The sequence below is a fragment of the Lolium perenne genome, chromosome 5 (assembly GCF_019359855.2).
Source record: "Lolium perenne isolate Kyuss_39 chromosome 5, Kyuss_2.0, whole genome shotgun sequence".
Lineage (NCBI taxonomy): Eukaryota > Viridiplantae > Streptophyta > Magnoliopsida > Poales > Poaceae > Lolium > Lolium perenne.
Window position 1 is genome coordinate 262,100,995 of NC_067248.2, and position 70,592 is coordinate 262,171,586.

Consider the following 70,592-nt stretch of genomic DNA (forward strand, 5'->3'; position numbering starts at 1 on the left):
TGAGAAGTGGAGACTCCCCTTGCAGCGTGTCTTGATCTCCCCGGCAACGGCGCCAGAAATTTAGCTTGATGATGCGTAAAGCACACGCTCGTTGGGAACCCCAAGTGGAAGGTGTGATGCGTACAGCAGCAAGTTTCCCTCAGTAAGAAACCAAGGTTTATCGAACCAGTAGGAGTCAAGAAGCACGTTGAAGGTTGATGGCGGCGGGATGTAGTGCGGCGCAACACCAGGGATTCCGGCGCCAACGTGGAACCTGCACAACACAACCAAAGTACTTTGCCCCAACGAAACAGTGAGGTTGTCAATCTCACCGGCTTGCTGTAACAAAGGATTAACCGTATTGTGTGGAAGATGATTGTTTGTAGAAAACAGTAGAACAAGTATTGCAGTAGATTGTATTTCAGTAAAGAGAATTGGACCGGGGTCCACAGTTCACTAGAGGTGTCTCTCCCATAAGACAAACAACATGTTGGGTGAACAAATTACAGTTGGGCAATTGACAAATAAAGAGAGCATGACCATGCACATACATATCATGATGAGTATAGTGAGATTTAATTGGGCATTACGACAAAGTACATAGACCGCCATCCAACCGCATCTATGCCTAAAAAGTCCACCTTCGAGTTATCATCCGAACCCCTTCCAGTATTCAGTTGCAAGGCAACAGACAATTGCATTAAGTATGGTGCGTAATGTAATCAACAACTACATCCTTAGACATAGCATCAATGTTTTATCCCTAGTGGCAACAGCACAACACAACCTTAGAACTTTCGTCACATCCGTCCGGTGTCAATGCAGGCATGAACCCACTATCGAGCATAAATACTCCCTCTTGGAGTTACAAGCATCTACTTGGCCAGAGCATCTACTAGTAACGGAGAGCATGCAAGATCATAAACAACACATAGATATAACTTTGATAATCAACATAACAAGTATTCTCTATTCATCGGATCCCAACAAACGCAACATATAGAATTACAGATAGATGATCTTGATCATGTTAGGCAGCTCACAAGATCCGACAATGATAGCACAATGGGGAGAAGACAACCATCTAGCTACTGCTATGGACCCATAGTCCAGGGGTAGACTACTCACACATCACACCGGAGGCGACCATGGCGGCGTAGAGTCCTCCGGGAGATGATTCCCCTCTCCGGCAGGGTGCCGGAGGCGATCTCCTGGATCCCCCGAGATGGGATCGGCGTTGGCGGCGTCTCTGGAAGGTTTTCCGTATCGTGGCTCTCGATGCGGGGGTTTCGTCACGGAGGCTTTAAGTAGGCGGAAGGGTAGGTCAAGAGGCGGCACGGGGGGCCCAAACCATAGGCCGGCGCGGCCAGGGGTGGGGCCGCGCCGCCCTAGGGTTTGGCCACCCCGTGGCCCCTCTTCGTTTCGTCTTCGGACTTCTGGAAGCTTCGTGGAAAAATAGGCCCCTGGGCGTTGATTTCGTCCAATTCCGAGAATATTTCCTTACTAGGATTTCTGAAACCAAAAACAGCAGAAAACAAGAATCGGCACTTCGGCATCTTGTTAATAGGTTAGTTCCAGAAAATGCACGAATATGACATAAAGTGTGCATAAAACATGTAGATAACATCAATAATGTGGCATGGAACATAAGAAATTATCGATACGTCGGAGACGTATCAGCAAGCAAAGAACAAATGTTGAATTGTCTCATCTTGATCACAGAAGCAACATTTGGAGCATCCCTGCCAATTACGTTTTTTTAGATTATCTTTTGTAAGAATGACCCTCTTATGAAGGAATCACATAAAAATTCTCATTTTAAGTGGAACCTTGATCTTCCAAATATGTGTTTTGGCATCGCCTACATTACCATCAAGCAAATCAACCGTAAATAAACCAGACCGAGTGAGATTACAATGGAATGTGTCATCATTCTCTGAAAGTTGAACTTCCATTAAGCGACCAACAAGGTGTGCCCATAGATCCCATCTATTGTCCGAGAGCGCCCTCCTAAAACCTATATTTAAGGGTAGCTCATTCATAACATGGGCAACTGAAACATTGGTATGATTGACAATACGATACATCGATGGGTATTGATCACATAAAGGTCTATTTCCCAGCCAAGTATCCTCCCAAAACCTAGTATTCTGACCATTCTCTACCTTCTTGACCCCTCTTCTAAAAAAATCATGTTTTACCGACATTAGACCTTTCCAAAATTGCGAGTCTGTTGGTTTAGCTGATACATGAGATAAAGTTTTGTTCTTTAGATATTTATTTTGCAACAACTCTTGCCAAACCCCTTGCTTATTTATGAGTTTAAATAACCATTTGCTAAGCAAGCTTTTGTTTTTTTAATTCAAGTACCTCCACACCTAGGCCCCCCTGATCTTTCGGTCTACAAATGATATTCCATTTGGTCAATCTATATTTTTTCTTATGACCGTCACTTTGCCAGAAAAACGGGATCTAAAGAAATCTAGTCTCTTTCTCACTCCAATCGGAATTTCAAGAAAAGATAGCATGAACATTGGTAAGCTTGTGAGGACAGAGTTAATAAGTGTTAATCTATCACCATAGGAGAGCATCTTGCCCGCCCAACAACTAATATTTTTCTCAAAGCGATCTTCAACAGGTTTCCACTCCCCGTTCTTCAATTTTAGAAAATGAATTGGAATCCCCAAATATCTGAAAGGTAAGGATCCAATACCGCATCCAAAAAGGTTCTTATAATCTGTCTCGAAATCTTTAGCATTTCCAAAACAAAAAATTTCACTTTTGTGAAAATTTATTTTGAGGCCAGACAATTGTTCAAACAGGCATAAAACCAATTTCATATTAAGGGCTTTGTCTAAATCATGCTCCATAAAAATAATAGTATCATTTGAGTATTGTAAAATCGAAAGACCCCCATCCACTAGATGAGGAATAAGCCCACTTACTTCACCATCTTGTTTTGCTCTCTCAATCATAATAGCGAGCATGTCAACGACAAGGTTAAAAAGAATAGGGGATAAAGGATCTCCCTGACGCAACCCCTTCTTAGTTTGGAAATATCGCCCTATATCAGCATTTACCCTAATGCCAACACTCCCCTTCTCAGTATATCGCTGAACCCACTGGCACCAAATTGGATCAAAACCTTTCATGCGCATCGTTTGTTGCAAAAAATCCCAATTAACTTTATCATATGCTTTTTCAAAATGGATTTTAAAAAGTACTCCATCCATTTTCTTTCTATGCAGCTCATGAATAGTTTCATGGAGGATAACAACCCCTTCTAAAATCTGTCTACCGGGCATAAAGGCAGTCTGTGTTGGCTTAACAACATTTTCCGCAATACCAGTGACCCGATTTGTTCCAACTTTTGTAAACACCTTAAAACTAACATTAAGGAGACAGATAGGACGATATTGTTGAATTTGGGTAGCATTCTCTTTCTTAGATAACAAAATAATTGTGCCAAAATTCAGGTGAAATAATGGCAGGTCACCGTTCTGGAACTCAGCAAACATAGCCATGAGATCACTCTTGATCACCTCCCAGAATTGCTGATAGAATTCAGCTGGGAATCCATCTGGACCTGGGGCTTTATTTTTTTCATTTGTTTAATCGCCTAAAAAACTTCACTTTCAGAGATCTCTGCGGTCAAAATATTGTTTTCTTCAACAGAAATCTTGGGAATATCATTTGTCCTAGATTTGTCCATAACGCAAGTGTTGGATATTGGAGGTCCAAATAACGATTTATAATAGTCAGTAATATAATTTTTAAGATTCTCCTGTCCAATAATTGTCTCTTCGTCTTGTTCAAGTTGGAATATTTTCTTTCGTCTATGTTTCCCATTAGCTATAAGGGCATCTCCAGCGGCGCGACGCAAATGGTCGCTGAGCGACCGTTTTCGTCCGCCGTGACCGGAAATGCGTCTGGGCCCTGCTCCAGCGGGGCGACGCAAAGTGACCGGCCCATCCGCGGAGACGCAAACCTAGCCCAAATATGCGCCAGGTTTGCGTCTCCGCAGACGCTTGGCGGACGCGCCGAGCATCCTCCATTTCTTACCCGGTCCCGCAAGTCAGCGAGAGCAAAATCGACCGCTTCGACCTGATTTCTTTTTTCACCCTCGTTGGTGCCCTAGTGCGACGCCCCGGGTGAGCTATGAGATCAATGGAAATGCATATGACAAGCCATATTATCTTGCTGATGGCATCTACCCTGATTGGGCCACATTGGTGAAGACTGTCCGTAATCCAAACTCCGAGAAGACGAGGAGGTTTGCCAAGATGCAAGAGGCTTGTAGGAAAGATGTGGAGCGTGGATTTGGTGTGCTCCAAGCTCGGTGGGCAATTGTCCGTCACCCGGCAAGAACATGGTCGCTGAAGACCATGCATGAGGTGATGACATGCTGCGTGATCATGCACAACATGATCGTTGAGAACGAGCGTCCTGATGGCCGCAATGAGAACCAGTGGGAATTCCAAGGTGAGTTGGTTGCGCCAATTCCTGGAGCTTCTACTTGGGAGGACTATCTACATATGAATGTAGAAGTCACAAACGATACCGTCTCCAAACAGCTGCAGACGGATCTGATTGAGCATCAATGGACCATGGCTGGCCATGAAGATCATGCCTAGAGGACTAGTATCTTATTTTCATGTAGACTTTTCAAAATTTAAATGTAATAACTATGACTTCGTTGAAATCCTATTTGTTGTTTCAAAACTTCATATTTGATGCAAACGCGGAAATGCGTCGCGCCGCTGGAGCCACCCCAGGGTGCAAACGGACGCGCAGACAAAAACGGTCTGTCTCGCGTCCGCCGCGCGACGCAAACGGACATTTCGGACGTCCGAAATACGTCGCGCCGCTGGAGATGCCCTAAGACGAAAATATTTAGTGTTTTTTCCCTTCTTGGACATGTTTGACTTTAGCACGTTGGGCCCATTTAGTTTCCTCATCACGCATGGAAGGTAGTTTGCTAGTTAGACCTCCCCCATGGAGTTCTGTGCTAGGTTTGTGTGCTTCACGCATGGTTTTGGCGGCACATAGGGCCAGCATGGTGTCACCTTTGCATGTAGTACTAGCCCATACTAGTATCAAGATGACCTATATGGAGAGTTGGCACTTGGCAGGGATGCTGCTAGCTGTGATGATGGCGTCATCTCCGAGAGGAAGTCTCTTGGCACCTCACGAGGGAGTAATTTGAGGAGGGGGAAAAGGACCAGGCGGCCCGATATGGATACCATGACGATTCAAACAACTCGATGCGGTCATCGACTTCGTCGGTCACCAGGTGGGTCATATCGGCCGTCCATGTGATGTCCTGATGATGTTTCGCGTCCCTTTTAGAGTGGCAGAGCTTTTCTTGAAAAAAAGACGCATAGTACGAGGTGATAATGTGATATTTATACCTAGTTGTTCCATGTTTTCTCAGTCATCTTATTTTATTGCAGCCTCGGGAAACGGGACATGGATTTGGTGCACGTGAGCACCAATCTCGATCTAGTCTTTTAAAAAAATCAAAATTTATATTTTTGAGTTTTAAAAAATTTCGAATAAAAGAATCTGCATATAGTGAATGATGTATCTCACAAATGTGAAAAATATCAATATCAAATACTTTATATTCTGAGCTACAGAAAAATGAGAAGAATGAGGATCTGAGTATTCCATTTTTTTAATATCCAAACATATCAGATTTTGTTGCGCGGCTAGTGGTGAAGGCAGCAGCAGAGGAGGTGGAGCGGGAGGCGGAGGAGCAGGAGAGGAGGCGCACTGAGCGGCCGAGCTCAACACCGCCTTGGCATGTCGTCAGGACGAGCGCCACCGAGAGGCCTAGTGCAAGGAGAATCGTCGTTGGGCTATCGTCAAGCAACGCCGCTAGGATGAAGCCATGTGGGCATCCTTCGATGGGGACAACGTCGGCGGCAGGGAGGAGTAGACGTGTACAACCGACATAGTAGCGGTCATTTATTTTCAGTTTATGCGACCCTTTTTGTATAACTGGATGTTGAATCCTAATGAACAATTAACGAGCGTTGTCTGCTTGGTGTCCGCGCAGATGCATCTATTCTCCGGGAGCTGCTTTACACCGACCTGGTCGGTGTATAGCAGCCACCGACCACCCTCCCCAGATCTTTGTTGGGCCGGCTCAAGATTTGCTGAGCCTGGTTTGCTGTGGATTCGGTGCGGAAGGGCCGGCCCAAGTTTGTTTTTCTTTTTTCCTTTCTCATTTTTTCTCTGTTCTAAATCTGAACAGTTTCAAATTTGAACAAAATTCGAATTGAACGATTTTCGAATTTAAACAAATTTTAAAAATTGAATGATTTTTCGAATTTGAACAAATTTTGAAATTGAACAATTTTCGAATTTGAACAAATTTCGGAATTGAATGATTTTTTGAATTTGAACAAATTTTGAAATTGAACGTTTTTCGAATTTAAACAAAATTTGAAAATTGAACGATTTTTAAATTTGAAAAAAATTCGAAAATTGAACGATTTTCGAATTTACACAAATTTCGAATTTGAACAATTTTCAAATTTGAACATTTTCGAATTTGCACACTTTTTGACTTTGAACATTTTTGAAATTTGATTTTTTTTAGTTTGAACAAAAAGAAGAAAGAAAACAGAAAAGAAAAAGAAAACAGAAAAGAAAAAGGAAAAAAATAAAAAACGAAAAAAGAAACAGAAAACCGAAAAAGAGACAGTGAACTGGGCCTGGCCCATACCCGACCAGGGGGTGTGCGGAGGGCCACCGACCTGGTCGGTGTATAGGTTTTCCCCTATTCTCCAAACTTGCTGAACAGATAGGTTAGCGTAGATGGGTTGCTGCAGATGGATCGATCCATTTGGACCGCCTCGCTGGAACGTGCGCGGCCAGTCCATCTATCCGGCGGACCAAATCGGACACGCTAGAACGCGATGGTTCGGCCCGTTGGAGATGCACTTACGCCTACTCGCATGTAGCTATTCGTCCGAAGCAGGCCACCCATTAAGTTCTAGTGTGTGTTGGTTTATTTCAGTTTTGCGAATGTTTTGGAACCTTCAGGCTGAGTTTCTGGTTTTTTTTTCTGTTTTGAGCGGTTCAGTTTTTTGTGGTTTTATCTATTTCTGCAGGGTGAGTCTGGTATTTTTCGGTTTCTAAACTTCTTTTGTTCTTTTTTACTTTTCTAAAATTTGAACCTTTTAAAATCTGAAGAATTCTAAAATTTGAAGAATTTCAGAATTCAAACAATTTTCAAATTTGAAAAATAGGGAAAAAATCAATGCTATCAAGTCGAATGGTAAATCATGGCCGAGATAAAAGAATACAAAAAAGATATTCTCGAAGAAAATAAAACACGCTAGCCGCCTAAATGCATGGGTACTGCTGCTAATCTGTACTATATCTCTACTACTTAAAAAAGGAGAACGTGTTCTGTCGTCAGACTAACTAGCAAGGAAGGGCGCGGCGGCACGCCGCGTCTTGTGTGGTTGAGTGATAGTGATTTCTGTTAGTGCTAAATGACTGGGTTTTCATCACCAGAACTATATACTCAAACTCAAATATCTACAACAATGAAAACCAATTGTTCCATCTAGACGAACTACCAAAACTCAAATAGGTACAGTACCTGTATTCACAGATATACAAAATAAATATCAACTTTTTAGCTAGATTGTGACTGTTGCACTTCACTATAGAAAGCTAATGTTTGTGGTGCGCCAACATTACTAATAAAATCTAAGCATACTGAATAACCAACCAAAGACCATCGGGAAATCCAAATCTTTCAATCAAATCTCAGAGCAATTCAGGTTTCAGGAGGCAAGCAAGCCCAGGAAATTGAAAATGAATAGTGAACAATTGGTATACTTAGCTAAGCTATTTGGACCGCAGCAGAAGGGAAGAAACAACCAGCTAAAGTAGGATTTTAATATCTATGGTGAGAAGGCTGAAAGATTATTTATGATATCCCATCATTGCAATTACTACAGTAGAAAATTAATGCAAGATCCTACTCTAAGTCCAAATCTGAAAGCCTAAAACCATATTCATGCACTTCCTTCAGGTACACACCCAAAATCATAATAGGTTTAAGTAACATCAGAAGACACTCTTCGTAACAGAAATTATTAATATAGGAATCAACATACATCAACTGGAGCCAAAGGGAATGAGCTCTTTGTGGCTCAATGCCATTGACCACATAATGACCACAACAACACCCGTTGTCGCAGCACCAATGCTTGTCACCGTTCCCTCCCATGCCTTCTCCAGCATACAATTAACAACTCCTATCCTCGGCCTGTTGTCCTCGCCAGTCTCCTCAACAAATATGTACACAACAACACTTCAAAACTTACAAATGATTTTCAGAAGGAAGACAAATGTTGTTGCATTTAGTTGATTTCAGAAGCAATCTTGGACAAAATCCTGAATCTAGATAAGAATCACATCAACAGACCTCACTGAGAAACATTATCTGATGCATGTCTTAAACCACCCAACATAGAAATATTTCCCCATTAATCACTCATATTAGTCATGACAGATTGCACAGGTTGGTCTCACAACCGAGAGACAAAATATATTGTATGTGCAAGTCACATCAGTGAGAGAGGTAATGTATGTGCAAGCTATCGCCGAGTGGAGCTAAATATATTTCAAAAAGAATATATTGATCCAGCAAAAGATAATTAACTCAGGAAAAACCTATCTGGTAACATTGGCACATGGTGCTTAGTGCACTCTCTTATTCCGGCAAACTACAAACGAAAGTCAAGAGAAGCGTGCATTGATCGGTGCCTGTCCTCAAGAAATAGTGGATGTTGTATACTCAATTTTGACAAAATTTATCATGTTTCTATGGTAACAGGAACACTGAGCCATGTAGAGATAAATCGATGCCTAACTTACACAAGTTTATACTCCAGCTAAGTCGGCAACATCAGATGCATTTTCCATCATAATAGATACTTAGACTGACTATCAATTGGAAGCATACCATAATTGCTACATACAAAATGTAGGTATGCCACAAGTCGTTGCAATTAGGCATATAAGCTACCAGGAAACTTTCTGCTGAACCGATCGTCTAGTTCCCATTTAAACAAGTGTTTTCTGCTCCTAATGCTTCAAGCACTTTAGTAGTACTACCAATTCTACTGTATCTGCCATATTCTAAGATGTATATATTTAGTAGATCAAACACATACATATATGTGATAGTCGTTTTTACTGTTTCTTTTCTATTTGTAAGCAGAAAAAATGAAATACTTTCAGATCACCGAAAAATATCTTACATAAGCAGGACGTGGATGGACCACAAATCTGGTCACACTTATCCTTTTTTAGTGTTACCAAAACGAATGACATACTACTGCATTAGATAGCAGATTCATATAATCCTGGCATAAATTGTAGTGAAACAAAATTTACCTTGCTTTTTCTACTGTGGACGTGTCGAGCCGGCATGATGACTCCATTGCGCAAGTCTACAATATAGTCAAAGAACAAAGTATAGCTCTGCAAATTTGATTCTACATCAGTATGTGCAGCTATGCTGCTGACAAGTACTACTTTATATCTGGTCAAAATCTTTACTGGATAAAATAGTGTCAGTAAGAAATATAGAAGGGATGATTATATTCTAGTGTGCAATCTTATGTATATTTGGTGGTCCTCTGGCTATACATAACAGAATACTACCTAGCAACACGCTGATCTTTCATTGTCACCGCTTGGACACTGGGGTGAGGCGGTGGCGAGCCCTCCAGGCCACCCGCAGCTCAGGCGCCCATCCGTGTGTAGGTCAGGGCAGAGGATTCGACTTACGACACTGTCACTGAGGAGGACAAAACCGTGCTCATTCTCATCGACCGCCTCCGCAAAGACGCTGCTGCCTTCAACATTGAAAACAACAGCCATGGAGATGACTGAACCCACAAAGCCCAGGGTTCAGTTTAGTTTCAAAACACCAAAACCAAAACTATTCATGCAAGCATTTCACTACACAGGAGCACCACATCAATTCTTAATTTCAGAGCATGCTTATTATATTTTCAGAGAACAACGGTAGCTAAATGAGTTCTTAATTTCATCCATATAGCATAAATCTGAGGTTATTTTATTTTCCCTTCTAATTTTATATTTCCCCATTCTGAATTAAAATCATGACACGGGGAAAAAGAAGAGTCAGATTTTAGTTAGAGAACAATTATTTGTGCCCTTTGACATAAATTTACCTAGGTTGCTTGAGGATGACCAAATTTGGTTGGGGATAATGATCTACTAATTTATCCTTCTTTCTTGCCTACCCTGGTTCTACCTTTGCTCTGCTTCCCCTCCTCTATTCCTGCAACTTCCCATGGGAGCTATTCCAGCCTCGCTTTCACCACAAATAGGAGAAACCTTCTCAAATTCCTAGAGAAGGAATAGCTAGGACTTAGGAATAGATTTATGTTCTCATCATAACAGGCTCCCATTTCTGATGAAAAAAGTACAAAAACAAATTGCCCTTAATTCATTGTTATAGATATGCACATGATGTCGTACCAACAACCTAGGATGTGCACTGAATTCACCTTCTGTATTTAGAGAAGAAAAATGATCTCATGGATTGTTGGAAAAAATACAAACATTGATTGCTATTTCATATTTAGGCTCCAGGAACTTCTCATTTTCTACAGTGGTTCCTATTTCACATAAACCTGACATTTTTATCGTAAGATGTGCCTCATCTTTTGATGACATGCGATTCACAATGGGATTGAAATATAGACATTACCATCTGTTCCAGGATTTATAATCCTTTCACAGATATTGATCCCTTCAATTGGTCACCAGGTGTTTAAATATAGATGGTTTCCCGATGCCATAAGAAGAGTAGTCTGGCTTACCATAGCCAAGTGATGAGTCTCCTTTTGCAATTAGATATGGGCTATTTTTTTGCCTGGGCCATGGCTAGCAGATGGAGAAGATGTGAGATGACATGAATATGTCACTTAGATTGATTCTAGTACGACTTGCTTATGGTTTAAAATTGGTGAAGAATGTACATTACTATCGAGACTGCTGTTTGTGTGCTTATTATAGTCAGTGCAAGATCAAAGATCAAGTGACACTATTATGGAAGTACATAGCCGATAATTCGTATAATGAACCTCATCAACCAAAACGGCCTGGCTGGCATAGTTGAAGTTCTAGTTGTAATAGAAAAGATAGATAGTTGCATTGGTTCACAACAAAAGAACAAAATTTAGAAGGCAAGGGCGAATAGCTTGTTGATGACTAAAAGGATCGAAAGTTTGTTGATTCGATAGCATTGTTCACAGGACGCGGCCGGTTTCTTTCTTGCATTCATTGTTGCTGAAGATGGCTGCCTTCATTACAGAGTCGGCGACGTACATGAAGGATAGACTGGAGCATGTAGCCACGTGCCCCCCGCCGTTCGCCTGAGGGCACACACATGTTCGATAAATATTTAGCCAATCCACTCTAAGTTGATATTCGGGCACATGGATTTCAGAATCAAGACTTAGCAATAGCACATATAATACCACCCAAAATACTCAGTAGATAATTTTCTCTAGTTATTGTTGACACACTGTCAACCCAAAATTTCAGAACTAAAGAAGTATTGTGAACTTAAACTTCCATTTTTTTCATTGAAAATGGGAATGGTAATAAATTGTTGCAGATAACACTACTCACTATATTAGCAGACTATCAATGATGTTTCCTATGAATATGACCCAGCAGGGGATCACGTCAGTGGAAAGGACATAAAGTTCAGTTAAACAAAGCATGCACAATCCAGAGCTGAAACACATGATCTAACATAGACCACATAATTTTCCAAGCAGTTGAACTATGGAGAAAATGTAAACCACATAATTTCTTGTTCGAAGGGTAACCATATTTTCTAACATGAAATTCAGAGTCCGGATGACCTAACAGTTTTCATAACCATCAGCCCCCATGTTAACCAGGGATGCATGCGAATGGTTCTATTATATATATGCACCAAAACTACCTTCAGATACACGGTTACTGGTTGGTTGATATCCTCTACTACAGTTAAATCTAAATATATATGTTCAGAATATCACAGAAACACTGAATTAGTCAGTTCAGAGCAGTTACATGAAATGAAAATATGTATTCTAATAGGGTAACATGAACAATTACATACTTGGAATAACCAAGATGAAGAATTATAATATTGAGTTTATATTGAACATCACAAAATTCTCGAACTGAAATGATGACAACCAATATTAGAGGGGGAAGAGAGAAACTAACTACATGAGAGTGGGTCAATAGCTACAGGCGTCAATTTATCATCGTTATCTCTGATGCAAAATAAAAACACACAAAAATAGAGGTAGTTAACACATGGATGGCATCAAGATCTTGAATTAGGACTTGAAAGGACACAATTAAAAAAACGAATAACTTCAAAGATAAGAGATAGATCAAAATAGCAGAAACAAGAAGGCATCAAAATAAAACTAACATCTCTGAACCATCGAGCTATTATAAGAAAAATACAGTTTCTTATTATAATAGCATAATCTGGAAGACAAAAAAGTATCACACAAAGATCATACAAATAATTTCATTGAAGCTATGAAAAGTCTAAAAGCTCTTTTGACCATACACCTGACCATAGAGATTATGCTCTAAATAACCTACAGTTCCTTTAAACTTTTCATCCGCTTATTCTTCCAAGGGATTTAAGCAAAATACTAATGATCTAAGAGGTAAAGTATTATATGGGGAACAATCACAAAACCAGTAAGCGTGTAAGCATACAAAGAAAAAATGTTGAGCACACAAAAAGCAGCCGTCTTGCTTTCGGATTAGTAGGACTGTTTTAATAAATAAGTAGCATGGGCAAAAGATCTGACAACAGAACATAATGGACAAAGAATGTTTCCTCTTTTTCAGAGTAAGAAAACCATTTGCTCCTTTCCTCAGAAGTAAGTTTATTTCAATCTGATTTAATACACTCAGATACAAATTAAGCTGGGTTGTGTTATCACAACTTCAAAATTTGATTCAAACATCATAGACTATTGCACTTACATCTGAATAGTATCGCACTAAGACGTACAGTTGTCGGCCAGGTGATCACATAAAGCATAAATAGGGAACGCATGGCAGAGGAAAATACACCTTTAGAATCCAACGGGAGCTCTGGATCATCCTAGACCATGAAAACAATTAGTTTAAGCAAAATTAGTATAAGTAGAGATGACAACTTATCAACGTGAATCCTAAGCCATCGATTTATCATACACCACAATAGGAGAGAAAAATAGTGCTGGTAAGGAAATAGCATACCTATGGTGGTGTGGAGAAGGCGAGGTCACTGATCTTGACGCCATACTCTAGCCGTGAAGGTACAGCTCCCACGATCTAGGTAAGGGAGGAAGACCAATGACAAGATAGATGAGGATGAACCCTGTTCTTGACCAGCAAAAGAAGTGAGATTACAAAAGATAATCATGCTGAATCTATAGCTGTCAAGTACTACCACAAAAACGTGAACTACACAATCAGATTGTTCAAACATAATTACTGTAGATACACAGCTTCATATTTCCAAATAAAATCAATTTACATGACAGAAGAGCCAACAGCAATAAATAGGTTGTAAAATACAATTAACTATCCTTATCGATGCAGAGTAAAATGACCGCGGTACCTATTCTCCATTTATTATTAATTTACTCATTATTTTCTTAGCATAATCAGATAAAAAGGAAGGAACATAGAAAATCAAATATTTATCAAAAAGAAAGAGAAATCTAAATAGTTTTGAGTCCACAGTCAGAAGAAGTTCAGTATTCGTCACCGGAAGGATAGGATATTACAAACTAATTATGTTTACCTCTAATGCCTCGAAAGAATAAGGAAATTGCAGTAATTAAGTGATGGTTTACTTATACAAGATGACAACATATATATACAAATAGAAGCATGGGCAAGAAGATAAAGAGTACGTAGTTATTTCCGGTCCACAACAAAAAGATTTGGGTAATCAAGGAAGGGAAAAATTAAGTTGCAAGAATACAAGAAGAACTGGTTAGACAAACTAAGCTTATCCAAACCTTAGTTGCTAGTGAGCAGCAGAACCCTGATCACAACAACAATGCAAAGGACAGTGCCGACTGATGAATTGAAGCAACTTCCTGCACACAAGAGGCAACCATGTGAATATGAGCAAAGATTAAGTGGTCTCCCAAAGATGCAAAGAGCTAAGAAAAAACGACCAGATCTGAAGAGCTTGGGGACAATCGTGCAGATAACCTGTAGGGGAATGGCTGGGGAGGCGTGGAGGCCGGTCCTGGAGAAGACATGGGGCCTCAACGCAGAGGGTTCCGCACGTCGAGCTCACCATCACCGCAACCTCACAGCGCGCGCCACCTCCTTCGCGCTCCAGCGGTGAAGGAGAGAAAACAATCTGGCTGACGGGACGGAGGAGCAGTCACCATGAAAGCTTCGAGAGGGATTGCATAAGTGGAGAATGATTGGGGGAGCCAGAGCACCTCGTCGATGGCCGCTATACCGAGCAGGAACTGACTCTCACCATGGCCGCCGGCCATAGAAGAGCGGCCTGGAGGATCTTGCCGGCCTGGAGTATCTTAGGGGAGAGAGAGGGGGTACACACCTATAGGAGAGCCGCCATCGAGATGGCGTGTCAGGATCTTGCCCAGTATCTATCCTAGTACCTGATCAAGCCTGACGCTCGAGATCAACAGAAGCCATCCATTTGTGATCCAACGGTCCAGATTCAAAGTTACCGCAAATAGCAAGATTCCCTCGCATATTCTCTCTGTAATAGGGATTAGTGTTAACAATCGCGTGGGTTGTCTTAATTACGTTTATTGTCGAGGCTCGCGGTCATCGTTATAAGACCGGAGAGTGGGAGGCTGGGGGGCTCGACGAATAACAAAACCAAAACCCTATTTCCTATTTACCTTGTTCTTCCTAGTTTTCCCTGCTTTATTTACCTGCATCTAGATGAATTAGATCCTAGTAGCTAATCTCCCCTCGAGGACCATGACAATTGGTATCACGAGCATCGTTCCTCCGGCCAAAAAAAATTTCCCCCAGGGCCTATACTATCTTTCCCGATCTGTGCAGATCTTGATCTGAAGCATCCACCTTTTCGCCAAACACCATGTCTATCATCCGCACGCGCTCACAGGAGCGGATGGAGCGGGAGGCAGAAGAAGCAGCGATCTTGGAAGCGGCACAGGCGCAAGCGGCGGCCGAGGAGGAGATTGGATCTCGCCTTCCAAGGGAGGTCCTCAACATCAACAAGAAACTTGAGCGGCAGGAGGAGTCAGTGGATCTGATACAAGGTAATTTAGCTAAACTCACTGACATGGTTACACAGTTAACTCTGGGCATGAATCAGCCCGGATCTGCAGCTGCAAGGAGTCAGATGAGACAGGATCTAGGTGGGCTGCATACACCTCCACAGCTTGGGAACGTACATCTCAGTCCAATCATGGAGGGTCAGACACCATCGGAGCAGGCAAGTTCATCTCACCATAACCATCATCCTCCATACTCCAACCCACCGCCTCTATCTCAACCACACCCAAGCCAACTTCCCCAACCATGCTTTGTTCCTATGACCCAAGGCAACAGCTTGCGAGTTGCTACCCCGCAGTATACGTCACAAAAGCCCGTGCCTTTCCCTTCAAACACCATGCCAGAGCCAAACCAGCACCAAGATCAAGCTCAGATATACTACAACACAAACCCATACACACACCCAAACCAATACCACCACCAGCCACACCTTTACCAGCCACATTCACCAACAGCCCAATACAACAACCCACACAGCAGCTACCAATTTTCCCAACCATCATACTTCCCACAAAACCAGACCTTTGTTCCAAATTTCCCACCCATATACCCACCACCACAATATTCCTATGCACCACCACAACCCACAGTGTTGCCCCAGCAAGCAGTGCAGTGTTGTCAGCAGCCAGAGACACAGGCAGGTAGCAGTGGTAATGAGCAGCAACGCCCTAACACAGCAGGCAATGCTAGAAGGAGTATTACCTATCCAACTGAAACCAGACAGCAAAATATTCAGCAACACCAGGTGGAGCCTCATATTCGACCTCCCAGTATTGAATTGCCCATTTTTTCTGGAGAGAATGCTGCCATTTGGATACAGGAATGTGAGAGTGTTTTCACCCTTGCTGGTATCACCACAGAAAATAAAGTCAAGTGGGCAAATGCACATGTCAGAGGCAAGGCCAAAACATGGCTTAACAGTGCAAGACCAGAAATTCATCAGTTGAGTTGGAACAAATTTTGTGAAATGATTTGTGAGCGATTTCCTTGCCCTGGAGCTGAAGAATCAATGGAGTTATGTCAGCAATTGAAGCAAACCTCCTCAGTGGACCATTATATTGATCAGTTTGAGGATTGGATGACTCTTATGAAGCAAGATCACCCTTATCTGCCTGAGAGCTTCTTTCTCTTGCGTTTTATTAGTGGATTGAAGGACACTATAAAGCATGACACTCAGTGCCATCAACCAGCAACACTAAGGAGTGCTTATTGGTTTGCTAGGAAGCAGGAATTATCATACTTGTGCAATAATAAGAAAACTGCAACAAGTGCAAAACCTGTGACAACTTTCCCTGCTAACAGAAATAGTGGAGCCAGGGACAACAGGGCTAAACCCATCCAGGACAAGACAAGAGAAAAAGGAAAATGTTGGTATTGTCCAGAAAATTGCCACTATGGCCACAAATGTAATGAAATCAAAAATCTTCTGCATGCTATACAGTTACAGGGACACTCTGATGAGGAAGTGGAAGAACTAGAAGATGTACATGTACCACAACAGGAGCAACTGCCACAGCAAATGCCTCAGGAGAACCCACCACAGAAGGACAAGTTAATGTCCATATCCATAGCAGCATTGGAAGGCCAGAATGGTGATGAGACTATCTCTCTACCAGTAATTATTGGGGGAAGACAAGCAGTGGCTTTGGTAGATTCAGGCAGCTCCAACACATTTATTGATCATGACTTTGCAGTCAAACTAAATCTCCCAATGAGGAATACTGAAGCCAGAAAGGTGGTAGTAGCTGGAGGAGGGACTCTAACTTCAGCAGCAGTGGTGTCAAATTGCCCCTTTTCTATACAGAAAATTCAGTTCAACAGTGACTTTAGGGTATTGCCACTAAAAGGATATGATTTAGTGTTGGGAGTCTCATGGCTCAAGAACTATAACCCTACAACATTTGATTGGGTTGCCAGAACTTTGTCTTTGACTAAGAATGAGGAAATCTATACATTTGTGGATCATACACAAGGGCAAAATACCAAGTGTATATCTGCCAAGAGGTGCTCCAAGCTGCTGAACAAAGGGAATGCAGGATACTTAATTCAGTTGTACTTGGTCAATGACAAGACAAAGCAACCAACACAACTCTTACAGTCATCAGTACCACTACCACCAAGCATCCAGAAAATACTCCATCAATTTGAGGATGTGTTCCAGATACCAAAAGGACTACCTCCAAAAAGGGACTGTGACCACAGAATTGTGTTGAAGGAGGGATCAAATCCTCCAAATATCAGACCCTACAGGATCCCACATAGACAAAAGAATGTAGTGGAGGACTTGGTCCAAGAACTGCTACATAATAAGGAAATCAGACACAGTTCTAGCCCTTATTCCTCACCAGCATTGGCAGTGGCAAAGAAAGATAAAACATTCAGACTTTGCACTGACTTCAGACAGTTAAATGATTTAACTATCAAGAACAAATACCCAATTCCTGTGATTGAAGATCTCTTGGATGAATTGACAGGAGCAACTATATTCTCTAAATTGGATCTAAGGTCTGGCTATCACCAAATTCGAATGCATGAGACAGATATTGAGAAAACTGCATTCAGAACACACTCAGGCCACTATGAATATTTGGTGATGCCTTTTGGCCTCACAAATGCCCCTGCAACTTTCCAGGAATTGATGAATACTATCTTTGCAGCTTTCCTAAGGAAATTCATATGGTATTCTTTGATGATATATTGGTTTATAGCAAGAATATGGAAGAGCATGGAAGACACTTGCAGATAGCCTTACAGATCTTAAGAACTCACCAGCTGAAGGCCAAATACTCCAAGTGCACATTTGCTGCTGAACAAGTGGAATACTTGGGGCATATTATTTCAGCTAAGGGTGTTGCTACTGATCCCAGTAAAATCAAGGATATTATCCAATGGAAGACTCCTACAACAGTCACTCAACTTAGAGGATTTTTGGGATTAACTGGCTATTACCGCCGCTTTGTGAAAGGATATGCTTCTATATGTCGACCACTGCATGAGGTACTAAAGAAAAATGCCTTTCATTGGGGCCAAGAGCAAGAAGAAGCATTCCAGCAATTGAAGGTAATTATGACCACACCACCTGTACTAGCTCTTCCAGATTTTACTCTCCCATTTGTTCTCGAGACAGATGCATCTGGAGTAGGCCTAGGAGCAGTGCTCATGCAGAAAGGACAACCCTTAGCCTTCTTCAGTAAGACCCTGGGAATTAAATCTCAAGCCCAGTCCATCTATGAAAAGGAAGCAGCAGCTATTCTAGAGGCACTAAAGAAGTGGAGGCATTATTTAGTGGGCAACAAATTGGTCATTAGAACAGACCAGCAGAGCCTCAAATTCCTCACAAGCCAAAGATTATTGGAGGGTGTCCAACACAAGCTTATGTTGAAACTGCTGGAATATGACTACTCCATTGAGTACAAGAAAGGAAGTGATAACACTGTTGCAGATGCATTATCCAGGAAAGTGGACCACCATTCTTCAGAGGAGTGCTTGGCAATTACAACAGTAATCCCTAAATGGATGGAAGAAGTGATTACTTCTTATGCTACTGATGAGGCTTGCACCAAGAAGTTGCAGGAATTGGCAATTGATCCAATGAGCCATCCAAACTATTCTCTGGCCTCAGGACTTCTCAGGTACAAAAATAGAATTGTGGTGGGACAGAACTCTGCTCTTTGCACCACCCTGTTTGATGCATTCCATAATTCCCCAATGGGAGGACACTCTGGTCAGAAGGTGACATTACACAGGTTGAAGCAATCCTTCTATTGGCCTCACATGAAACAATTTGTCAGTACAAAGGTGGCTCACTGTCCAATTTGCCAAATTTCAAAGACTGAACATGTGTCTTATCCAGGATTACTGCAGCCATTGAATATTCCAGAGGAAAAGTGGACTGAAATCAGTATGGATTTTGTGGAGGGGTTGCCAAAAGCTAAGGGTAAAGATGTGATATTGGTAGTTGTAGACAGACTTACTAAATATGCACATTTTTACCTCTCTCTCACCCATTCACTGCACAGCAAGTTTCTCAAGTATTCATGGATAATATTCATAAACTCCATGGCATGCCTAGAGTTATTGTCAGTGATCGAGACACCATATTCACTAGCAAGCTGTGGAAAGAAGTGTTCTCTGCTCTCAAAGTACAGCTGCACTATAGCACTGCTTACCACCCTGAATCAGATGGACAAACGGAGAGGGTAAATCAATGTTTGGAACACTACTTGCGTAGCATGACTTTCAGGGAACCAAAGAAATGGATAGCATGGTTACCTGCAGCAGAGTGGTGGTACAACACATCATACCACTCAGCCATTAAGAAATCCCCATTTGAAGCATTGTATGGGTACAAACCTCCACAGCTTGGAGAAATTGCTATACCCTGCAATGTCTCCCAGGAGGCTGAGGTGACTTTGCAGGATCAGGAGCTAGCTGTCAAAGCATTGCAAGCCAATCTGCAACAAGCTCAACACAGAATGAAGAAGTTTGCTGATGCAAAGAGGACAGAAAGAAAATTCGATGTGGGAGATCTGGTCTATCTGAAGATGCAGCCATATAGAGAAGCGGCATTGGGATTGCGAAACTCTCTCAAGTTAACATCAAAATTTTATGGGCCATTCAGAGTAATCCAGAAAGTGGGCACTGTTGCTTATAAGTTGCAGTTACCAGAGGACACAAAATTGCACGATGTCTTTCATGTCAATCAACTGAAGAAGCATTTGGGCCCAAATGCAGTTCCTAATCCACGGCTGCCAGTCCTGACACCTGAAGGTAAGATCAAAACTGCCCCTTCCAGAGTTCTCCAAAGGCGTCAAATTCCTCGATCAGCTGGCGATTATGACATTGCTGTGGACCAATGGCTCATTCACTGGGAGAACCTCGAGGAAGCAGAAGCAACATGGGAGGACGTCAAGTTCATTCAAGCTGTTTTTCCTTCATTCAAGCCTTGAAGTCTTGCCTCGAGCGGCCGGTATTGTCAGGATCTTGCCCAGTATCTATCCTAGTACCTGATCAAGCCTGACGCTCGAGATCAACAGAAGCCGTCCATTTGTGATCCAACGGTCCAGATTCAAAGTTACCGCAAATAGCAAGATTCCCTCGCATATTCTCTCTGTAATAGGGATTAGTGTTAACAATCGCGTGGGTTGTCTTAATTACATTTATTGTCGAGGCTCGCGGTCATCGTTATAAGACCGGAGAGTGGGAGGCTGGGGGGCTCGACGAATAACAAAACCAAAACCCTATTTCCTATTTACCTTGTTCTTCCTAGTTTTCCCTGCTTTATTTACCTGCATCTAGATGAATTAGATCCTAGTAGCTAATCTCCCCTCGAGGACCATGACATGGCGCCATGGCCGGAGTGCTCAACTCGCGGAGGATATGCCGAGGCGGCCAGGATCCATCAGAGGGTGACGATGGTGGCCTTGTGCAAACCTCCTCACGTCGCGCCTCCTCGTCAAGCTCGGCGGCGGCGGCATGGCGGAATCGACTGCGTCCTCCACGTGCCGGCGCTGGTGATCTCCATACCCGTGGTCGACATGGACGTCACGTCCTCTTTGCTCCCCGCTCGCCGTCCCGCCTCCATGCCGACGACGGCGCCACCACCTAACTCCCTCCCGATGTCAGGCGACGGCTAGATCGGCACCATCTTCCCCGATGACTAAGCCAGACGGCGGTGGCTCCGGATGTGGCCGGCGTGGGGAGCAGGTCCGGAGAGAGAGAATTGATGGGAGAGGTGGGGATTGGGGAATGAGGTTGGAGAATTGGTCGGCTCGGGAGTCGGGACCAGTGAAGCGTTATGCGGCTGGTCGCACCGCTTTGACCATGTAACGATGCTACAGCCACGCTGAAGGAGCCCAGAAAAAACTGCATATGTGTTCTCCAGCCTATGTAAAAATCCTATAAAGCACCAAATAGCCACACAGGATTATAACTGCGGAAATGAAACTACCAAGCACATACGTGTCAACACCATAGTAATTCAGAAATATATCTCAAAATTATGACAAAACAGATGTTGGTTCCCAAATAGTATAGTAGTTATACCTGGTCCGTCGTCCGCTTCGCCCACCTCCCTCGCCCGAGCGTTTTTTTTTCATCCAACCATCTTCTCCTCTTCCCCACAACGCTCCCCATCTCGCCAGATCAAAAACGCCCGGCCTCCTCGCCCCATGCGACGCTGACACCGTCACCACCAGCGCGCCACTCTCCACGCCGCTAGATCTAGATCGCCACGGCGACTCCACCACCGCACTGGCCTCTCCATCTCCTAAATGAGTTCCTCGGCAAGCTGTTGTTGCCGTTGTTAACCTCTGCTGATGCCTTGAGAAGGTCCTGCGGGATGTCGCCGGAGAGGAGCAGCGCTCGGGATGGCCGCTTGTGGTAGAGCCCCATCGCCATCGTGGACGAGAGGAGCAGCGCTCAGGATGGCTTCTTGTGGGAGGCCCCCATGGCCGTCGTCGACGCGACGCCCACCTCCTATATCGCACCACTCCACGGCAGTCCACCTCACCACGGCCGACCAACCTCGAGGGATCTAACGCCCTCCCTGATCGGGCAAAGGAAACGCTGTGGCCTGTACGCCTGTATGACCTCGGCGACCTGGATCTTCGTGGTTCTTAATTTGCACATGACTTGCTCTTCCAATTAGTGTAGAGATGGTATGGTCTTCTAAACACCGGAGAATAATTTTCTCATGCTTCATGGATGCACTAACGATATTGGCGTTTGACCAACGTGGAAGTGAGAGATTAGACATGCTTTCGTTGACATAGAAATCAGTCTCGAGAATTCATGCTTTGGTGGGAAACTGTGAACCTACCTTCGCAGGATGCAATTGGTACGTAGAGTGAATTTACCGTTCTTTTCTGTGGGTTTGATAAGCCCAATTCAGTTTTTTAGCTAATTCTTATGTCAAGCGAGCCTGATGAGGTTTTGTTTGCAGATATTTACCAATGGGTTAAGACCAAGAGTTTATGAGCTAAAGCTAAATGTTTCTTATCAGGACAATGACCCGAACAGCTAGCTCCTGGTTACTATGCTATCTATCCATGAAGGATTGAAGATTCTGTGGTGCCGTGGTTGGTTGGTTGTTGTGTGGTTGCCAACTAGCCATAGATGCTATTACAGGGCTGTTGCGTTGCAGATAAATTCAGTCTGCATATTCGTATTCTTTTTAAACTGGTTGCGCTTTCTAGATTAGAGGGAGTGAGTTAAAGATTGTTATGAGGGATTAAGAGAATTCAAAATAAGTTCCTACACCAGCCACACTGGATAAAGCATGTCGAACACAATTTGCACAGCTCTAGCAATGAGAAGTTTACATAGTTCCTTTGTAACACTAGATAACATTCTCTTCTATCTTTGTTATCAGGGACTGCTTTTGTCTCATGAATATTTTTTCAGGTCCTAACAATCAACCTAGCACATTTTATTTTCAACATTTTTAAATTTGGATAGAACAAACGCTTTTCTCATTGACATTTGCATCAACCTAAACTCTGAGAAAAGACGACTATGGGCCGTACACGAGTAAATGTTGGGAAATACAATTTGATAGAATTGGGCGACTTGTGGTTTCCTTTGGATGGAAGATTTTCCCGAGGATTTGAACCAAAGATATATGTATATATCTTTTCACCATGATGGGCAATTATTTTTGTAAAATCATAAAAGACAGGGGAAAAGCCGGTAAGGTGGCATGAGTTGTCTAGAAATTTATTGTATTGCCATTGTTAGACTTCTTGTTGTTGCTTATAAATTCCACCTAAAATTTAAAATGTCACTTATTATAATTAGGTAGGATTCACTACTGTTTAATCTTGAGATTTGCATGCTGGTATGACTAGAGGCACATAGTACTCCTCTGCATCAGCCAACAAGATGCTACTTCGTTCAAAGGGGACAATCTTAGAATTTCGTTGCAATCACCCGTACTTGAATATATGACAAACTTCCAGTATTCCCCATGGTTGTCATTTGGAGTGTCAATAAAACTTGAGGATTCAAGACAATTTGATCAACGTGGATTTTTGCAGCTAGCAAATTGTAAGTTGTGGTGGACAAATATGTTAGAACAGATGATCTTAAACTGTGTTTTCTCTGAAAAGAATTCAAGCAAGGAATGCACGTGGACATAGAGCTAATGATTGGTTTCTGAATGCAAAACTGCTCATCTTTATTGTTCGTTTGAGTTAGTATTTCTGTCAACCATCTCATATACATGTCCAAAGTTAGTGTCATCTGGTTGAGCTATTCATGTGATTGTTGTACCTCGCTGTTAAGATAATGAAGACCATGCTTTGTACTTTGGTTGAACAGTATAAATTTGCCTCTTGTGAAGCAAATAAGCTATTTCTTATGGCACAACAACATACGTTCACTGCATTCTCTTTACGTTTCTGGGTCTTGGAACGAATGGTTTGGCCGCTGTTTCTTCTTTGTGAGGAACTGGCTTTTTTTGATAATTAATGTTGTTCGAGATTAAGTGATTATGGGATCTCAAGAAAAGAAAAGGCGTGATTTGGTAGGAAATCAGAATACTGGAGCGCCGGACTTAGTCATCAGTTTGATATAATTTACTGCGACCACTGCGAGATATCTAGATATCTAGATCACTGTGAGATATAATTATAGCTTGATCACTGCGAGATATCTAGATCTAATTTACTTGCATGATTACCACTGATATTCCTTTAGGCCACACATAAGATCCTAAATAATCAAACGTCTTTCGCCTGATTGATGTTACTTTTAGTGATTGGTAAAATAACCTTGTCAATTGTTTTGACTCATCTCAGTCCTGAATGGCAAAGTGCTTGAGTTGTATATGAGGAAGCTCGAAAGGTATAAGAATATATCTTACTAAGACTGCAAGTGTGATTTACACTAGAGATGTGTCTTAACTTTCCCATTGTATTGCTCATTATTGCATCAATGTGATATTCATGAAACACCTCTATTTTAGTTGGATTTTTTTTCATCATGTTTGTGCCCGTACTTGAATATATGACAAACTTCCAGTATTCCCCACGGTTGTCATTTGGAGTGTCAATAAAACTTGAGGATTCAAGACAATTTGATCAACGTGGATTTTTGCAGCTAGCAAATTGTAAGTTGTGGTGGACAAATATGTTAGAACAGATGATCTTAAACTGTGTTTTCTCTGAAAAGAATTCAAGCAAGGAATGCACGTGGACATAGAGCTAATGATTGGTTTCTGAATGCAAAACTGCTCATCTTTATTGTTCGTTTGAGTTAGTATTTCTGTCAACCATCTCATATACATGTCCAAAGTTAGTGTCATCTGGTTGAGCTATGCATGTGATTGTTGTACCTCGCTGTTAAGATAATGAAGACCATGCTTTGTACTTTGGTTGAACAGTATAAATTTGCCTCTTGTGAAGCAAATAAGCTATTTCTTATGGCACAACAACATACGTTCACTGCATTCTCTTTACGTTTCTGGGTCTTGGAACGAATGGTTTGGCCGCTGTTTCTTCTTTGTGAGGAACTGGCTTTTTTTGATAATTAATGTTGTTCGAGATTAAGTGATTATGGGATCTCAAGAAAAGAAAAGGCGTGATTTGGTAGGAAATCAGAATACTGGATCGCCGGACTTAGTCATCAGTTTGATATAATTTACTGCGACCACTGCGAGATATCTAGATATCTAGATCACTGTGAGATATAATTATAGCTTGATCACTGCGAGATATCTAGATCTAATTTACTTGCATGATTACCACTGATATTCCTTTAGGCCACACATAAGATCCTAAATAATCAAACGTCTTTCGCCTGATTGATGTTACTTTTAGTGATTGGTAAAATAACCTTGTCAATTGTTTTGACTCATCTCAGTCCTGAATGGCAAAGTGCTTGAGTTGTATATGAGGAAGCTCGAAAGGTATAAGAGTATATCTTACTAAGATGCAAGTGTGATTTACACTAGAGATGTGTCTTAACTTTCCCATTGTATTGCTCATTATTGCATCAATGTGATATTCATGAAACACCTCTATTTTAGTTGGATTTTTTTTCATCGTGTTTGTGCCTGGCATGTTCTTTTCATGTTTAGCATGATGGTTTTACATTGTAACCTACAAAAATTGGAATGATATCATCATGTTGCAATTCTACAAAGCAATAATATTTGCATGTTAGTGCTGAAATATCTTTATGTTCTTTTCTTTAAGCTAGGCGTGGCACCAACATCAGAGATATCGCTAGAATGGAAGGGTGCTAGAGGCACAGGCGGCCGTAGAGTAGAGTGAACACAAAGATGATAGGTGGAGCCCATCAGAGAGTGGATGCGACGGGTTGGTACAGGAATGAACTGACAGAAGTAAATCACTATCGTAGTTTTCTTCTGCTTTTATCTTATCAATTTTCAGATATTAGTTTTGCACTTTCTTCACCTTTTTGTTATGTTTTTGTTAGTCCGGTCATAATAGGGAAATATTTATTAGCTCATGATGACGGTGGATTACTTTGTCATTGACTCCATTCAACCTGTGAAAGTTACTCTGGGCCTTGGTTGTGTTTTAGCACAATTTTTTATTGTTATTATGCCAAGTGGAGGTACAACTAACAATATATTGCACATTTAACCAATTATAATGTGTCTACTCGGTTTGGCACAAAGTAAGAGTGTGGCAAACACCATCTATCAGTTTGGTTGGTAGAAGTATTGCAGTACAGAATAAGGCAGGCATATGAATTCTATATAGTTTTTTTGCATAATGACATGTTATGGTGCAAGTTTCTTATTTCGTTGGATCATTGCTACAATATCTGTAAAGTCATGGGCTATGAGAATAATTGCAAGTCTCTTGATAATTGCTACTCCCTCCGTTGACTATTATAAAATATTTTAGATATTTCAATGTGGACTAGAAACATGACTAAATACATGTATCTTGACAAAGACTAAAACATTTCATAATAGTGAATGGAGGAGTCGTATGCGATCTATCTAAAATCATAGGCTATGGGAACAACCACAATGATTTGCGAGAGTTGGAGAAAACGCAGGCTTGCAATGGTGATTCAGTTGATTACAAAGTACAGTGATGTGCTGTTAGAATGGGGAGAGTACTAAGCACAATGGTGGCTCAACTGTGAAATAGATGAATTTAAGACACTTATGGGAAAAAGGTCAAACAGTGTTTATTATTCTAATATTTGTACATAGAAAGCATGAATTAAGTTGGATTCCGTGCAACGCACGAGCATTCAACTAGTACTAATTAAAAAGGACATGAGTGTTGCGTCGTCAATCCTGACCATCGTCCGTCGTCGCTTCGTCTAGCGGTCGCTTCTTCCGTCCCGCACGCGCGCAATTGGGCGAGACCCATCACAAGACTTGAAATAATAGAGGCTTCGTACTCATCTTTAGAGGTCTATTAATGATAAAAGGCGGGTTGGTGCAATGTAGTGTATGATTCCTTACTCACTTTTAGTGTACATTGTGTACATGATTACAACATTTAGAATTTGTTATTATTTGTATCTGAAAAGAAAAGAAAAGGTCTTCAATTACGGATTGCCAAGGGAGAAGATAGTGCTCTGGTGTATTTAGAGAAGAATGTTGTTTTGTATTTGAAGCTATGCCGTGGAGAGAAATTTGACATGGGGCTGAGTCGTGGAAGAGAAAGAGTAATTTCTTGTGACTGGCCTCGGCCCAAGGAAGGTAAATGTTGTTGGGTTGGTGAGAATTTTTTTTTTTTTTTTTTTGCGGGTAGGGTTGGTGAGAATTCACAGCCATCTACACTAGGATAGTAGGATGTCCTGACCAACTACTCCATCCGAATAAATTGGCGCTAGTTGTGCACATTTAGTAACCTAACCAAGTACATATGTCACGGAAATTGAATTTGATTGGAGGGAGCACTAGTTCACTCATGTATATATAACACTACTTCGGTCGTGAAGAGAACAACACGAGTACACGCACATGTTCCGACATTGAGATCGCTTAACCACTACACATCGAAAATGAGTATACAAATTTTAGGCTCATCTGTACAAAGTTTGGGGATGGGAGGCAGAAGGAAAGACACTAGCTCGTAGTATCGAGAGAAGAGCGAACAATTCCGTTTACTTTTGACCGTGTTAAAATCCTAAAGCACAAGGATTGGGTTAAGGACTAGAGAATCACAGCTATGAGTGGTGCGGCCCTCGCGGGAGAGCGATAATCGCCTTGCACTCAGCTATGCCCAAGGCTCGAGTCGTACTATTTTGTTTTGTTAACGGGATCATTCGTGCCGCCAATTTTGGTACTTTCTACCCTTATGTCATCTCTAGAGGTTGTTCACCACCGTCTACTCTTGCCCAGCTAGGTTGAATTGAAGCGCTCACGCGCGTCGCGTTATGTGATTTGCCTGGCCTGTGTGAACAATGGTTTACCTGGTGTTCTTTTCTACGTTATAAAAAAATGAGATTTTGATCTACAGTAAAAAAATGAGATTTTATGTTTCTTTTTCTTTTTCTTTTTTATTACTCTTGCATTCTTGCAGGCTTGCAGCCCAGTTTCAGAAAAATAAAAGGCTGAGAGCGGGCCTCGTTTTAGACTTCCATTTGGGCCTGATGGGCCGTATAGAACAAAAGATAATGTCGGTAACAGCAACCCTTCCTCCCATCGTCTTCCTCCTCATCGTGGGTAACAGCCGCCGCCTGCTCCCTAAATCCTCTTCGCCACCACGGACTCGATACCTAAATTAATCGCTCTGTTGATTCGCGCCATGGGCTTCTTCCCGCTCCACCGGCTCATATCCTCGCAGCAGCGGGATCGCCGTCGCCGACGCCGCGGTAAGCACCCCATCCCTGCCTCTGTACTCGTTTTTTTTTCAGCCCCCAATCTGCATATGTTCTTCGGACAATGTCTAATTTCGGAGGGGATTAGAGAATACGTGATTCTATTCTGTGATCGGATTACGCTATTTGCCACTAGTTGTAGTTGTAGCGGAGGGGATCGAACAGTACGATGAACACTTGACATGTGTCCTCAACACCGAATTGCTCCCTGATGGCTATGCAGTAGGCACCGTGTTCTTTTTAGCGGCTACTTTGATTGGGATTGAGGAGAACTGGGGCCGGCAGCGTTTCATGATTAAAGTTCTATTATTTCTGATCGATACTGAAACAGCTTTTATTTTTCTAATAATTGTTGTGATGCTGCCAATGTGCTCGCGCTGCTTGTATTATTCTGTTACTCGGTGCCTATGTATTGTCTGAAACTATTCATCTTATATATGGTGCAGGTGCTTCATTAGAGAAAAGAAACCACAAGGCCTGCCTACAAGACGGTGAAGCTACTCGGGCTGTTAAGAAAGCAGGGCCATGCCTTCCAGAGGTTTGTCATTGAACTCTGAAGATTTAGAAGTTGTATATTGCAATTGAAGATTTACAAGTTGTATAGCTACGGTGAAACCTGTCGTTACGCCTTAGTATTCCTCGTTTAGATCTAGAACCTGACAGCCTTGTCAAGCTGATACTTGTGTTTTACAATGAGTATAATCTCAGTCGGTGTCACTTGATAGTTTTCGAGATCAATAATTCTTATGTGGTGACTCTCCGGAAGTTGACTTCGTGTGATTGTTTCAAAGTTGACTTCTTGCAGTTGGGCAACCAAACATTCAAGCCATCTTGTATGACTGAAACACATAGTAATAAAAACCGTTAATTACTCCTTGTTTTCCATTAGAAAGTGAAGTATTCAGTCACTGGAATCCCATGGGTCCTATTGTTACTCAATCTATTGTTCTCTTTCCAGAATGAGGTAACCGTTGACCTATAAAATTCCAATGCTGATTTTTTTGCTTGTATGCAGGACATCTGGATTCATATACATTCACTTCTGCCACTACAAGATGCTGCCCGCGCTGCCTGTGTATCTCGCACATTTCTACATTCTTGGAGATGCCGTCCCAACCTCACCTTAAGTCCGGAAACACTCAATTTGAAAAAAAATGGGAATGGAGAGGGTGGCGAAATATCAGATGATGTATCGGGATATCTTGCCAGGAATATTAACAGCATTCTGGGGGAACACTGGGGAATTGGTTTGAAGGCACTCAAGTTTGAATTACTTGATTGCCCTGATATAAGCTATCGCGATCTAAATAGTTGGCTCTGTTTTGCTTTGAAATCACAAGTAGAAGAACTTTCCCTTTGGCTGCATTCTGCTTTTACGGAAGTGTACAACTTCCCATGGTCACGTTTATCTGAGGGGTGTGGAAACTCGATACGGTCTCTTCATCTCAGCTGCTGTGTTTTCCGTCCCGTGGCTGGACTTGGTTGCTTAAGAAATCTGTCTATTCTAGAACTGTACGGGGTGTGCATTACAGGGGATGAATTAGGGTGGCTTCTATCCACTTCCCTTGCTTTGGAGGAACTGCATCTCATGGATTGTTCAGAGATAATTTGCCTTGAAATACCTTGCCTGCTGGACCGACTCAGCCACCTGGTGGTATCTGAGTGTAAAAATCTGGAAGTAATAGAGAGCAAAGCTCCTAATCTATTAAGTTTTGTTTATACTGGTTCCCAAGTACAACTTTCATTTGGAGATTCGTTGCAAAACATGACTCTTATGGATTCAGTTTGGAACGAGATTATTTGTTATGCACGTGAAAGGCTTCCACACATGGTGCCCAGACTAGAATCTCTTGACATTTGTACATCTTTTGAGGTATACTCTTAAACTTTAATTTATGAATTACATAGTAACACTATGCGTATAAACAGCATCAGGTGCCTTTTTTTTCTTGGAATATGATTTCAACTGTGTCATTTTGTTCTTTTATTTATGTAGAGGGATACGCCGGTTGTACCTGGCGAATTCATCTACCTCAAGCACTTGAATTTTTCTTTTGTGGCATGGAGTAGTGGTTTTTGCCCGGACTATGATTACCTATCTCTGGTTTCTCTTCTTGATGCTTGTCCTGCCTTGGAGACTTTCACACTATCTGTAAGTCATGTCAATCTTGCGAAATTAATTAAAGAACCAAATTTATAGTACCTTGTATTATTTCAGTCACTATTGACATTGATCCTTGGCAGGTGTCACAAGATGGCATGGACCATGTCCCGGTTTCAGGAGATCCCTCATGTTTAAGGCAGATGACAGGGCACCATCATAACAATCTGAAGGACGTAAGCATCTTGGGTTTCTGCTCCGCAAAGAGCATGGTTGAGCTTACATGCCATATACTAGAGAATGCGCCTTCCCTTGAGCGTCTGGTGCTGGACCCCAGTGCTACTGATGTCAGGGGTTGTAGTGACGAAAGCGTCTCATGCCTTCCCATCAGCAGGCGTATGGTAATGGAATCTCGTAGAGCGGTCTCAGCAGTACAGAATTACATTGTGGGGAGAGTACCATCTACGGTTGAGTTGACAATTGTTGAGCCTTGCACCCGGTGCCATGGTGCTGTAGCTTGAGATGCCAAGCTATCGTAACCTTTTTTGCGGTACTAGATGCTCTTAATTTTTGTGTGAAAATGAACATGTCATTCAATATAATGCTTTATTTACTGTTGAAGAATCTCCACCAAATGTGTAACCATGACACTTTGGTATTTGCTTGAATCATCATATTGATCATTGATCCTTGCGCCCCCTGCTGTCAGCAGTCCTGTTCGTAATCCTGTGGAGGATACGGGACACAGCCAACATCAAAGTTCTCACAATATGCATGCTTCTGAAGAACTCTTGCTCGACTCAACTTTGAACATCATACGTATGTACTTGTGCAATATTTTCATAAAAATGGCAACAATATGCTACTCAAGAATTAACTTGTGCAATAAGATACCACACTAAGATCACAGTAAAAAAACACATGATTGTATAGATGAAGTCCAGGATAGATCTATCCCAGCGCACGCTGAAAACATGGAAGTTCACGACAATCAGCAATTACAAGAGACATTGAAAACATGGAAGCTAAAAGGAGATATTTGGAAAAGGATAACCCGCTCAATGCATGACCTCATTCCACGGGGCAAAAAAAAACCTACTCCAATGAGCGAGTTCCAGATCACAGTGCCATACAACGTGTCCCATGAAACCACACCATGGAAGAAATTATGCAACAACTATAAACTGTAGGCTGTAGCTACAGGTTCAACCTTTTTCTCCTGGCGGTACACAAGGATATGCAGAGCATACTATTTCCGATAAAAGAAAAAAAAAAGCTAGAAGCATGTGTGGTGTATTCGAATTGTCACCGGGTGAGACGGTGAATTGTTTAGAAGATGAGTTGTTTAGAAGAACCCATCAGTACCCGGCCCATTGGTCAGGACGAGCGTGGTTCCTGCACCTTCAACACAGGCTTCCGTGTAGCGAACATGCCAATTTGATGCTGCAAGTCTTTGCTTGAGTTCGTCAACATAGGAACCCTTAATCCACACTTCCTTGAGAGCTCAAAGATGCACTAGCCCAGAAACCCGCAAAGATGAACCGCTAGAGCAGCGAACCACCGACATTCTTTGGGAGCGGAACCCTTCGTCCCGACCCGTCCCCCGCGGGCGGCGTCGGGGCGACGACCCCAATCCTCCCCGCCCAGGCCCTACCTCTCCTCCTCTCCCCTCCGCCGCCGTCGGCGCAGGCCGCCGGGCAAAGCCCGCGCGGTGCTGGCAGCGGCCGTCCCTTACCCGCACGCTAGGCTGGGAGGCGCGGGGCTCTCTTCGGCCAGCGGCGGTGCTTCCGGTGGGCAAGGTGTCGGCGGCGGCGCACCGCGGGTGGCGCTGCTCCGGGTGGTCTGGTGGCGGTGGCGCGGCCTCTTGGCGGCGGGGCGGCAGGGAGGTCAGCGGCGCCGCGGGCGGCGCGGCCCTGACCCAGATCTGGGCCTATCTGGGGCCCATCTGGGCTTGGGAGGGCCAGATCTGGCATCCCGAGATCTGCTCCCGGCGGCTGGTGGAGCTTCTCCTGCTGAGGGTGGCTAGGACGGCGGCGCGTGGACTGCAGGGCGGCCACGGGAGCTTCACGAGCCTGGCGGGCTCGGCCGGGCCAGAGGGGCCTGGTTTGCTCCTGTAGCTGCGTCCGGTCTGTCACCGCAGCTGGCGGTGGAGGTTGCGCCCTCCCGCGTGGCTGCTGTCCAGGCTCTCCTCGGCTCGGGGTGATTCCTTTCAGCTCGTCGGTCTTCGTCAGTGGGTCACGGTGAGACAGCGCTGGTGGTTGTGTGACCGTGGTGGCGCGAGTTGGTGGGCGGCGAGGTTGGCGAAGCATGACGGAGTGTCCGGGGCCGTGGGACTGTGGGGGACGGGAGAAATCCTTGTCGATGGCCGACACCGACACGGCGACGCTCGCGGGTGCCATCATTCCTTCTTGAGGGGCGTCGAGGTTCCCCTTCCCACTTCCCTTCCGCATACCGGGGGAATAGGCTTGTCAGGGCAGCAGCATCGTCATCGTCGCATCCCTTCTTGAAGGTGTTGTCTTGGTATGCGGCGCTTCGGAGGGCTAAGCTCGTGGTGGGAATTTTCCGGAGGGTGCAGCGGTTGCGGATCATCAGCGTTTTCGTCGATCTGACTTTGTCTTCCTTTCTTTCTTTTTTCTTCTTCTTTTGTTTTCTTTTGGGCTTTGATGTGCTGTTTGCCCCAGGGGTGGTCTCTACCTTGTATCAGTTCGTTGCTATATTAATATAGCGGGGCGAAAGCCTATTTCGAGGAGGAGGAGCGAACCACCAGCCGCTCAACATGCAACAACACCCAGTTTCTGAAATTTATCTCTAACCTAGAGGTGCGATCGATTTCGAGGACCCTGACTGTGAACTCTTTTCCTGACCAGCCACAGGCATTGGCAATACTCGATTTTTTCATGTTTTCTGCCCATTATGACGGGTAAAATACCTCCATGAGCAACTTTGCACAATAAATTCAAATGCTCCTCAGAAGAGTTCATAATTCTTTTACAAGTCAGGTTTATAACATTTTCGCATGATCTCATTACTAACAAGTGCAAGTTCTTGAAAGAACATGAACTAAGAAAAGGTATTGAAAAGTCATGAGTTAGTAAGTGGGACTTGAAAATGAGTTACTCTATTGATATGCTTCTTTTGACATGATCAATCACTCTTAACTGTTAGAATTACTGAATAGTAATTAACCCTTGACACGCAAAAGTTTTCTAGAGAAAGATAGAGTACCGATTACTCAACTATTCGTACTTGTTTGTAAAAGCTCAATTGTAGTTGCTTGACAAAAGCAATATTCATGTGGATTGGATAACCTAGGGTCTCTAGGGAAAACGCTTTAGTACTAAAATATGTAATCCAGATCGAAGACATCGTCCTCGAACTCAGGTGTATACCCCATATTAGAGCCAAAGCATTGTGAGTCCTAACATAGTAGAAACTTTTAGAATTAATGTCATACTACCTGGGCAACAATTCCTCATTTTGGCTACATGTCATATTGCCAAATTCCATGTGAAAGTGATCTAGAGTTAGCTCGTCCGTGTCTACGTCCGTGTCTACTGCCAGTCGATAATCAAATCAGGCTCTAACTGTATTTCAACCATCGAACAAGGTTTTAGTTCGACACCCATACGAAATGTGAAAAATGGAGATGCAGCAGACATAGTACAGTTACCAACCCATATCCTTATGATTACTAACTTGATCCAAATCCGTAATTAAAGTAGCAATAACCGTATCAGGGAAGGAATCTCAATTCCTACCCTTTAGGGACGACGGACGATACATTCAAAGGGCTCCGACCTCTGGCTCTATGTCCCCATTACCCACAATCTCCGTGGTTGCATGATCCATCTCTGCGTCAAGATTAGCTTCACATCGACCTTTAAAGGCATGCCAACAATGACCGGGGCTCACACACTTCGTTTCTAGCCGCCAGAGCACGACACATAATATAGCAGGGACTAGGAGGGAGAGCCGGCTAAGGTAAGGCCTAGAGGGTGCAAGGTGGTGGGCTACATAACATTGGCGCGCATGTAAGTATAACAGTCACAATGTTGATGTCAGGTACAACCCACGTGTAAGAAAACGAGTCGAGCATCGAAGCGAGGGTGTGGCCTACATGTAAAAAATACGGGTCAAACATACAACAAGTTGGCCGGACCTAACTGTAGTTGGCGTCACGTCCATCCGGTGGTATAGATACAACGACTTCGCGAAAGTTATTAGCATCCATCCAATTCACCGATTCACGGTGGCAACACCATACTATTCGTGAGAACTAGGAACACGGTCATAACAAACATTTAAAAAAAACTTATAAACCCGCCTTTTAATAGTCATCAAACTTGCAACGAAGCGATGCATCTTCAAGCAGAAGAGTGTAGTGTTGTCGGGGCCAGTGTAGCAACATACGTAGCGTAAGTATTTGGAAAATATCTATTTATAGCAAATAAAAGCAGTAATCATTAAGCATGTCAAAATAGACGGCAGTGACGCGCGATAGGATATTCTCAAATCGTCTACCACATAAATGCTTACATCATACTCCATGGCCCGGGCATGGACCGGTTCATTACATACCCTAGGACAACATGATTAGGGACATAAAAAATTCTAGGTGCTTTAACTTACCTCGTGGCGTGTCACCGGTGGCAGCAATACGGGCGTGAGAGTCAAATCGCTGTTCGATATTTTTTTATTTCCTTGTGACATGAACTGCAACGGTGTTGCCAATAGCTAATATAGGCCTAGCCGTCCGGACATCGTTCGAGCCCAGTCAGGTGTCGTGCAGACGATGCTACGACCTGGAAGCCTCATATTTTCTTCTTCAACAAAGGGACTAGAGAATTCACAAAAAAAGGGAAAGGAGACTAGAGCCAAAATAATAACTGAGCTTAGACTAGAGCCAATTATGAACATGAACATGAACATAAAAGCGGCAATTATTAAGTATGTCAAAATAGACGGTGGCGACGAGACGCGATCGTACATTCTTAAACCGTCTACCACATAAATGCGATCGGACATTCTTAAACCGTCTACCACATAAATGCTCACAGCATACTCCATGGCCCGGGCATGGACCGATTCGTTACATACCCTAGGACGATATGATTATCAAACAATCATATTAATGTTCTCCACAAAAGCTTCAGGTGCTTCAATTAGCTTACCTCGTGGCGTGTCACCGACGGCAGTAATACGCTCGTGCGTGGGAGTCGAATCGATGTTGGATGCTTTTATTTCCTTGGGACGTGAACTGCAGGCGCAAACAAGGTGCCGTGCAGACGGCGCTACGACCCGTAACCCACATATTTTCTTCTCCAACAAAGGGACTAGAGAATTCTCAAAAAAAAAAAAAAGACGACAAAGGAGATTAGATCCAAAAGACAATTGAGCTTAGACTAGACCCAACTATGAACATGAACATGAAGAAAGAATCTCTTAAAAAAATGAACACAACCAAAGAACTCACCAAACGGTTCCTGCCATGTGGGCCCAGCGCGGCAGCCCCAGCAGTAGAAGCCAAACGGGCAGACAGTGGAGTCACTCTCAGCCGCACGAATCGTGAGGGGGCTCGCCGCCTGCCGTCTCGAGCGGATCGCCGCCGTCGCCTCCAGCCGGGCCCCACCCGTCAGCCGCAGCGAAAAACCTAGCCCGCCGCCGAGCCCAAAACCCTAGCCCCGCCCACCTATTAAAGCCTCCGCCCCAAGAAATCCGGCGCCCGCCCGCATCTCCTCTATCCGCTCCTCCTCCTTCCTCCTCCCTCCTCTCCGGCGCGCGCTGCAGCAGACCAGAGGTTTGTACGGCCTGCCACCCTCCTCGTCTTCCCCTAGGGTTCCGGGCCGAGCGCGGACCCAGATTTGGCCGTTTCCGGGCGCTTAACCGGGTCGTCTGTTCAATTTTTTCCGTGCAGAGATGGCGGCGGCGACGGCGGCGCGCGGGACCGGGATGGTGGTGGAGGCGCCCGCGGCGTTGACGGCCGTGGTGGCCGCCGCAGCCGCGCAGAGGTTGCTGGCTCTCCTCGCGCTCGCGGTGAGTGCCCTGTTGCTATACGTTCCTGTGCTGTTTTACATGTTACTGTAGTTTGGTTCTACGAGTCACGATTGCTAGACTGGGTAGAAATGCTCGTTGACTGGCTGTGGCGCTGAATTTTTTTGTTAGGCACGGTGTATTTTGCTTCGTTAGGAGGGGTTGACCGTAGGAATCTGGGCAATTTAGTCTGTAGATCTGGGTGTGTATCCTCAGGACCTCGCCATTCTAGGTTTTGTCTGCTGCGAAACAGTGGTTATTCTAGTTCCCTGGGGTGGTAACCGTGAGTAGATCTGGCAGATCTGGGTAGTTTCAGCAGGGAAGATTTGGTCGGACTGGAAAAACATAGGTAAAATACATTGTACCAAGTAGAGGCCAATATCATTGTTGTATTTTACCATCGAAGCTTTGGTCGGAAGTGGAAATCATAGGGAAAATATGTTGTGCCAAGTAGATGCCAATATCATTGTTCTGTTTTACTAGTTGTAGAACACGATTACCTGTAACTTTTGTCTTTGGGACTCCGTTTGTGTATTGTTCTGGGTGGCACAATTTCTAGTTTCGTTTCCGAATGGTATTCGGACACGGAAGCGAGTTTTTCATTGTGCACTGTTTGGATAGAGCAGTAAATGCTGTGAATAGGTTCTAAATTTGGTGGGTCAACAAATAAGGGTTACCAGCAGGGTTAGTATCGCAACAATCATCACCATATGCCTATTATTGGAAAAAGAATATGTTTGGAATTAGGTTTTGAGTAGTGTTTACCAGCAGGGTTAGTATCGCAACAATCATCGTACGTGACTCACCATATGCCTATTATTGGAAAAAGAATATGTTTGGAATTAAGTTTTGAGTAGTGTTTTATTAAGTTCCATAAAGTTGTTGTGATTGTGTCCTTTACAAGGAAATTTTGGGTGGAAACTGTCGGAAATTAGCTTTTATGGAAAGCCCTTGAACTAATTTAATTAAAATTCTGCGCGGGAAATTTGAGATCCGTACGGACGACCCTGATCTAATTCAATGAAAATCTCTGCTGCGCAGCGCAGCCATGGAATTAAATGGCAACTCTGTCAATAATAGTGTGGCGGTCTTTTTCTGTATACTAATGAATTTTTTGCTGATACTGCATTAATTTCTGCTTCTGACTTTATATATGCATTTATTTTATCGATTTGCTTGACACTTTACTGCTCGTTATATGGAAATAATTTATTTCCTACTATATACATATCTTCCTTTGTTGGTCTGACTTGAATCATTTCTTAGATGGAAGCTGTAAACAGCGGAGCAGATATCTTCAGTGAAGACCAGCAAGAAATTATCAAGTAACTAAATTCATCACCTTATTCTGAATGGCTTTAACTGTAATTTACTGTTTCCTATTGCTGACTGGTGTATATACACTTCAATATTTGAAGGCAATTTGGCAGAATCAAGTCTGAAACTGTCCCGGAGAACAAGGACGGGTCAGATGACGATGACGACGATGATGAAGATGAGGATGATGAAACTGGTGATGCTGACGCTGACGATGACGATGCTGGGGAGGATTTCTCGGGTGAAGAAGGGGGTGAGGATGATGATGATGACGAGGAAGCTGACCCTGAGGCCAATGGTGAAGGGGGAAGCGACGACGATGATGATGAGGATGGCGAGGACGGCGAGGACGATGATGATGACGAGGAGGATGAAGACGAGGATGAAGAGGAGGAGGAAGACGAGGACCAGCCCCCGTCCAAGAAGAAGAAATGATCTGTCTAGCTGCTGCATCTGTCCTTTCAGTATCTGTTAGCTGTCTGCCTGTTTAGATGATGATTTGGCAGGTCTGGTGCCGACCTGTGTAGCTTGTGGCTTTGGTTGTCGGGTCTCATAGGGTAGGAGAATGTTGAAACTCTGATGCTATCTCTTGTGTTGGCCAGTTGTGCATGTAGTCTTAACTTTGCTGTGTTCTGTTATTGGAGTTGTCATACCTCGTTATGCATTCAATCTAATTCTTGTTACTCTGGCGTGGTCGCCAAGTGTGTCACATATGTGCTTGTCAGCCACCATTTGCTTTTGAGTTTGACTCCGCAGAATCCTGATTGTGTATGTGGCTGAAATGATTATTTATTCTTGGTACAAAGTCTGTGAGTCTTAGGAACTGGCTGTTGGAAGAACCTTGAATTGGGAGGAACTCTGCTTTCCTTGCCAGACGGTCTACCAACTAAAATTTATGTGCTTTCCTTGCCTGACACAGTCTACCAACTTAAATTTCAGTGTTTACTCTCAAAGTGAAACTTACATCTTAGGCCCAATGTGGATTGTAGCAATTTGGAGAGAACTAGTGGGGATTTTGATTTAGATGAGATTTTATCAACCTGAATACATGTCAAAGTGAAAATTTATGTGCTTTCCTTGCCTGACACAGTCTACCAACTTAAATTTCAGTGTTTACTCTCAAAGTGAAACTTACATCTTAGGCCCTATGTGGATTGTAGCAATTTGGAGAGAACTAGTGGGGATTTTGATTTAGATGGGATTTTATCAACCTGAATACATGTCAAACCCGCTCAAAACTCCATCTGATGGGAAACAGTGCATTTTACAAAAAAAAAGAACACTAGAATGAGAAAATTGGCGACAATTCCATTTTTTATTATCTCTTATCCAAGTTACAACCTAGAAAACATCAAAACTGTAAGGATGTTAAATCTCTTTGCCAAACTCTACATACATTCCAGTTCATCTCTGAATTTCTGAATGGGACAAGGCAACTCCTTATAATGGAAAACAGTGACAGGCACCTCCATTCCAAAATTGTGCCAGAACATACACAGAAAATTCACTACAACAAGGCCTATACAATTTACATAGATCTCTACAATATAGTATGGCAGAAAATACCCGTGGCATGTACATTTACAGTCTACTTGTTCCTACCAGTCTCCTCCTGGCAACTAAAATTCTACTGATCTAGCGCCCAGGAGCTCGATAAATTTGCTGTGCAGGGCGAACTAAACTCTGAGAAATATCCTTCCAAATGATCCTTTCCAGGAAACGGAACCAGTGAGTAACTACTCATTACTTTCTGTTAACGAATCCAATGCTGACTTGTTAAAATCCTGGGGCTCGCTGCTGAAGAATGCTAACCAGACCACGGTACCAGTTAAGTAAAAGAAGATTGAAGGGGCAAAGAGAGACATCTGCATGCAGAAGAAACAATAACCATTCTTAGAGTTAGAATGATGATTCATGAAAGAGAAGTATAGAATATAAAGATGGCATACACTCCAAGAATGAGTCGTGTCAACGAGATAGCCTGTCAGCGCAACACCAACAATTCCGGGCACAGCCCCTACAGTGTTTGTGATTCCCTGAAAAACAAAGGCGGCAACCATTGTTTGATGAGATAAGCACAGAGATTATCAAATTAAAAGGTTCTGCAGGATGAGGGATATTTCCTTTGAAGTTTCAAGATTTTGTTTCCAATAAATCTAAATGATAGAAATCTGAATGCCTCCAAATAGGCCAAACATAGCATCAGACATTGTTTAAGCAATCAGGCATAGGAATTTCCTTTTATTCTCTTCCTTTCCTTTCTTAGAACATTAATGGAAAAAAATAAGAAGAAAGATATAAGTTCAATGCCTTACAAGGAGAATGCTTGCGTATTCACGAGATATATCTTGATGGGTGCAATAAAGTCCTGATTGTGGACCGAAACATTTAGAATGTTAGATTTGAAACTTTCAAACATTTGGGAAATAGAAATTCAGTGCAAGTTTACCAACAGACCTGCTAATGCGAAGCTGGAGAGTGCCAAGCCACTTGTCAGGAAAGCCACGATTACCCAGGGAGGCAGTCCAAGATCCACAGATGAAAGCATCATAAAAGCTGCAGGTGACAGAAACGCAATTGTTTGACATATTTTTCGTACCTACAAAAGAAATTAAAGAGCTTAGACTTCGTTTTTCTGCAACATATGCTTTACTTTATGCACACACAAAAAACTGAAAGTTGATACTGTGAAAAGAGAACATCTGTGTTTCAGCCTTACAAACAAACTTAATTACTCGATGAGGTACCATACAGGATCCTGGAATACAGAATCAATTAAAACAAGAACAAGCAGACTGTTTTCATCTTCAAGGCCATTTTACCTTTGTGGTGTCAACTCCACTTGATATCAAGTTGTCTGCAAAAGGTGCTGCAATAGCTGTAATGATCATTGAGCCTAACGGGGGAAGAATTGAAACCTACAGCAAATATGGAAATTCATAAGCTATACATGAGACTGGAGCATAAGTTGTGAATGTAAGACAAGGACAGGCCATTATCACAGTGAGGAGGGGTATGAGGGTTTCAACACAAGGGAGTACAAGTGTCTTTTTATAATTCTACGAAAACGTACCCAAGCAGCTTCTGTCAAGTTCAAGTCTAGCTCCTCACTGCACGAGAATGCAATTATTATAAACACGGAATGCAATTACTATAGATATTTGACATAATGTGCTGAACATATAGAAATATTATCATATCCCTCCAAACATTTTAGTAGACTCTAGAGCATAAAACAGAAAACATACTATTAGACTGACGTATACCAACAAATCTATAATATAAGGCAAGCACTACATGTCCAATCTCAACTTGATCATTCTCACCAAAGAAATTTCAACTTGAGCAGAAGTTATGGAAGTCAAATGTAGAAGCTTTCTATCCAAATTTTGGTTGGTCCTCCTATCTTGATTGAAGTCAATCCAGTTTCAGAAAATTGAAATGAACTAGTAGTAAGTGTGCACATGTAAGGAAGTCTTCCATATAAAATGTGAAGAAGATTGTCATTTAACAATAAAGACCCAATCACTTCCAACAATAATAAAAAAAACCAAGAACCTCAATCTCCATAATAGCACAAAAAGTTGAATAGCTCAACAAACAGGTATGCCCAACTAAGATGAACTATTCATTAAAACAAAGCAGCGACACTTAATCTAAAAGTGACAAAACAAATATGCAAGGTGCCAAACCTAAAGTATGTCGGGAGCCAAGACAAACAAGTATAGTGCCCCCAGCTTCCACAGAAGTGAACATATATCATGGCCCACACTGCCTTGCTTTTGAAAAATTCCCTCCAAGGCACATCCTACAACACAAAGGTTGGAACTTGCTATATCAGTGACATGTGTAAATTAACCAACTACCAAGATTTTCACACATAATAATTTGTTAATCCCTCAACATGGTCACACATGATTCTTACTGGGAGTTACAAACTAAATCCACAGCTAGTTGAATTAGGTCAAAGCATTGCTGTTGAACTGCTGCCTGGTGAGGGAAAGACCAGCATGTACTTTATACGAGTCTGACAATAAAGAGAGACTCAACTCTTTACTTATAACATCAAATAAGTTAACACATACATAATTGTTTGCTACAGTTACACCAAGTTGGCCATGTGATACAGGTAAAGAAAATCCTTATCTGAAAGAAACAGTTGTTAAAATTCGGTTATCAGATCTTCTACAAATGATATCATTTAAGTACACTGGACATACATCTGCAACCCTACTGAAGTCTACATTGGTGTTTACCTATGCAGTCTCAGGATATTCTCCATCCGTTCTCTTTTATAAGACGTTTAAGCACTCTTTTGGATTCACTCACTTTAGTTTGTATCTAGTCTACTTTTAGTGTATAGGTTCACTCATTTTAATTTGTATCTAGTCCACTTTAAAATATCTAAAGTGTCTTATATTAGTGAACAGAGGGAGTAGATGACAAGCACTGGAACTAGCAGTCTAGCAGAACACTACTGGCTAGCCTAGACATATCATAAACGAAATAAGAATGCTAGGTAAAAGTGATCAGTAGTGAATTACATTCCAACAAATTGAATACCAGAGGCTTGCACAAAACCTACACCAGCAGTAGTTCAGATAGTGTTACACAGAGGCTAACCAATTGAGAAGACTCTTAGCAGTTTTACTACCAAACAGTTCACACTCGAACTTCCCAATTTGAAACACTCTAGCAACCAACACTTTCCTTTTTAATGGACTGAAATTTTTCCCAAATCATTAGATATACTTGCTCGTCTGCTTGGTGTATCTTACAAAAAACTAGATCATATTAGTTGTTCTATCTTTATTGTGCAACCTTTTTCATCAATGTCACAGCTTGGAAATAGTTTAACTTGATCCCCGAACATATCTCTAATACAGTAACAAGACGTTATGCGACATGCCAACCTTTATCGAGTCTTTCATCTCTTCCAATGAAGAGTCCGATGATTTGAAAGACACGGGTGATGAGATAAGACCATTGGATCCAGTAGAAGTCTGTTCAATATCTGCAAGGAGATGGATTTCTTGGGTGTTTCAGTTTTTTGAAATTTTGTACCAATTTGCACAGATACCATAAGGTCATAAGTCATCAAATATTTAGCCAGTAGATACGCGTAAGCTCAAAGAATACTCAATATCCAGCTTATTGGAAACTATTTATAATAATGTATTAAAGGGATAAATCTAGTGCAAACCATACTCTAGGTATAATCATGCAGACACATTGGTTAGTACAGCAAATCAACTTGAAATTGACAAAAATCAAGTACCTACTGAATAATTGAGATCTAAACTTCAAAATAGGCATGTATTAGATAAAAGGATAGTAATGCCAAAAGAGAGCATATCCAACACACGAACCCGCTCATCCAAATGGAAATTCAAAGATAAAAATGATAGTAGTAGTATGGGTAACTATTTGCTTCACTCTCTTTATTTTCAGAATTTTTCAAGTTAATTTGCATTACTGTACTAAGCTATGATTTGCACTAGATATGTAATGTGTCCTTACGAAAGAAGCCAAGTATCCACACCTGAATTTCACATATTATAGAATTAAGGCCACAATATGATTCCTTCAGCTAAACCTGTAAGCTGAAGTTCTTTTTATTTTATAAAAAGATAATAACATTAAATGTGAATTTGGACAGAGAATATCTGTCATGGTGGTCGAGACGCATAGAGACGGAGGTGTTTCGTGGAAATAAAGATAGATGCACACTTACTTAATATGTCTTCACTGTCAGTTGATTGCAGTTCTTTTATAGATTCAAACCCTATACACCTGCAGATAAAAAAAATAAAAATAAAGCTAAGCTAGAAGAAATAATCTGTTATGAACTTCGTAGAAATGTTTGCTTACCAAATAACTCCAAGAAGACCAAATATGTAGAAGACGGACTCCCAGCCAAGGTTCTGAATAATGGGAGGGGCGAACAGATAACTGTAATATTATCAGTAGACAAGTAATTAAGTTGTGTAGTGATAATGTCATACAGAAAGAATGTGACTCAATGTTGTTTGAGAAACAAGCAAAATATCAATCAGGATATTATGGTCCGATAGCTATCAGGGTTTCCAAAAAGATGCAAGTTTCTATATATGGGGATCCAGTTTCTTGCGTTCAACATTTAAATGCAGCAGCATAGTCATCACACCCTCAGCAGAAACCATGTGAAAGTTGCACAGTTATATACGTATTACCAACAAAAATATCTGAAAACACATACCCTAAGACACTTCCAAAGCTTAAGCCACCAAAAACAACAGCAACCGCTCTTGATCTTTCTTGAATTGGGATGGTCCTGCATGTGCAGCCATAGCAGTTAAACACAGAATAATAGTGTATGAGAATCATGATACTCTAATTTCTTTGATCTATATTCTACTAGGGATCAGTGTCAGTTCTACTCGCTATAACCACAGCAGGGAGATAAGGTAGTTTTCCATTGGGTTTCCTTTCATGCATATTAAGTAATAGACAGTTCTGTTTATTTAATAATCATTTCAACATAGAAGTTACATATTATCCCTGACAATGTCAATGGAACCATTGAAAAAGTTATGAATAATGGCACGTCATAGTCCATAATCAATGGAAGTAACCTCCGTTCCGAAATATAAGCCTTGTTGGAAAGCTTCAGAACGGAGATAATATTTGATAAAATAATGTGGAGAATACAGCCACAAACCCTGATTCTGCACATGTAGATACAAGAGAATCCATCTAAACACTAAAATAGTCATTGCAAAAACAATCCCAATAAACATTTTGGTAGAGTGCATAACCACAATATTCATCATCATTTAGAAAAAGAGAAAATGATACAGAGTATTATAAAATTCTAATGGATATCCACATGAGAACCAAATTAGCATTAAGTAACTGAAAACAGTAGGACTGCTTCTAAAGAAAATATATATTTGTTCTTACCTTGCAATTAAATCTGTAGCGGCTGATGGTGAGACACCTTCTCCAATACCTACCTACCATAGCAACACAGTTAAAAAGAAATAAATACAAAGTCAATAAATAAATTAAAGTATCACAAGGAACACTCTCATTGTACTGACATGAATATGTGATAATAAACAAGATATTTCCATCACACATGAATGCTCCAAAACCTAAGCTAATATATAGGTATTGCAATAATTATGGGGTGGTCTATTTGCTGAGGTAAAGGGGCAGATATTTACACAAAAGCATGTTTTCCTATGTAAATATGGTACATCTGCCACCTGAAAATGTGCATACTTAAAGAATAGAGCAATCCTAACGTTAACATAAATGTTGTTAACAAATCATTCTCAAAAAGTACTGTTGACAAAATGTTTTTCCATAAAAAGCACAATTTATGCTAATTGTCGTGCTGCCCAAAATACATAGAATGCTTAAGCCAAATGACAACCACCACTCTTGGATCAAAGCCTGCTTTTATAAGGATTTGTGTTCTTAAGACAAACATGAAATCAGAATAATGTACCACACCATCTCTGAACAAGTATCAGGACTAGTTAGTGAGTAGACGCATACCAGAATCCTTGACAGCACAAGTCCTGGCATAAATCCTGCTACAGCAGGAATAACAGCAGTGGACAAAGACCACGCGAGAACACCAACCTTAAGCACCGTCCTACAAGTAGAAATGAGATAACAACATTTAGCAATGCAATATAACAATTGTTAAATGAAGAATACGCATGGCACTAGTAAAATAAGATACTCCTGTCAATTATGGAAGAGATGCCGAAGGCCGGAGAGTTTGGAATTATCTTTGAATCAATCTACGATTGGGTGTTGCTTTTGAATTTTTGTGGCTAATAAGTTGACTGAAAATTTTGATTTCAGTGGTAAAATAAGCAAAATGCGTACAGCTCAGAAATCACATTCTAGCATTTAGCACAAATAGTTCATAGTGCTCTTTTGCTTTTCTTTTCCTACCTACTATACTCGCTGGATAAGTCCAATTTTCCATGATACAAACGAATATTTAAAGTTAGATATCCCAACAGTATGCACAGGCGAGGAAGAAATAACTATCATTTCAGCATGGCCAGCAGCCACCGATAATAACCATATCTATAAGTTGGAAAATGCATTTGTGGGCGTGAAATCAAACGCAACTGTGTAACTGTATCAAAATAAGTAAAGGAGTTTTGGTTACCCCAAACAAACCTTCCACCAATCAGTTTCGCCAGCCAGCCCCCCGGTAGTTGACTCAAAGCATAACCCCAAAAGAAGGACGACTGAACTAAGCCAGCGGTCGACGAGTTCCAGCCATACTGATGCGACATTGGGATAATCGCAACGCTCAAGTTAACCTGGAAAACCAGAGCAGCAGAAATTCTTGATGAGATAGAATCGAATTGTCCACATAAGCGGCTGTCTATGTAGAAGCAAATAGCTGCAGCATGTCAACACTACATTAACGACTACAAGCTATCTACCCGGTCCCGGTGTGCCTTTCGACATCATTTTTTTTTTTTTTTGAAAAGGAAAAGGACATCATGTTTGATATGGCATTACCATTAAGCAAAGTCATGAGAGGACTATTCCAACGAGTAGCCGTAAGCCGAACTAGAGAAGCACCGATGAAGGCGCGTGCCGTAGCAGCAGACAGCGGCGGCCGGATTTTAATGGGGAGCGGGTGCAGCAGAAGGATAGAGGCGAGGCGCACCTTGTCCATGTTGCAGATGACGAATGCGAGGGAGGTGGCGCCCATGAGCCTGTACCGCTCCGGCAGCCCCTCCCACGGCGGCCACCTCAGCTCCAGCTTCCCCCCGTCCCCGTCCACGGCCACCTCCACCTCCACCTCCTCCGCCCCTTCACCCCCATCCCCTCTCCCGTTCTCCTCCGCCACCGGAACTGGAACCGGAACCGGAACTGGAACCGGAACCGAGCGCCTCTCGACGGCGCCCGCGGACCCTCCCTTGCCCCCGCCGTCCCCGGAGGAGAACCTCACGGCCCCGCGGCGGCAGCGCGGGGGGGCGAGCAGAGGCGGCGGGAGCATGCGGAGGAGGTGGCGGCGCCGCCGGAGCGGCGCGAGGAGGCGGCAGCGGTCCGGCTGCTGGAGCGCGGAGGATGCCGCCATCGCCATGCCTGCTCTGCTCTGCTCGGGCTCGGCTTGGGACGACGGAGGCGGAGAGCGAGACGTGCTGCTGCACCGTGGGGTTCGAAGATTCCCGGTGGGGTCTTGGAGAGGCAGAGGAGGAGGACAGGAGGAGGACACGCGGCGAGGTTGGGGAACGAGCGGCCATCAGCAGCGGAGCAAGTGTGTGCCACTGCTGCGCTCTGTAAATTTCCGAAGCAGCCAGGGGACGGCGACGAGCGTGTGGCTGCCGCGGCCCGTCAGCCGCCGACGTGCGGGGCCGGGACACGCGTGTCAGCGGTGTACACGTGGAAATCGTTTGCCTCCGCGATTTGCACAAAAATAACCCAAAGGTGAAAGAAAAGCAAAGAATGACCCTCCGGCGAAACTATTTCACCAATCTAACCCTTTTGTGTGGCGCCCCTCCCACGGGCGCCACACATGCCCATGTGGCGCCCCTCCTGCCGGCGCCACTCTCCCAGCCGACGTGGCCCCCTCGCCGGCCGAGCCGTGCGCCCATCCGACGTGGCAGCATGTGTGGCGCCCCTCCCAACGGCGCCACACATGCCAACTTATATCATGTTTTCGGTCGAAAACATCCAGGGGCTCCGGAACGTCTGGGACTTAGCCGTTTTGCGAGGCTCGATGTGTGGCGCCGACGCCACGGGCGCCACACTAGCCTGTGTGGCGCCGATGCCACGGGCGCCACACATCCACTTAAGTGTGGCGCCCGTGCCCGCGCCCAGCCTGACCCTCTCTTTCTTCTTTCTCTTCCTCTCTGCTTCTCCTCCCCAACCGCCGCCGCCGCCCGCCTCCCCTTCGGCCCCCCCACCAAATCGACAAAGGAATCGTCAGATCTATCCGGCCAAGTCCTTCCTCCTCCATTCCTCAAGGTATTCCCCTTCGATTCCCTCCGATTCATCCACTATTGTTGGTGGATTTGGTAGATTTGGGTATGAACCCTAGACATGGAAATTCATGTTGGTGGATTTAGATATGAACCATTGATATGTTAGTGCATTTGGCTCTGAACCTAGCAAGATTTGGATATGTTGGTGGATTTGGATATGAACCCTAGATTTGTATGCATGTGTTTGAACCATAGATGTTAAATTTTGCTAGATTGTATGCATTGTATCCAAAGATGTTTGAAATGGCTATGTATGTGTTGAAATGGGTATGTAAGTGTTGAATGTGTATGTGTAGGAATCCTAGACATGGAAACTAGATTTGAAATGGCTATGTATGTGTTGAATGTGTATGTGTAGGAACCCTAGATATGAATGTATGTGTGTATGTATGGAACTCTCATGTATTTGGATATGAACTCTCATGTATGTGTTGCTCATTTTTGTTAGTGGAATGACTCATAATATGGTTGTGTAAACATGTAGGATGGTGTGGCTTCTGGATGAAGAGTACGACAGGGAGCACCGGGCTGTTCATATGACGGAGAGGGGAACGGATCTTCACCCTTTGAAGATTCGTTACCATGGCACAGCGGATATACCGTATGACGAGAGGTACACGGAGTTCATCCGGCCTACCGGTCTTATGCCGTTCATATCCCTTGTAAGCCGTGGGGGGCCACACATGAACCCCTCGGCACTCACTGCCCTTGTCGACCGGTGGAGGCCGGAGACTCACACCTTCCACTTGAGGGCCGGCGAGATGGCTCCTACTCTCCAGGATGTTTCCATGATCCTTGGACTACCTATTCAGGGCGAGCCACTGTGTATGAACACAGCTTCTGATGGGTGGCGCCAGCAGATGGAGGGGCTTATTGGCAGGGCTCCTCCGCTGCCAACAGAACCAAAGAAGAGAGCTCCCGCCGGCGCGTCTTTCGAATGGATCAGGACTAACTTTGGAGAATGCCCGGAAGAGGCCGACGAGGACACTCGGAGGACGTACGCCCGCGTGTACTTATGGTACATGATTTCGAGGACTCTCTTTCCTGACAGTGGGGGGAAGCTGGCCCATTGGTGTTGGCTGAAGGCGCTTACGGTGTTGGATAACCGGTGGAGTTGGGGAACAGCGGCACTTGCCTACCTCTACCGGCAGGTGATGATTTGCTCTATGTACTATTTTCCTATAGTAGTGTGCTAGACAAAGTACTAACCAAATGTCTTATGTGCGCAGTTGGACGAAGCTTGTCGCAGGACTGGGAGCGGCGGTATTGGTGGATGCATGCTCCTACTTTCCGTATGGAGCTGGGACCGCCTATCAGTTGGGCGGCCTAGGACACTCAACAAGAGGCCATGGCCTCATCACCCTCACAACCCTGATCGGGAGCCCACTTGGGCATACCTTTGGGACAATGTCTCGGAGATGACGAGCGATCCAATGGTCATGTACAGGCAGTACACTGCGGAGTTGGACACTCTTACCGCTGAGCAGGTAACCGATCACTCTTTTGCAATCCTAGTTTTCATTGATTCTACTGGCATGTTCTAAATTCTGAGATATTTGTATGCTGCAGGTGGAATGGGAGCAATATGGTAGCTACTACCATATTGGCGCGGGGATGGCTGACCTCAACCACAAGTGCACGGAGGAGGCGCGGTTCTGGCGTATGCGCTGCCCACTCATATGCATGTGGCTTGTTGAACACCACCAGCCGCAAAGAGTGATGAGACAGTTTGGGCTGTATCAGGAGTGCCCACCAGTGTGGCAAGACACGGACAAGGCGCTTCATAGGTAAACTTCTGGAATCATGCGATGGAAGATTCTTCATAGAAGAGGTACAAACTAACTTGTTGATTCTTGCAGGCTTGATAGGCAGCGGCAGAGGAAGATCACAAATTGGCCAGTCCATCATAGCGGCCACATCGCAGCGTTCCAACACTGTTTGCAAGCGGCACGGAATGCTGGCCCTGAGCAGATTGTGCCTCACGACTTCGCCGCTTTCAACAACTACCTCGAGTGGTTCCATGAGAACACGCGTATCGAGTTAGTTAAGCACGCGTATCCTGAGGAGATCTTGGACGACCCCATCCAGTTCGATGAGGTTGGGCAAAGCCAGCACGACACCTTTGCTCGCAGAGGGAGATCGACTTCTATTGCTTCCGAGCTGAACTTCATGGTAATGGATTCTCTCACTAACTAGTACATCATCTAGATTGCCATGTGCTCGCTTCAATTGTGTATGCTATGTTTGTCACAGCGGGAGGAGATCCAAAAAACAGCTGAGGAGTGCGAGATTATGTGGGACCAGAGCCATAGAGATGAAAAGCCTGTCGGACCGTTGCGGTATTTCATTAAGGTATGATCACCAACTTTGAATGTACGCTACTATGATGTGGTGGCTTTGTAACCATTAACGGCATGACGCAGAACACTGCACGAAAGATGCGGCGGTTAGCCAGCTTGCTAGGTTGCCGGGAAGGCGAAATCGCTACATCTTCCTCTTCAGAAGAGCGGGAGGTATGGACTATTTTGTTGCTGTCAAACATGTTCTTACTAATTTCAACTTTTGTAATCTCATGTGTTCATGTTTGTGAAGATTCCTGAGGATGAGCTAATTCTGAGTCAAGGCATACTTCCAAAGCATACCTCCAAGCAAGCCCCACGGTCAGCTTACCAGTTCAAGCCAAGGGGCAAGGCTCCAAACCGGTACACTCCGGAAGATTATGTCAACCGAGGAAAGAAGGTTCTCACTGAGGAGGATGAGGGGCCGCCGCGGAGATCAGCTTTGTCGAGGATGAGGAACGACGAGCCATTCTCTTCAGAGGAGGAGGAGGAGCAGGAGGAGCAGCAGGAGCAGCAGCAGGAGCAGCCACGGCAGCGGACAAAGAGGATGGCCATCCGGAAGCAGCCCGCGAGGACGGCACGTCGAGGACGCTACTAGGATGTGCTACGTGTTGTTCTGAACTTTATCTTCATAAGTATCGATTTGTGAACCCTATGTCATTTCGAACCATGGTCTGTTATGCTACTTGTTGTTTGAATCTACGTGCTACAATGTGACCTATGAAGTGTTATATGTGTACGTCATGAAATTGCTACTTGTTGTGTCCAATGTTGTACTCATAAGTGTTATATGTGTAATGCTACTTGTTGGAGTTTGGTAGGATTTTTCATGTTTTTAACACAAGTCAATGTGTGGCGCCCTCCACACTGGCGCCACAATGCACTGTGTGGCGCCCGTGGCATCGGCGCCACACATGCCAACTTATATAAACTTCTGGGTCGAAAACATCCAGGGGCTCCGGACGATAAGTCCTTAGCCGTTTTCGCGAGCCTCTATGTGTGGCGCCCGTGGCATCGGCGCCACACATTGAGCCTCGCAAAACGGCTAAGTCCCAGACGAATTGTCTCACAGTATGTTTTGAGCAATTACAAGTGCATGTGTGGCGCCGTTGGGAGGGGCGCCACACATGCTGCCACGTCGGATGGGCGCACCAGCTCAGCGGCGAGGGGGCCACGTCGGCTAGGAGAGTGGCGCCGGCAGGAGGGGCGCCACATGGGCATGTGTGGCGCCCGTGGGAGGGGCGCCACACAAAAGGGTTAGATTGGTGAAATAGTTTCGCCGTTTGCCTCCTTGGCTGCCGCAGCTAGTACGAAACAGAACAAGATGCCTACAGGTATATTCTTTCTGCCAAGCTTTCTAGGAAAGTGTTCCCAAACTGTTTTCCAAACCACGCCGGATTGAGCATTTAGGGACGTGTTTTTTCCATGCCGCGTTTGGGGGACATCGCTCCTCAGCCCCGTCCCCCAAACGCCGTCCCAAAAAAAATATTGGTGCACGAAAATAAAGGTTTGCATTCAGATTTGATTATATATTACAAAGTTTGAATGAAAGCGGCTAGATTTCATCTAAACATAGACTACTGACCGCCCGACGGTGCGTTCGACGGCCCCGCCCCATCGTCGCCTCCCCTCCGCCGCAGCTCCTCATGCGTGCGCCTCCTCTCCTTGCGTTGGGCGGTAGCCAGACGCCGCCGCTCCAGCCGCGCGTCCTCGTCCGCCCTCCCCTGCTGCGCCGCCTGGAGGGAGAGCTCGACGGCGCGACGAATATGCGCCTCTTCGCGGGCACGAGCATCGTCCTGGAGCTTTTTCTCCGACTCGAAGGACTCAATGAGCGAGCGTTGCTGATCGGCCATCTCGTCCGGGTGCGGCCCGTCGTCGTCGGACCACTCGAACTCGTCGTCGTCGTCCACCACCTCGATCTCCTCCTCCGCCTCGGCCTCCTCCTCCTCCTCCTCCACATCCATTGGCGCCTCCATCATCGCCGCCGCCAACGCATCGGCCCGCCTCCCCCAGATCGCCGCCGGCGCTCGATCGCCTCCCGACGTTCACGGTACAGCGCATCCCGCTCACCGCGCTAGCGCCGGCGCTCGTCTGCCCACCGCTGCTCCATCTCCTCCGTCCGGCGCCGTCGCGCCTCTTCTGCCGTCTAGGAGTCGAACACTGCCATGGTGTCCGCCATCGCCTCCCCATGCCACGCTGCTGCCGCCGCGACCTCGTCAGCTGCGGGGCCAGGGGCGCAGACCGCCGCTAGATCCGCTGCGTGTACCGCCTCACGCTGATGGCGGGCCTGCTGCTCGAGTGCCTCCCGCCGCTGCTGACGATGTGCACGCCAATTATGCATCCCTCGCTGATGACCCACAAGTATAGGGGATCGCAACAGTCTTCGAGGGAAGTAAAACCCAATTTATTGATTCGATACAAGGGGAGACAAAGAATACTTGAAAGCCTTAACAGCGGAGTTGTCAATTCAGCTGCACCTGGAAACAGACTAGCTCGCAAGAGTTTATCGATAGTAATGCTTTATAGCAAGATGCGATAGTGAAATAACAGCGGCAGAGTAACAAAGACAGCAGTAGTGATTTTAGTAAACAGCAGGATTAAAATACTGTAGGCACGGGGACGGATGAACGGGCGTTGCATGGATGAGAGAAACTCATGTAACAATCATAGCAGGGCATTTGCAGATAATAATAAAACGGTGTCCAAGTACAAAGCAATCAATAGGCATGTGTTCCAATTATAGTCGTACGTGCTCGCAATGAGAAACTTGCACAACATCTTTTGTCCTACCAGCCGGTGGCAGCCGGGCCTCTAGGGAATCTACTGGATATTAAGGTACTCCTTTTAATAGAGTACCGGAGCAAAGCATTAACACTCCGTGAACACATGTGATCCTCACATCACTACCATCCCCTCCGGTTGTCCCGATTCTTGTCACTTCGGGGCCATTGGTTCCGGACAGCGACATGTGTATACAACTTGCAGGTAAGATCATAAAACAATGAATATCATGATGAAACAATAACATGTTCAGATCTGAGATCATGGCACTCGGGCCCTAGTGACAAGCATTAAGCATAGCAAGTTGCAACAATATCATCAAAGTACCAATTACGGACACTAGGCACTATGCCCTAACAATCTTATGCTATTACATGACCAATCTCATCCAATCCCTACCATCCCCTTCGGCCTACAGCGGGGGAATTACTCACTCATGGATGGGGGAAACATGGCTGGTTGATGGAGAGGCGTTGGCGGTGATGATGGCGATGATCTCCTCCAATTCCCCGTCCCGGCGGAGTGCCAGAACGGAGACTTCTGGCTCCCGCGACGGAGTTTCGCGATGTGGCGGCGTTCTGGAGGCTTTCTGGCGACTTTCACTTCTCCTCGTGCGTTTTTAGGTCGAGGCCGATAAGTAGTCCGAAGGAGGGCGTCGGAGGCCGGCCGAGGGGGCCACACCATAGGGCCGCGCGGGCCCCCCCTAGGCCGCGCCGCCTTATGGTGTGGGGCCTCGGGCCTCCACCTTACTTGTCCTTCTGGCTCCGTCAGTATTCTGGGAAAATAGGGCCTTCTGCATAAATTCCGAGGATTTTCCCGAAAGTTGGATTTCTGCACAAAAACGAGACACCAGAACAGTTCTGCTGAAAACAGCGTTAGTCCGTGTTAGTTGTATCCAAAATACACAAATTAGAGGCAAAACAATAGCAAAAGTGTTCGGGAAAGTAGATACGTTTTGGACGTATCAACTCCCCCCAAGCTTAGCTTATTGCTTGTCCTCAAGCAATTCAGTTAACAACTGAGCGATAAAAGAACTTTCACGAACACATTTGCTCATATGATGTATATATTCTCATGCTATGGCTAATACTTAAGCAGTTCATAATGAGATATATGCAAATAGGATCATCTAACAGCTATGTCAATCATGGAGAGGTACCAACAATTAATAATAAGCATCATGAATCATGTATATAAGCAGGATTGCAATGTTCATAAGAGAGTATGATAAAGTGGTATCTCGCTTGCCCGTATTTGATCGGCAAAACATAAATGCCCAGGCACCTCTGGAGTTCATAGGAAGACTAGAAGTAGTGATTGTCAAAGATAAAAGCATCAAAGTTATACCACAATCAATCATATTTTGAGACAAGCATATTATACTAAGAATGACAGTTGTGCTCTCAAGATAGTGCTCAAAGAAATAATGGAGACACAACATAGAAGTAAAAGATTGACCCTTCGCAGAGGGAAGCAGGGATTAACATGCGCTAGAGCTTTTCATTTTTGAAATCAGGAGTAAAATCATTTTGAGAGGTGTTTGTCGTTGTCAACGAATGGTAATGGGTACACTAACTATCTCGCCAACCGGACTTCCAAGAGCGGCTCCCATGAATTATTTGCATGTTTATGTGGCACTCCTTCCAACCTTTCTTACACAAACCATGGCTAACCGAATCCTCGGGTGCCTGCCAACAATCTCATACCATGAAGGAGTGCCTTTTTATTTTAGTTTTATTATGATGATGACACTCCCCCCAACCTTTGCTTACACAAGCCATGGCTAACCGAATCCTTAGGGTGCCATCCAACAATCACATACCATGGAGGAGTGTCTATTTAAGTTAATTAATTCGGGACTGGGAATCCCATTGCCAGCTCTTTTTGCAAAATTATTGGATAAGAGGATGTGCCACTAGTCCATATGAGAGTCCGTCAAAAGTAAATGACAAGGTTGAAAGCTAAACACCACATACTTCCTCATGAGCTATGAAACATAAACACAAATTGGGAAGCATTTTGAAGGTTTTAAAGGTAGCGCATGAGAATTTACTTGGAATGGTTTGAAATGCCATGCATAGGTATTTATGGTGGACACTTTGGAACAACTTGGTTTTCATGTGCTTGGAAGCACGAGCAGCGTTCCCGCTCAGTACAAGTGAAGGCTAGCAAAAGACTAGGGAGCGACAAATCAAGAGAGCAGTAACTGTCATAATCATGCTTGCGGCAAAATAAATTAACGGAGGCATAAAAAGTGATACAAGAACTCTGAAGCAATATAAATCATCGAGGCTTAATTGACTTTGGTTCAGTCATATGCATGCGTGAGCATGTGCCAAGTCGATATAAATGAATTATTCATAGGAGGATACCACAATGCCATACTTACTTATGAATAAAACAATGCAAACAAACATCCATGACATGCTACTCATATTAATAAATTGGAGCTTAACATGAGAGATCATGAACTACTAGACTTCTTAAATGACATATACCTCACATGAACCAACCAAGCATGCTCACATGGATGAGTATATGTACAAAAATGAAAACAAATAGAGTTCATACCAGCCTCTCACCACAATCAGATTGTCGTAGATCGTCATTATTGCCTTTTCACTTGTATAGCTTGGATAATATGAAATGAAAACCACGCTCCAGCCACCGAAGACCATTGAACTCATAAAGAACTTTACAAAACCAAAGAAGAACAGCAAATATTTTTGGTGTTTTCGAATTTGAGAACAAGAACAAAAGGAAACAAGCAAACAAAGCAAAATCTTTTTGGGTTTTCTTATAGCAAACTGGCAATAGCAAATAAAGCGAAACAAATGCAAGAAACCAAGATAAACAAATCGTGAAAAGAAACAGCAGAAATATTTTTTGTCTTTTTGTGTTTTAGGAAAGAAACAAAGCAAGAACAAGAAAATGAAAACTAAAAGAAACACAGAAAAGCGAGATGGCAGAAATCTGCCAAAACCTGACAGCAGTACAGAAATCGATTTTTACAAAAATCTTACGTTGCTCAGCTCGAAAAGTGTTCAACTAATGAAAGTTAGATAACAACCTGGGGAACCTGCACAAAAATTGGCAGCTCAAAATAACGTTCTGCCTGTGCACACGAATTTTTCTAGTAACAGTCCAGAATCTGTTTTCAGGCAGCACTTCCCCAAATATCATCTCCCTCTCATTAGAAAACCACTCAAAGAGACTAAACAAGTATGTACAAGTATCCAGCAACCATAATATGCAAGGAATGAGTGATGCCGGTATACCTCCCCCCAAGCTTAGGCTTTTGGTCTAAATGGAGTTCAATCCCATCGAGACCATGAGGTAGTATCTCCGTAGTACGACGAAGATGGATCATATTCCGGGCATGTGCTAGAAGAAGCACCCGGATACGTGACGGTGTAGTCGTGGGAGGCCTCGGCGTCCTCGAAGTCATGCTGCTGGTGGAATTCTTGTATCTTCATATGTTCATCCACCTCCTCCTTAGTGCACGACCATGATTGCCTGTCAATACTGAACAAACCTGGTTGGGGAAGAGGGATTTCCTTCTCATCCCCGTCAGCAAACAACATTCTATAGACCATATTATCTAAAGTAGAATCAGCGGTAACAAAATGATGACTCTTCATAGCAGCAATATCGAGTCTCCTAGGGGTCAATGGCACATCATTAGGATCAAGAGGAAGTCTTAAATATGTTAAAACGCGCAATGCAATAGTTCCTCCAAAAATAGGCCCCCTATTAGACAGGCGGCGAGCAATAAGAGAACCAAGGTGATAAGATGTCCGACCAGTAAGTGCAATATTCAAGAAAGCAAAATGGTAACTAGAAATATTGCTAGTGTTCTCCCTACCAAGAATGCTAGTAGCTATGTAATATGCAAAATATTTAATGGCGGGGAGTTGAATGTTCCTTATCTTGCCACGCTGAATGGTGCGACAATCATCATCGGTGATCCCTCGATAGAGCTCCAACAAGTCCCGGGGGTTCTCATCAATCCTCCTTGCTGTACCTACAGGGGCAATATCCAATGCACGACAAAAATCTTCCAATTCCATAGTAACAGGATTACCATAGATCTTGAATGCAACTGTCGGCTCGTATTGCGTGTTGTTGAACCTGAAGCTCTCGACGAAAATTTTGGTGAGCATATAGTATTGCTCCCTTTCGTCTCCCACGTAGGTGGTTAAGCCCGCCCTATTGACAAGGGTGAAGAAATCCTCCAATATCCCTGCATTCCTCAGAAAATCATAGCATGGAAAAGACGAAGCATTAGGAGCCCCGTTGTCCTCTTCGGGCGCGAAGCTAGGCGCGATGATATCTTCATTGTACGATCGCCTAAGCCGGGTGGCGGCCCTAGAAGGCCTCCCGGTGCTGGTTGTTCCTCTCTTGAACAATTCTCCAAAGTTGAACTTCTTCATCTTTCTTTTCTGAAATTTTTCAACAAGTGATATAAAACTTGATTTGGTGACATATAATCAAAGGGAACTACTATAGGAACTTGCTAGAGTACTAATCATGCATCAAAACTAGTTTATACAACTTAGAACAAGCATGCAAGCTCACTAAACATGTTACCTACAGCAGCTAAATATTCAAGATATACTCAACCAAACAAAATTCTACTTGGATAGGCGGAGGAGTCACATACCGGAGAGCAAATGTGCCAAATTTCAGACAGAAATCTAGGCTGAGCAAAGAGATCGAAAAATCCTGAGTTCTTGAGCAAAAGCGCGAGTGAGAGGAAACTGGTGCGAGTTTTTTCGGCAGAGAGAAGATGCTGGGAGAAAGAGATGAAATAGTGGGGCAAAGAGGGGCCCACACCACAGGGTGGCGCACCCCCCTCCTTGGCCGCGCCGGCCTGTGGTGTGGCACCCTGGGGTGCCCCACAGGTCATCCTCTGGTGCTCCCAGGTGCCTCTTCGAAAAATAGGACCAACGGTATAATTTTTGTGAATTTTTGAAAACTTTGAAAAATGCACATTTGTGGGTATTAAGTTTATTATTACTGGCCAGGAAAAATTTTGAAATCTCCAATTAACTAAGGAACTTTGCAAATTAAAAGTGCTACAACAACTAGAGCAAGTGGAGGAAGAAAGAGATGTTGTTTACCTCCTCTATGCATATAAAAAGTATTTGTTAACAAGGTTGATCAAGTCTTGCCACCAAATAAATTTTACATAGCATAAGAAGAAATAAACCTCAAATCAATCATGTTACCTTGAATTGTATTGATATGGATCCAATCACGAGAGTTTGATATTCTTCTTTAGGCTCATATATAGGACAATCAATAGTTCCCACTTTGATAGTTCTCACATTAGAAATAGTATTAACTCCACACGCTTTCTCAATCCTCTTGGGAAAATAAACGGTATGCTCCCTATCATCAACATTGAAAGTAACCTTTCCTTTATTGCAATCAATAACAGCCCCTGCGGTGTTAAGAAAAGGTCTCCCAAGAATAATAGACATATTATCATCTTCAGGCATTTCCAACACAACAAAATCAGTTAATATCAAGCAGTTATTAGTAACTTGAACAGGAACATCCTCACATATGCCAACAGGAATAGCAGTAGATTTATCAGCCATTTGCAAAGATATATCAGTAGGTATCAACTTATCTAAGTAAAGTCTCTTATAAAGAGAAAAAGGCATAACACTAACACCGGCTCCCAAGTCACATAGAGCAGTTTTAACATAATTATTCTTAATAGAACAAGGAATAGTAGGTATACCTGGATCGCCCAACTTCTTTGGAACTTTGCCATTGAAAGAGTAATTAGCAAGCATAGTGGAAATTTCCTCATTGGGGATTTTCCTTTTGTTAGTAACAATATCTTTCATATACTTTGAATAAGGTGGCAATTTAATAGCATCAGTCAAAGGGATTTGCAAGAATAAAGGTTTCATACAATCACAAAATTTATTATAGTGTTCTTCTTCCTTTGATTTTAGTTTCTTAGCAGGAAAAGGCATTTGCTTTTGAACCCAAGGTTCTCTTTCATTACCATGTTTCTCAGCAATAAAATCTTCTTTAGTGTACTTTTTATTTTTAGCATGCTTTTCAGGTTCTTCTTCAACATCTTCTTTATCAGAAGCATCATTCTTATCATTATCTTTATCATGTTCATTACCACTTTCAGTTTCAGCATCAGAAATAGAAATGCTATTAGGATCATTAATAGGTTCAGAGGATTCTACAACATTCTTATGTTTATTTTTCTTTTTCTTAGATGGAGCACTAGTTTTAGCTCGCTGAGAATCTTGTTCAACTCTTTTGGGATGTCCCTCAGGATATAAAGGATCCTGAGTAGAAACACCGCCTCTAGTTGTTACTTCATAAGCATGTTTTTCTTTAGAATTATTTCCCAACAAGTCATTTTGCACTTTAGTGAGTTGATCAATTTGAGTTTGAACCATATGAAAATGTTTAACAAGCATCTTAACATCATTGGAGGTTCTCTCTACAATATCATGCAATTCACTAATAGCTCGAGAATTTTCCATTAAATGATTCTCTACTCTCATATTAAAATTTTCTTGCTTAACAATATAATTATCAAACTCATCTAAGCATTGTGCAGGAGGTTTCGAATACGGAATATCTTCCCTAGTAAAACGCTGAAGGGAATTTACCTCAATCATGGATGAAGGGGGAATTATCTCACATATATCTTCTATGGGAGGAAGATTCTTCACATCTTCAGATTTAATACCTTTCTCCTTGAGAGACTTCTTGGCTTCCCTCATATCTTCATCATTCAATTTAATTAAACCCCTCTTCTTTAATATTGGCGTTGGAGTTGGTTCAGGCGTAGTCCAATCATCATGATTCCGGCCTATTTTAGCCAATAATTCTTCAGCGTCGTCTGGAGTTCTTTTCCTGAAAACACAACCAGCACAACTACCCAGGTATGCCCTAGACTCAATGGTTAGTCCATTATAAAAGATATCAAGTAAATCATGCTTTTCCAAATCATGGTCAGGCCGAGCTCTAATAAGAGAGCAAAATCTCGCCCAAGCCTCAGGCAATTTCTCTCCATCTTCCTGGTCAAAATTATAAATTCTCTGCAAAGCAATATGTTGAGCACTAGCAGGAAAGTATTTACGGAAGAAAACATCAAGCAATTCTTTTGGACTTTTAATAGAATCAGGTGGCAAACTATTATACCAAGTTTTAGCGTCATCCTTTAATGAGAATGGAAAGATTTTAGCAACAAAGTAAGTACGCTTCTTAACATCCTCAGAAAACAAGCTACTTAGAGTAGATAACTCAATCATGTGTTCAACAGCACTTTTTTTTTCAGTACCACAAAAGGGTGTTTTCTCAACAATAGCTATATGAGATAGATCAAGAGAAAAATCATAATCTTTATCCTTAACGTTTATAGGAGATGTGGCAAATTTAGAATCAGGAGACAGTTTATATCTAACAGCATGTTCTGCAAGCAACTTTTTAATTTTTCTTGCATCAGTAGTAGCATTGCATTTTTCAATAAAATCATCATTAAGCTCCACATAATCTTCATCAGGATCATCACTAGAATAATCAAGTTCAGGTGAATTAACAGGTGTAGTAGCATTTTCATTAGGAGTTTCAGTATTTTCAATTTGTCTAGACCTAGCAATCGTAGCATCTAGAAAAGATCCCAATGAACCACTATTATCAAGCACAACAGAAATATTATCAATATTATGAGAGTTTTCAGATTCAGCAGAAGTACCCGCATGTGAAGCATGTGGCGGTGAAACAAGTTTATCAATCACAGATGGTGAATCAAGAGCAGCAGAGGTACTCAGAGTTGTACCTTTTCTTGTAGTGGATGGTAATATGGCGACCTTAGTATCGCGAGGTTTACCCATGATGGAGAATTTGCAGCGAACAATATCAATCCAAGTGAACTTCCAAATAAAGCTATGCTCCCCGGCAACGGCGCCAAAAAATAGTCTTGATGACCCACAAGTATAGGGGATCGCAACAGTCTTCGAGGGAAGTAAAACCCAATTTATTGATTCGACACAAGGGGAGACAAAGAATACTTGAAAGCCTTAACGTGAGTTGTCAATTCAGCTGCACTGAAACAGACTAGCTCGCAAGAGTTTATCAGTAGTAACAGTTTTATAGCAAAGCAGTAGTGAAATAACAATGCAGAGTAACAAAGACAGCAGTAGTGATTTTAGTAAACAGCAGGATTAAAATACTGTAGGCACGGGGACGGATGAACGGGCGTTGCATGGATGAGAGAAACTCATGTAACAATCATAGCAGGGCATTTGCAGATAATAATAAAACGGTGTCCAAGTACAAAGCAATCAATAGGCATGTGTTCCAATTATAGTCGTACGTGCTCGCAATGAGAAACTTGCACAACATCTTTTGTCCTACCAGCCGGTGGCAGCCGGGCCTCTAGGGAATCTACTGGATATTAAGGTACTCCTTTTAATAGAGTACCGGAGCAAAGCATTAACACTCCGTGAACACATGTGATCCTCACATCACTACCATCCCCTCCGGTTGTCCCGATTCTTGTCACTTCGGGGCCATTGGTTCCGGACAGCGACATGTGTATACAACTTGCAGGTAAGATCATAAAACAATGAATATCATGATGAAACAATAACATGTTCAGATCTGAGATCATGGCACTCGGGCCCTAGTGACAAGCATTAAGCATAGCAAGTTGCAACAATATCATCAAAGTACCAATTACGGACACTAGGCACTATGCCCTAACAATCTTATGCTATTACATGACCAATCTCATCCAATCCCTACCATCCCCTTCGGCCTACAGCGGGGGAATTACTCACTCATGGATGGGGGAAACATGGCTGGTTGATGGAGAGGCGTTGGCGGTGATGATGGCGATGATCTCCTCCAATTCCCCGTCCCGGCGGAGTGCCAGAACGGAGACTTCTGGCTCCCGCGACGGAGTTTCACGATGTGGCGGCGTTCTGGAGGCTTTCTGGTGACTTTCACTTCTCCTCGTGCGTTTTTAGGTCGAGGCCGATAAGTAGTCCGAAGGAGGGCGTCGGAGGCCGGCCGAGGGGGCCACACCATAGGGCCGCGCGGCCCCCCCTAGGCTGCGCCGCCTTATGGTGTGGGGCCTTCGGGCCTCCACCTTACTTGTCCTTCTGGCTCCGTCAGTATTCTGGGAAAATAGGGCCTTCTGCATAAATTCCGAGGATTTTCCCGAAAGTTGGATTTCTGCACAAAAACGAGACACCAGAACAGTTCTGCTGAAAACAGCGTTAGTCCGTGTTAGTTGTATCCAAAATACACAAATTAGAGGCAAAACAATAGCAAAAGTGTTCGGGAAAGTAGATACGTTTTGGACTTATCACTCGCCGCCGTCCCGGGCCGCGGGGTCGGTGTCGACCTGCGAATCCGGGAGTGGAAGTGGAGGAGACGGCGGTGGAGGGAACTGTTCGCCATTGCCACTGGTGGTGGAGGAGACGGTGGACCGACGAGAGCTGTGTTTGTTGCCGGCGGCTGTGGTGGCTACCAGTGAGCCGGGAGACCTTTTATAGAGGCGGGAAGATCGCGCGGGAATGGGCAGTGGCGTGCGAACGCCGGCAACGCGTGGAGGCTGCGCAGCACCGACGAGACGTCTCGCCTGCCCTTCCGTCGCCATTAAGGCAAAGATGCCGTCGTGTGTCACTGCGCGTGAATAACTTCCACCGCGAGGTAGGCGACGGTTAGGTTAAAATTTATTGTGCCGCTGACGCGTCGGCCCCGCCACTCCCCACGTCGCTTTTCGTTGTGTCCGGCGTGCCCGGTGTGTCCCTTGTGGGACGGGGACGGGCTCGGGGCACCGGACACCGTATCGGGGCGCGTCGGACAAAAATGGGCTTTGGGGGGCGCGGCTGGAACCGTTTTTTGGTCCGGCGCGCCCCAAATTGCTTTGGGAGATGCTTTGGGGGACGCGACTCGAGATGCATGCACAGAATTTAGCCGTGGAATTGAATTGGGCTAAAATTCCAAATCCAAGGTGGAAAGGAAATGGCCTCCATTTCAATTCTGTTGTTTGGGTGTACAACGTATTTGTTGTTGGAATCAAAGGTGGCACCGAATTCTAAATCGTGTTTGGATGCAGCCTCAAATTGGAATTGGAAAGGGGCAGGAAGAGTTCACCGCCTGGCGCTGTTCCCCTACCGGACAGGAACATGCCACCGCGCCATTCCCGTACCGGCCAGGGACAACCACTGTCCGGCGCCGACGGAGATCCAGATGGGGGACGAGGAAGGCGGGGAAGAGGAGAGGAAGGCGGGGAAGGGGCGAGGAGCTCGGATGACGGGAGATACGGAGCTCGACGGCGGGCGGCGGGGCCATGCTGCGGGATACCGGTGGCGGGCGGCGGGGCGGCGCTAGGGGGAATGGCGGCGGGCGGCGGGGGAACAGCCTGAGGCGCAGGACCCATCGAGAGACACGCGGGGAGGGTGACGGGCCAAGCGGTAGGCTCGTTTCCGAGCGTTTCCGAGCTGGCTCGCTCGAAATGTTTGGACCGCTATTTGCACAGCAGGATTCCGAGCGCGGAAACTTGTTGGGTTTCCATGCGAACATTCCGAGCGCAAACCAAACGGCGGAATTGGCTCATTTGGCCCAAATTCCAATTCCACGCTCCAATTCTGTGCATCCAAACACAGGAATCTCCAACGAGACGATGCCTCTATTTGCGCCGGCGGCTGAAATGGTCGAAATCGTCCGCACGTTCGTTTGCGTCGGCGGTGGCTCTAGCGGCACGACGCATATTTTTTCCCATTCATAAAAGTCATAATTTACATTAATAAAAAACATAAAAGGCCATAAATGCATGGTAAAACTAGGTATTGCCTACTGGTCGTTGTCGCCGATGAGGTCGATAAACTCCGGCGTCCGCCATGGAAGCTGGTACGCCGACGGTGGAGGAGGTAGGGCAGGCTGCGGCAATTGTGTCCAGGCCGTGGCTTGCGCATGAGGCTGTGGTGAAGGTGGCCACAGATCCCAAGCCAGAGCAGCAGCCGGAGCGCGGTCGTTGGAGCGCGTCGGCGTGGTCGGAGGAGTCGACGGCCACCCCTGCGCGAGCGTGGACTCACGGAGCTGGATTGCGAGCCCGTCCAACAAAGCGAGCTCGCTGTTGGCTAGTGCCATGGCAATGGCCTCCTCCTCGGTAATGTCCGACAACTGGGTCTCTGGATCCCACGCTGGCCCGCCGTCGTCGTGGTCGTAGTCTGCCATGTCCGCGTCCTCCTGGTCATTCTGCTCTTCTTCCGCGGCGATCTCGCGGTCAAAGTAGTCAAGGTCGCCGAGGTAGCCAGCGCAGCGGCGCGTGTCGAATTCCCACGTCCCGAAAGTGATCCAGTTATAGGAGTTGAGCATGTACGCCTGATCTTCTCGGAGATCCGGCGGCAAGATCGCTCAGCGGCGGCGCACCTCGTCCCGGCACTCTCGGCCCTCGCGCGGCATGGGGGGACCGGCATGCGCCTCGAGTTGAGGTACCAGCCCCCTCCAGACAGGTTTGCGTCTGGCCATGGTACCGGCAGGTTTTCCCCCAAAAGGCGGCGCACAAGCTCGACGCAGACGTACTGCCCGACCCGTGGCTTCTTGCCGGACAGCGAGCCGCTAGCCTCGTGGTCATTCTTGGTCTTGCGGAACGACCAGCATTTCTTCTCCATGGCGTCGTTCGGGTGGATAGTGTGGGCTCTGGCAATGGTGTGGTCGGGGAAATGGGCGCCGGCAGCGTCCCTTTAAGAGGCTCGGACACCATCTCGCTTTCAATGTCCTACCACTGTGATGCCGCCCAGCTGCGCACGCTCGTGGAAGCCGAGGCACGCCATTAACGTGGCCCTGGAAAGGCTGCAGCGCGCCGCTCGTAAGTAATGCCGAAGCATATGTGCCCCTGCCAGGCGGGCCCGTGCGAGGACCGGGCGGACGACCGCTGCGTTCGTGCAGCGCCTGCAGAGACCCAAACCTGTCGTATATTTGGGCCACGTTTGCGTTGCTGCGGATGGCCCTGTCACTATGGGTCGCCCCGCTGGAGGTGGTACCATACGCATTTTCGGCCTGGGCGGACACAAACGGTTGCTCAGCGTCCGTTTGCGTCGCCCCGTTGGAGATGCCCTTACGGTTAAGGCATTTTTGGTCTCTCATATCTTGCAAAAGTATAATTTTGATCCCTCAACTTTGATTTGGTCTAAAACTACCCTCAAACTCTTAATTAAGTCTAATTTCGCTCCCTGGTAGCGGTTCAACGATGGTTGACCGGTTTTAACTCTTTTTTTGCCACGGTGAAGATATTTGGATAGGTTTAGTCCACGTAGGACTATCTCACCTCGAGATAAGTTATGCAATTAGCATTACGAACGTTCGCCGGCAAGATCATGATCATTATCCGCTTGTCGTAGTAACCCTAATTTTTTCCCAACAACTAGTGGCGGTGCCTAATACTACGAGGGTGGATAAACCGTCGAGAAAGGGAGAATCGGTGGACATGCGAGGGCTTTTGCGCGCGTCAAGAGGAAAGGCGGAGGTGGCTGAAGTGGCGACGACAGCTGCACTAAGCAAGAAAGGCGGATGCGGCACACATATGTATTAGGGCAAGGAGATTTCTTATCTTTGTTGGGTGAGGATAAATGATTACACGTAGATTAAAATCGGCCAATTTTGTCCATGATGGTGAAAAGGAGACTAAAAAACCGGTCAGCCATCATTAAACCGATGTAGGACCAAAATTGAACTTAATTAAGAGTTTGATGTCAGATTTAGACCAAAATAGAGTTGAAAGACCAAAATTAGATTTTTGAAACACTTGAGGGACCAAAATTGCATTTAACCCAAAGTATTATGGAATGTATTATGGAATACATTTGTTACCAATGAGTCGATTTTTTTCCCTATCAATGAATGTCAGTAAGCAATAGCTTAAGTATTAAGAGATTCATCACAGAGAATATTTTTTTCCAACAGAGAATACTTTTTATTGAGCGGCCAATAGCTTAAGAGAATACATTTTTATTTGAATACTAAGCAATAGCTTAAGAGAATACTTTTTTATTTGAATACTAAGCATCGAGTCTGCGTCAGCTGAACATAGTACATGGTCCGAGCTGCGCACGGTAGATAATATTTGGCAAGAACATGAGATTTAGGTGAAAAGAAAAAGAAGCATCAAATTATCCAAAGTTTTAAAACCGATCCTAGAATTCACAATGCACCATAGGAATTTTTCCAATAAATTGTATTTCTCCAAAAATCCTTCAATCCAAAGTCCAAGTAGAACCTAAAAAAATACATCCTATAATCATGTTTGTATGCCAAGGAGTAACAAGTGTTTTAAAGTACCGGCTATGACAAATAGCGGCAACCCACCAAAACAGCTGTAGCGATGCTATAGCAGACAATTGAACATGATCTCATTTAACTTAGCTATAGCGAGACGTGCCGAGGTTATAGCCTGCTATTTAAAACTATGAGTAACATTTTAAGCAAACATGAATGCAGAAAGCAAATTTTTGCAGTTCGCAGCGCATTCTCGAAAAGAAGCGATAACAAAATTAAACCGGAAAACACATAACCTGAATGAACATCCAACTGAATCAACATAACTGAAATATCTGCCACTCTAGCCCTTTTGCTTGAACAGGCAGGTTACAAAAGCTAACCATTGATCACTAAAATTTCCCCATAAACAAAAATGTGGTGCTTTCTCACAACGTGACTCTGATGCTCTAACTATGCGGTCCATACTGCCCACCATCACCGCAGGTGCAGATACACGAAACAGGACAGGGCAAGAGACATGAAGGATGTGGCGCCTCCCACGGCAACGCGAGTTTCAGCTTCAGAATCGGGGCCAAGGTCAGGTTGGTTGCTATCGTCGTTGCTAGTTCCCGGAGGTGGTCGAGATGTGGTCGAACCTGACCTGGCGGCGCTGCATATCAGAAGTCAACATGCTCATTAGCGTCTTACTGGATTCTCTTGGGCATATAATAGAATGACATCACGAAACTATGTGAATTTGTAGCTACACAAAAACATTAAATGCAAATATTTCTTATTATATAAATATACTGCATATGTTTTTAGCCTCAATTTTTGTTGTCCTTTCGCTTAAATTTATATCATGATCCTTGTTCAACTATATTTTATCTTTGCTTCTTTTTGTGGGAAATGTTTTAACTTTTCTGATGTGTTGAAAGTAAAATAAAATAACGTCAACTAAGACTGAACCACATGTTGTGACCTGAAGATCCCTAGCAATATTTGCCAACAAAGAACTATGCTGAAGGAGAAACTAAACTATGTACCAGTTACATGTTCCACAAGAGATTAAGAGTTTCAGACATTGAAATTTAACTATAATGAATTCCTCCAACAATTTAGATCCATGTCTTCCTACAAATATGAACATGCTTAAGTTTATCAATTCATCCATGTAGGGTTTATTATTTTCAAGCTAAACTGATTTTTGAAAGTAATTAATGTTATGTTTTACAGTGAGGGGTGCTGTAATAATGTTGCTTCCTAATCACCTTTTTCTATTTTATATGTTGGCCAATTAGCCTTTATATATTTCCATCGAGATATTGCCCTGTAAATTATAAATAAAATTGGTACAACGAATTTCAGCAACCACGAGTCTAAGTAAACATCTCACAATATTGTGTGTTATACGAGAACTGGGCATACGAAAAATCAGAATATCCAAGATGAAACTACCCTATGAAAATGATTGACATTTTCTAATTTCATCTTCTGAAGATTATTGTCTTTTAGATGCAGCGGATTGTAGGACACATGTTCTGAGTGAATCGATGAACTAGAAATTCAGCATGCTATCGCAGTCATTCTTCTGATTTAATTGTTCCAGCAGTTGTGCTGATGTAATCAAGTAGTACTCAGGGATGTACCTTGGAGATGCAGGGTATGTGCATGATCCGTAACCTGAAATGTGAATACTGAATTAGTAGAAGTTAACAAAATCTCCAGATAACTACGGCTATAAAAAAAAATCATTCTGAAGTAGCCCCGAAAGCTTTTGTTTTTCCCTTTCATGGGTTAGATAGCCCTGAAAGCTGGGTTTAATTACGAACATGGTAAAAAATAAGCAATGCATGTACATTGGTCATAAGCAGGATATTTGATAAATATCAGTAAATCATGGCGAGACTGACACGATCACGTTAAGTATATGTGTAACACAAACAACTGCTCATGAGTGAGTGAGCAGGGAAACCACGTCTACTATGGCTGCTCTCCCGGTTGCTGCATCAACAAACTGTAAACCGGGGGCCTTATTTCTCTAGTGCCTGTGAATCACCATGTCGTGTAGAATGCTTTTGACCCTATCGTATCAGATGAGATTAAAGCAAACTAAAGTTCCTAATGCAAAGGAAACCACGAGATTTGTCCCTACTACCAGTATAAGAACATCGAGAAAGAAACCTGAGATTCCACAAATTAGGCAGAGGGTCAAAAAAGAAAAGCATTCGCGCCACTACCAACGAAGCGAAGAAAGCAAAAGCTACACTAGCCAGTCGAGCAAACAAAGCAAAAGCGAAAGAGACAGCATTGCATGCATGCGTGAGAGAGAAGGAAGGAACAAGCTAAGCTAAGCTCTGCGAGTGAGTGAGTAAAACTTACTGGGGTCCGTGATCGTGATGGTGGCGGTGCCGGCGAAGTCACAGGCGCCGGGCGCGGCACCGGAGCGCTGGAAGGCGGAGTTGTAGGCGTAGGAGGCGTGCGCGGCGAGGGTGTTGGGGAGGAAGCAGAGGCCGGAGCCGGCCTGGATGGGCGCGCAGTCGGCGCCGCCCGCCGGGCTGCACGCGTAGTTCAGCCCCGCCACCAGCGTCTTCGTCGGCGCCCCGCTGCGCGCGATGCACCACGTCGCCGACGCGCCGCCGGCGACCAGCAGCGCCCACGCCGAGGCCAGCCACAGGAGCGCCTGCACGGAGAAGCGCCGGCGACGCATGTGGGGGAGAAGTAGAGATGAGGAAGTGAAGGTCGGTCGGAATGTGGTGGGGACGGGAATATATACGTGAGAAAGCAAGATGATGGGAGCAGCAAGGAGGACGAGGATCTCCCTCTATCTCTTCGGAGAAGCTGCTACTTTCAGACTTTCTGTCCCTTCCTCCCACTACTTTCGAATCGAATCCGTCGTTGCTTATCTGTGTAGCTCTCCGTATTACTTAGCCATGTAGCTCTCCGTGTGCTAGCGCTAGCTCAGCTGAGCTCCCATGTTTTCTAATTCATGACAACCTTTCAGAACAACATAAACACGTCGATAACCAAAATAAATGAGCCACTGATTAATTTGTCAAAACTGTCAAAGACGCTCAAGCAAGCCCATGGGTTGCGCGCTGGTCATGTGCTGCTGGCGACCACCGCCTGCTCGGAGGACGGCACGGAAGGCCTCCAGGCGGTCCCGTCGGGTCCATCCATGAGGGCGATCCCCAGGGCGGCCAGCTCGTCCCTGATCTCGTCCGACCTCGCGTACTGCTTCGCCTTCCTCGCCGAGGTCCTCTCCTCGATCTTCTGTAGAACCTGCTCCTCGGTGATGGACGCTCTTCGCAGCGCCTTCTCCCTCAGCTGCTGCAGGGCCTGACAAGACAAGGTCGTCGTTTTAGTGCAGTAAAAAAAGATGTTTCGAATTTAACGGTGCAAAATGCAGTTACAGCTTTGTGACAAGGGACAAAGCTACACTACCATTATATCTTTTCATGGCTTCTATTGTTAGATAAATGACTTCAGAACTTGAACCAGCGATCACTAACTGTACTTTATTTCCTTATTCCCTTTCATTTATCAAGCAAACACAAGTTACTGACGTGAATTGCTTCTCCTGAGCTATTCAACAGAGTTACCCTTTGCATCCTCAATCATGAATAAGGTTCAAAGGTGAGCATCAGGATGCCATTACTGCATTTACTTACCAAGCTCTGCTTAGCAGTTTTCAGAGTTGGATCTATATGACCAGCATGAATACTACATTGCAGAACATGGAACTCAGAATATATTGACTGGGAAAGACTATAACAGTGATGAATGATGGTCCTCTAAAGGACAGAAGGATGTTCATCAGCGGAAAAGGCAGTACATTAGCCAACAACGTGTTTTCTGTTAACAAAACATGGCACTCACCTCGTAGTAACTTGAAGGCATCAACCCGAGACCAGAAAGCACCATCCTTATTTTCTCTTCCAAGGCAGAAAGCGATTCCAAACGTTTTTCCTGCTTCTTTCCCTGATCAAACACCAGAGGAAAGTCAAGACAAGTAGGTACCTCAGCGTTAGAACACAGACACTACCTAAATAGTGTATCTAAAACGTATGTACCTCCACAAGTTTATCATTGACTTTACCTTACGAGTATGCAGCAAATCATTCATTACTTTCAGTGGCTCGGAAATAGCAGCTAGTGCCACTGTAGTATGTAGATCATCAGACATTGAAGTCTCAAATTCTCTGTGAAGCTTCTCAATGCATTGTGTGGTAGTATAAGGTAATGAATCTCCACTGTTGCTCTGGTCCTGCTGGGTACTTACTTCACAATCCCTTAATGTCTGTGAATAGGAAATAATCCATCATAAGCCCACTAATTACAAGTAATCACACTGAAATATTCCCCACGAAATAACAAGAATGGTGAAACGTAACTTTCAGTGCCACCACCGGTTAAAAGTAACGATTATTCAGGCAGAAGAGGCACATTCCTAGTCTCAGGCATGAATACAGAAACTAACTAACTTCAGCCACGCACATCGACTACTGCTGTACTCTATTGACTAAAAACCAACGCTGTCGATTCAGTGGCGGTGCCAGAAGTATAAACCTGTAATGTCAATTA

At 44.0% G+C, this 70,592-nt stretch overlaps 6 protein-coding genes across 7 annotated transcripts in view; 3 read left to right on the forward strand and 3 right to left on the reverse strand.

Annotated features, from left to right (window-relative positions):
• Positions 1-15,157: 15,157 nt before the first annotated feature.
• LOC139831840 (uncharacterized) lies at positions 15,158-20,306 on the forward strand. Its single transcript, XM_071821187.1, has 3 exons — positions 15,158-17,862; positions 18,015-19,311; positions 19,377-20,306. The coding sequence occupies exons 1-3, from the start codon at positions 15,158-15,160 to the stop codon at positions 20,304-20,306; spliced, it is 4,932 nt and encodes a 1,643-aa protein (XP_071677288.1).
• Positions 20,307-27,979: 7,673 nt separating this feature from the next.
• Positions 27,980-30,957, forward strand: LOC127302909 (FBD-associated F-box protein At5g38590). Its single transcript, XM_051333633.2, has 5 exons — positions 27,980-28,167; positions 28,620-28,711; positions 29,189-30,046; positions 30,170-30,325; positions 30,418-30,957. The coding sequence occupies exons 1-5, from the start codon at positions 28,101-28,103 to the stop codon at positions 30,793-30,795; spliced, it is 1,551 nt and encodes a 516-aa protein (XP_051189593.1). The 5' UTR covers positions 27,980-28,100; the 3' UTR covers positions 30,796-30,957.
• Positions 30,958-35,933: 4,976 nt separating this feature from the next.
• Positions 35,934-38,330, forward strand: LOC127302910 (uncharacterized). Its single transcript, XM_051333634.2, has 4 exons — positions 35,934-36,071; positions 36,189-36,307; positions 37,571-37,629; positions 37,723-38,330. Exons 2-4 carry the CDS (start codon positions 36,191-36,193, stop codon positions 38,054-38,056), a joined length of 510 nt encoding a protein of 169 aa, XP_051189594.1. The 5' UTR covers positions 35,934-36,071; positions 36,189-36,190; the 3' UTR covers positions 38,057-38,330.
• Positions 38,331-39,061: 731 nt separating this feature from the next.
• Positions 39,062-46,861, reverse strand: LOC127302912 (probable anion transporter 5, chloroplastic). The gene is made up of 15 exons (XM_051333635.2): positions 46,311-46,861; positions 45,809-45,954; positions 45,167-45,266; positions 44,564-44,616; positions 43,860-43,934; positions 43,493-43,573; positions 43,356-43,414; positions 42,535-42,635; positions 41,314-41,429; positions 40,695-40,731; positions 40,444-40,539; positions 40,079-40,220; positions 39,937-39,989; positions 39,571-39,657; positions 39,062-39,486 (listed from the first exon to the last, which is right to left on the reverse strand). Exons 1-15 carry the CDS (start codon positions 46,728-46,730, stop codon positions 39,358-39,360), a joined length of 1,695 nt encoding a protein of 564 aa, XP_051189595.1. The 5' UTR covers positions 46,731-46,861; the 3' UTR covers positions 39,062-39,357.
• A 19,462-nt stretch (positions 46,862-66,323) lies between these two features.
• Positions 66,324-68,861, reverse strand: LOC127302914 (PLASMODESMATA CALLOSE-BINDING PROTEIN 2). The gene is made up of 3 exons (XM_051333638.2): positions 68,391-68,861; positions 67,658-67,691; positions 66,324-66,678 (listed from the first exon to the last, which is right to left on the reverse strand). Exons 1-3 carry the CDS (start codon positions 68,716-68,718, stop codon positions 66,504-66,506), a joined length of 537 nt encoding a protein of 178 aa, XP_051189598.1. The 5' UTR covers positions 68,719-68,861; the 3' UTR covers positions 66,324-66,503.
• Positions 68,862-69,006: 145 nt separating this feature from the next.
• The window catches only part of LOC127302913 (cysteine--tRNA ligase CPS1 homolog, chloroplastic/mitochondrial), a 5,171-nt gene continuing 3,585 nt past the window's right edge, over positions 69,007-70,592 (reverse strand). For both annotated transcript variants that reach the window (XM_051333636.2, XM_051333637.2), the window contains 3 exons: positions 70,108-70,308; positions 69,888-69,989; positions 69,007-69,347 (listed from right to left, as the gene is read on the reverse strand). In XM_051333636.2, the coding sequence (XP_051189596.1) occupies positions 69,111-69,347; positions 69,888-69,989; positions 70,108-70,308 (540 nt within the window). In that variant the 3' untranslated portion in view covers positions 69,007-69,110. The remainder of the gene's footprint in view (positions 69,348-69,887; positions 69,990-70,107; positions 70,309-70,592) is intronic.

What these genes read in the sequence shown, in the direction of transcription:
- LOC127302909 (XM_051333633.2), top strand. Translation starts at nt 28,101, where the DNA reads ATGGGCTTCTTCCCGCTCCACCGGCTCATATCCTCGCAGCAGCGGGAT. An exon ending in TCGCCGTCGCCGACGCCGCG is followed by an intron (nt 28,168 to 28,619) that starts GTAAGCACCCCA and finishes TATATGGTGCAG; the next exon opens with GTGCTTCATTAGAGAAAAGA. An exon ending in CAGGGCCATGCCTTCCAGAG is followed by an intron (nt 28,712 to 29,188) that starts GTTTGTCATTGA and finishes GCTTGTATGCAG; the next exon opens with GACATCTGGATTCATATACA.
- LOC127302914 (XM_051333638.2), bottom strand. Translation starts at nt 68,718, where the DNA reads ATGCGTCGCCGGCGCTTCTCCGTGCAGGCGCTCCTGTGGCTGGCCTCG. An exon ending in CATCACGATCACGGACCCCA is followed by an intron (nt 67,692 to 68,390) that starts GTAAGTTTTACT and finishes TTCACATTTCAG; the next exon opens with GTTACGGATCATGCACATAC. An exon ending in ACATACCCTGCATCTCCAAG is followed by an intron (nt 66,679 to 67,657) that starts GTACATCCCTGA and finishes TCTGATATGCAG; the next exon opens with CGCCGCCAGGTCAGGTTCGA.
- LOC139831840 (XM_071821187.1), top strand. Translation starts at nt 15,158, where the DNA reads ATGTCTATCATCCGCACGCGCTCACAGGAGCGGATGGAGCGGGAGGCA. An exon ending in TTCTCTAAATTGGATCTAAG is followed by an intron (nt 17,863 to 18,014) that starts GTCTGGCTATCA and finishes CTATCTTTGCAG; the next exon opens with CTTTCCTAAGGAAATTCATA. An exon ending in AGGGTAAAGATGTGATATTG is followed by an intron (nt 19,312 to 19,376) that starts GTAGTTGTAGAC and finishes TTCACTGCACAG; the next exon opens with CAAGTTTCTCAAGTATTCAT.
- LOC127302912 (XM_051333635.2), bottom strand. Translation starts at nt 46,730, where the DNA reads ATGGCGATGGCGGCATCCTCCGCGCTCCAGCAGCCGGACCGCTGCCGC. An exon ending in GCGAAACTGATTGGTGGAAG is followed by an intron (nt 45,267 to 45,808) that starts GTTTGTTTGGGG and finishes TTCTACTTGTAG; the next exon opens with GACGGTGCTTAAGGTTGGTG. An exon ending in AGATGAAAGACTCGATAAAG is followed by an intron (nt 41,430 to 42,534) that starts GTTGGCATGTCG and finishes TTTGTGTTGTAG; the next exon opens with GATGTGCCTTGGAGGGAATT.
- LOC127302910 (XM_051333634.2), top strand. Translation starts at nt 36,191, where the DNA reads ATGGCGGCGGCGACGGCGGCGCGCGGGACCGGGATGGTGGTGGAGGCG. An exon ending in TGGCTCTCCTCGCGCTCGCG is followed by an intron (nt 36,308 to 37,570) that starts GTGAGTGCCCTG and finishes ATCATTTCTTAG; the next exon opens with ATGGAAGCTGTAAACAGCGG. An exon ending in GACCAGCAAGAAATTATCAA is followed by an intron (nt 37,630 to 37,722) that starts GTAACTAAATTC and finishes CAATATTTGAAG; the next exon opens with GCAATTTGGCAGAATCAAGT.